This window comes from Pollachius pollachius (assembly GCF_949987615.1).
Source record: "Pollachius pollachius genome assembly, chromosome: 14".
NCBI lineage: Eukaryota > Metazoa > Chordata > Actinopteri > Gadiformes > Gadidae > Pollachius > Pollachius pollachius.
In genome coordinates this window covers 672,225-744,313 of record NC_136947.1, presented here as the reverse complement: position 1 = coordinate 744,313, position 72,089 = coordinate 672,225, and the positions used below count along the sequence as shown (strand labels likewise).

Sequence of the window (72,089 nt, the reverse complement as noted above, 5' to 3'; positions counted from 1 at the left end):
TGCACCATCAGAAGGTTCCGCCAAGCCTAGTCCTCATGTTTTTGTCATACATGTACATATATGAAGTACAAACAGCGTATCTTTTTTTTAAGGGTCTAAGATGAAATGATGCAAATAAAATAATTAAATTAATTGCTATCTATTGTTATCGTGGATATTTTCTCAACACATTTTTATACAAGTAGGCCTACTAGAACACTATGTATTCTATCATAACTGGGAAGCAGCATTTGGGTGAGTGGTCTACCATGCAGTAGGGTTGACCTGAGTTCGTCCTGTAGGCTACGTCATTGAATTCTTGGCGTTGTCTTATTTTTGTAATTCCCTTTATATCACAGATATTAGGCCTAACTATGGAGTTTTTATATTATAAATGTCTTACAATATCCCTAGAACCCAAATATAACTTGCAAAATCCCATGGTAAGGTTAATGTTAATATTAATGTTACTGATAGTGAAGCCTTTGTCACAAAGACAAAGACACTGCTGCATGGGAAATTGTCATCCACATGAATTCCATTCAGGTGAGTTCCTCGGCAGGCAGCCAAGACCACCACTGTTAAGATAAATGGTCAATTTAGAATATTCAAAGAAATGGAAAATAAATGGCATGAAAAGTTCTTTGATTTCTCCAGTAATCCTTCCTAAATAACTAATTGCATGGGGAGTGAACCCCAGATGACCGGGTGTCAGTCCAACATGTTATCTCAAGACTATCTCCCTGATTACATTTTCATGGTCAATATTCAATTAAGATATGTTACTCTTAATACTATTTATACATTCTACTACCAACCCGTGAAAACCAAAATAAATAGTAGGCCTATTCCAACCAATCACCTGCAAGGGCTGGGTGTTGTGGGGTTTTGCTCTGCATTCATGATTGTCTTTACTGGATGCGCGAAAGACGGAAGGGAGGGGCGAGCGGGCTCTGTTTGTTTGGGATCTCGCTTCAAATAGAGACCTCACCCAACGTCGCTGATACAACCTTTAATGACCTCCATTAACCTTCTGAATCATTTACTTTTCGTTGTCCTACCTTTGTTTATCCCTATTCATGTCCTTATTTGGTTTACTAAGTAAATAGCAGAATGATTTCATAGAAACCAACAAGTTTCCATCTTAATTCTAAAACCTGCATCTCTGCACCTAAATGCAGAATGAAACAGATTAAGTAGCTTTTGAGTAGCAAGTGTATTCCAAGAGACTATCAGTTTCCAGGAAATATTATTTTATTGTAACCTCAGCCCCTATAGCAAACAGCCTCCCACTCAAGGTTTGTTTCCTTTGATAAATGATTAGATTAGATTTGATTAGATTAGATTCACTTTATTGTCATTGCACAGTATCAGGTTACAATGCAACGAAATGTAGGTGGGTCTAACCAGAGAGCAAACATCAGTTTGAGCAACATGTATACATATACTTACAGTATAATATCTGTACAGCAAAAGTTAATTACAACAGTTACACAGTAAAGTGCAGGTAGGGCAGAAAAGTTTGATTTAGTAGTAGGGACTAGGCAGTATGAGATATGGATGGGTATTCTGTAAGCAGTCTGACAGCTGAGGGGAAGAAGCTGTTTATAGTCCTGTTAGTTTTGCCTGGGAGGCTGTGGCAGCACGCCCCAGAGCGGGTGCCACGTTGAAGGGTAAACAGTCCATGGTTGGGGTGAGAGGTGTCCTTTATGATGTTGCGTGCTCTTCGAAGGCACCTCTTCTCGTATATTGAGGTTATGGTAGCGAGAGTGGTCTTGGTGATGCGTTGGCCGATCTTCACCCCCTTCTGCACTGATTTTTGGTCCTTGATGGTGCAGTTTCCGTACCAGACTGTGATGCAGGTGGTGAGGATGCTCTCGGTAGAAGTTCAGCAGCACTTGGGGGGGGATAGATGGACTTTAGCCAATTTCCTAAGGAAGAACATGTGCTTGTGTGCCTTCTCGATCAGGGTTGTGATGTTGGGGGTCCAGGAGAGGTCCTCAGAGATGTGGACTCCAAGGAACTTAAAGCTGGTGACACGCTCTACCTCCTCCCCATTGATATGGACAGGGGGGTGTGTGCCTATTTGTTCCTTCTGAAGTCCACGATGATCTCTTTAGTCTGGCTTGTGTTGAGGGCCAGGTTGTTGTTGCTGCACCACTCTGCCAGGTGCCGGACCTCTTCCCTGTATGCCGACTCATCGTTTTCGCTGATGAGCCCGACCACGGTTGTATCGTCTGCAAACTTCACGATTGTGTTTGAAGCATGAACAGGACTGCAGTCATGTGTGAAGAGGGAATAGAGAGGGGACTCAGCACAAAGCCCTGAGGAAGACCAGTGCTCAGGAAGAGTGTTTAAAGACTTTAAGATACTATTGTTCATTATTTTATGCCTTTCTCTTTCCTTTTACTTAGAATGGTAATTATTGTTTGTTCTGCTTTCGTGGCGAACTGATTCATCCTTAAGTCTAACAGAATCTTTTTTATTTATAAAGATATAACTTCAAAACAGAGAAACTATATTTTAAGGCAAACCTAAATAAAAAAACATCTGGTTTTTGTTTTGATTCAATTCATTTTTGATTGAGTCTCATGGTTCTCATGTATTTGTGGACTGCTGGTTATTGCTATGGAAACGAATGCATGAGAAGAATGAGACTCAATCCAAAACATGCTACGGAGCCCGGCACTAGGTATGCACCCTCTGGGTTTGGTTTCTCCGCGCCTCTCCCCCTCCCCATGAACACACACCACTCCCTCATTCCCTGGTGCCCATTCAGAACATCCACACCACTTTAAAGGACAATGCCACAGTGAAGACAGTAAAAGGCTTACTGGCTCCTGAGAGGTGACTGCCTAACAACAATAACAATAAGAGAAGAAACTGTTTGGGAAGAATTCATTTGTTTTATACAAACATACAACAAAACAACTGTTAACTACTACTACTGTTCACGATGGAATACCTGAAGCTACCAGGTAAGATATTAACATATTTAGTTTTGCTTGATCTGATCAGAGGTTGATTTAGTACATGATTTGGTACAAATTGGATAACAATTTAATAAGTCCAGCTTCTAACCCACGCACAGTACGGTATTAGTTACTTTCTACTTTCTAGTCTTGTATCTCACTCACTATCCAGAATCCCTCCATGTCCCGCCAGTCAGGAAAAGTTCTCTTCTGTATTTGTGCTCACAACATGTGGAACGATCTGCACGCTTCATTAAATAAATTTAAACCTAACCAAATCCTTTCAATTTCTTTATCACCACTTAACAAATCCAAACACCTGATCTCAGAATACATTTGCTCTGAATGTAATTGCTGTTAAGTATTTGCAAATAAATCAAATTGATCTATTTTCAATTATTATATATATTCTTTGCATTTGATTTGCATTTCATTGTATAACTTTGTCAACCACGTCACCATTGTTTATCAAGATTATTCCTCTCTGGTCTCTGAAGGTGAGAAAAGGGTGGACGATCAAGAAGACAGGATCATGGGCGGCAGCAATAAGCCATCATCCGGCCAGAAGGGAGGTCTGGGGCCACCAGAAGCCGGGGAGAACCCTCACACAGATTTCAGTCAAATATACAGCAAGGGTGAGACATGGAAAGACACCGGTCTCGGCTCAGCTTAACTATTAGTGACAAAATGTAGTTACGACAAAAATAAATTACGTTTGACCCACGTTTTGCTAGGTTTAAGTTTGGTATAGTATCACTGTTTATAGGCCTAGATGTTAGACTATTATATTTGCTTTATGGATGTTTTTCTCAATGTCCACTTAAGAAACTATTATGTAGCTGTCCTGAAAATAGCCAACATGACTGAGGCTGTTAATACTCGTCCCAGTGACAACCCAAGCACACTCTCATGCCCCAATGATTCAAATCCCCTCAGTGTCTTTGTCTGTACCTCTCACAGATCTGTTGCCAACAGCGGGAGGAGAAAGCCTTACTTGCAAATTCTTCCAGGAACTGGTCAACATCCTCATGGATTACATTTTCAAGTCCAACGAGAGGAGCTCCAAGGTTTTGCAACTTTTCTAGTTTTCCAACATACTTCCTTTTAACTTTCACAAACTTACTTTGTGAGATCTTATAATTTATAGGACAGATTTTACATAAGCGTCATTCTTACAATGTAATGACACAGGTACTGAAAAATGTAACAACATGTAACAGCATGTACTTCATAAGTCTTTGCCTACGGATCCAGAAGTCCCACTATGTTACTGTAGAATTTCTGCGGGTGAGACGGCACAGAGTCGGGGATGGAAACCAGAGACTCCCCTAACCCTTGTACTGAAGAAAACGGATTAGCAAGTGGATGAAGCTTTCAGAGGGGATTTTAATGAGAGTATTTCTACAGGGGGCAATATATGTGTTGATTTGAAACTTTCAAATCTTTTATTTTACAGGTCATTACTGCTGGCCGAGTTTGTGCTCACCAATGACACGCTGACAGGCCCCGCCTCCAACCACATGATTATTTGAAAAAGTCTTCCAGGTGCGAGACTATAGGAACCCTTCCAACCACACACTAGTGTGAAACTCACTCTTCCGCCTTAGCCCCTGACCTGTGTAGTGGCATGCTTTTCCACTAAAAAACAAGTACATGCTGTTCCATGTTGTGACATGACTTTTTATCTCAAGACTGGAACAGGACACAGTAGTGCTTCGGTAGCTCTAGTCCGCGCGTCGCTGTGGCTGCGCAGTGTCGCCCGTCGTTGTCTTTATGTGTTCAGCTGTCTGCAAAGCTGCTGTTGACTCTTGGGATTTCAGATCCTGGACTTCCACCACCCCCACCAGCTGAAGGAAGGCTTGGAGGGGTTCAGCCTGGACCTGCCAGACCACCCAGACCCCCTGGAGCAGATCCTGGTGGACTGTAGGGACACGCTCAAGTACGGCATGAAGACCGGTGTGTGTGTTTGGGGGGGGGGGGACTACCAAGATGAATGTAATACCGTTTTTTTTGTGTGACAAAATGTTGTCATTTTTTGCTTTTACTTAAGTAGGTAGTTAAATAAAAAAGGATTTAAAATAGTACAATTGGTACAGACTAGGCTCCACACAGGCTACTTGAAGGCTCTGGGTGTAAAATGGAAAAAGGACCCTCTTTAGTGAAGGCCCTGAGCATAGTGTCCCCTTCTTTGACGCTTTCTCTCTAGAATTTCTAGCATTAAGAACAAACGTGACCTTTGACTTTTGTAGGTCACCCACGCTTCTTCAACCAGCTCTCCTCGGGTTTGGACCTGGTTGGCCTCGCAGGCGAGTGGTTGACTTCCACAGCCAACACCAACATGTAAGAGAAATACCTAGCTATGACATCACACAGACACACAAACACACACACACATTTGATTCATTTATTTGGAATGACCAATACTACAACACCATAGCATCCAAATATTAATAAAGAGCCTATTATTTCTCACACAACAACACAAACACTTTGCAGTTATCCACAACCAAGTGAATCAGTAGAGATGAATATATAGTTATAGTTATATTATGGGTAGAGATAACAGCGCCTTCTCCATATATGTTGTTCCACACACACACACACACACACACACACACACACACACACACACACACACACACACACAGTGAATGGCTGAAGAGCTACACGAGGGCAGAAGGGTTTCAGCATCTCAGCGTCGCCCCCTGTGGATCCCTCAGGTTTACCTACGAGGTGTCTCCAGTCTTCCTGCTCATGGAGGAGGTTCTACTGAAGAAGATGCAAAGCATTGTGGGATGGTGCGAGGAAGACGGAGATGGCATCTTCTGCCCAGGTAAGAAAAATCCCATCCACTTACTGGTCTTCAAGAAAAAAAAGCAAGTTATAGCTTTGTTGATACTGATGGTAAATGCATTCTTGTGCAAAATGTTGTCCTATTAATGCTCGTCCGTTCATCCATACACCTGGGTTTTATTTGTAACTGGTATTGTTTGCAGGCGGAGCAGTGTCTAACCTCTACAGCATACTGGTGGCCAGGTATGACTTCTACCCAGAAGTCAAGACCAAAGGGATGTGCGCTCTCCCACGTTTGGCACTATTCACCTCTGAACATGTAAGCACCCGCCTCCCCTCCTGTCCATTCATCACACTGCCCCGTTTCCGCTGGAATGTGTCATGTGTTTGCATTGGGCACTGCCACCCGGCCCTTTAATGTCTGTGAAGAATGAGAGCGCAGACTGCAGCCCTAGGCGCACGTTTTGTTCACGGTGAACACAACAGCTGCCTATTAAACTCAAAACCTTTTAATGTCAACGTTCATGCCATCTGTTACTGTCACGTACCGCCTCTGCTAAAGAAGACGATCAGACAGAGCCACGCCCCCTCCTATCGCTCTTAGAGACAGAGCCACGCCCCCTCCTATCTCTCTTAGAGACAGAGCCACGCCCTCTCCTACTGACAGAGCCGAGCCCCCTCCTACCCCTCCTACAGACAGAGCCACGCCCCCTCCTACCCCTCCTACTGACAGAGCCACGCCCCCTCCTATCTCTGCTACAGACAGAGCCACGCCCCCCCTACCCCTCCTACTGACAGAGCCACGCCCCCTCCTACCCCTCCCACTGACAGAGCCACGCCCCCTCCTATCTCTCACACTGACAGAGCCACGCCCCCTCCTACCCCTCCCACTGACAGAGCCACGCCCTCTCCTACCCCTCGCACTGACAGAGCCACGCCCCCTCCTACCCCCCCTACAGACAGAGCCACGCCCCCTCCTATCTCTGCTACAGACAGAGCCACGCCCCCTCCTATCTCTCCTACTGACAGAGCCACGCCCCCTCCTACCCCTCCCACTGACAGAGCCACGCCCCCTCCTACCCCTCCTACAGACAGAGCCACGCCCCCTCCTATCTCTGCTACAGACAGAGCCACGCCCCCTCCTATCTCTCCTACTGACAGAGCCACGCCCCCTCCTATCTCTCCTACTGACAGAGCCACGCCCCCTCCTATCTCTGCTACAGACAGAGCCACGCCCCCTCCTATCTTTCCCATTGACAGAGCCACGCCCCCTCCTACCCCTCCCACTGACAGAGCCACGCCCCATCCTACCCCTCCTACTGACAGAGCCACGCCCCCTCCTACCCCTCCCACTGACAGAGCCACGCCCCCTCCTACCCCTCCCACTGACAGAGCCACGCCCCCTCCTATCTCTGCTACTGACAGAGCCATACTCATTAAATACATTCGATAAACTGTAATATGAATGTACACATGTTGGATGCATGTCCCAGTAGAGGACATTGCCATGGGTCCATTATTGACCAATGAAGCAGTGGTAGTTTAGTCTCTGTTGAAAGCATCCTTTCTCTGTGACAGACACAGAGTGATGTTGACTGATGAGCGGTGATCCTGTTTGCCTTGTCAGAGCCACTACTCCGTCAGGAAGGCGGCGGGCGTGTTGGGGATGGGCAGCGACAGCGTGCAGGTGGTGCCGTGTGATGAAAGGTACTCCAGCCCAGAGGGGCTGTTTGTCCGGGGTCAACGTGGAAGCACAAAAGAACAAAAGGGGAATGTTTGCTCACCTGCTGCTCTTCGTGCCCACGTTTCCGTGTGTGGGCGTGTGTGTGTGTGCGTCCCATTGCTTTGTTTTTGTAGACACGTGTCCATGCGTTTCCTTGGTATAAGTGTCTCAGATGATTGTTAATAGGTGTGTCACAATATATATATATTTTACGTTACAAAATTGCCGTTTGCACATTTTGATAGCAGTAGGCTAAGTAAGGCTTGCAGGTCACACACTGCATGCGGGGAGGATCTGAAAACATGTGTCATGTGACGTCAACAACATTGCTGGTGTTGGTTCCAGAGGGAAGATGATCTCGCGGGAGCTGGAGTCTTCCATCGCGGAGGCCAAGGCCAAGGTAGGGGCGGAGCCTCAGTTATAGTCGGTGACGGCCGATTGGAATTCCCTCCGTTCCTCACCGGTCCCGATGTGTCCAGGGTCTGGTTCCGTTCTACGTGAACGCCACGGCGGGGACCACCGTGTACGGGGCCTTCGACCCGCTGACGGCCATCGCCGATGTCTGCGACCGACACCAGCTGTGGCTTCATGTGGACGTAAAGACTGCTCACACACACACACACACACACACACACACACACACACACACACACACACACACACACACAGAGGCGCGCGCATGCACACACACCCCTTCCGACACGCACATGCCCTTAAACACACATATACACAGGTATTCTATTGTGTTAAGCATCCTCCTTCTCCCGGTGGTCTAATCTTTCAGCTCCTAGGGTCTCCCTTGTTGCCTTGCCTCATAGGCGACAGATGGCTAAAGAATTTCTAACAAATACACTGAAGGGTTTTAAATCCTAACTACAGCACCTTTTATGTTATCGTCTCTTTCTTTATTCTACGCGCCATTCCTTTTCAGGCACAAGCACATTGTGTTGCAATTTTCTTTTATGTCTGACATTAGCTTCATACATACAAGTCTAGGCGATTGGTTTGAGTGCGATTCATTCACATATCTATGGTTTGCCCTATGTTGACGTGCGGTCTTGCCAGGCTGCGTGGGGCGGCGGCCTGCTGATGTCCAGACGGCACCAGGGCAAGCTGCAGGGTATTGAACGGTAAGCACCCATACTGTACTTCCATGGGCTGCTCCTCCATCGGTCGGGGCCCCAGAGGGGGCATCGGGGCCCCAGAGGGGGGAGAGGAGGTCGGTCTGGAGGTGGGGAGGACACGTCCCATGTGTTAAACATAGAGCAGCAGCACCCCGCCTCAGACAGGAGGTACAGGGTCCCAGGATTTTGAAGGTACAAGCAGTCCTCTATGAGGAGGGTCGTTCCCAAGCCGGGGTTCGCAGGTTACTAGGATACTGTCTGCAGGTTGGCTGTGGTTAATGTTTTCAAAATATAAATAACTTGATAATAATGGTTATGATGTTCAGTAGCATTGATTGATTGATGATCGATTCAGGACACAAAGTGATTGCCCAGCCTGAACAGCACAAAGGCCCAGGGGATAAAAGCAACAGTGCTCAGAGATTAACAATGGCGTCCTCCGACACTTTTACCATTGAAACGTCCGTGGAAGGACCCATTGACTGATTGCCGATGTTCACATATGTCACAAATCAGGAATGCTACGTGTTCTGAAAGTATTCATCATCAGAAGCATCAGAAGTATGAATAATAGTCCCATCGCAATTGATGCCATTGAGCAGAAGGGAGAGGAACGTTACAGTTGATATTAGTCAACCGTCTGGCTCATACTGGTAACTACAATCCATGATGCTCTTTTATGAGAACAGTGTGTACAAAGTGTACATGTTACTCGCTATTGACTAACTAATAGGGGCGGTGGCCCACTGTCCTCCAAAGAGCATCGTCTGTGACATGGAACCCCCACAAGCTGATGGGGGCCCCCCTGCAGTGCTCAGCCATTCTGATCAAAAAGAGGGTGAGCATCATCACATCATCATCATCATCATCATCATTATCGCCAACCTTTATTTGGCCAGAGAAGCTGAATATATGCTCCGACGTTTGCATCAGACATTTTCCATTGTCTCAAAGTTAAAATGCCAGTACTCTGTCCTCCTCTCATGTTCTAGGGTCTGTTACAAGAATGTAACCAGCTCTGTGCAGAGTATCTCTTCCAGAGTGACAAACACTACGACATTTCTTATGACACGGGAGACAAAACCATCCAGTGTGGCCGGCATGTGGATGTCTTCAAGCTTTGGCTCATGTGGAAGGCAAAGGTACCACTGTGTGTAACCTCAATCTGAACGTCTTAAAGCTAAAATGCTGTTTAGATTTGTGCAGATTTACTCAATCAGTTATTTTCTCAAGCCCCTATGCAACCAAATATGTAGCAATGAATTCTTTGTGAACTATTCTAAGTGTTCATTAATTCATTATATTTACAATTGAATATAGTTTCCAAATGCATTAACAACCTCATAGAGGTTGCCTGTGGACATGCTAACACTTTTCCAGGTCTAACTCTGTTTCCTCGTCCCTGCTCTGGCCTTTTGTTTGTGGAAGCAGTAGCCGCCACATACAAAGCAGAGGTATAGAGGTTTAGAAGGTCGACTGGCCAACCAACGGGGTGGTGCCTCGATCCCCGGCTGCTCCTAGCCAAGTGTCGAGGTGTCCTTGAGCAACCCACCTCACTCAAACTGCTCCCAGCGACCTGGCTGGGGCCTTGCATGGCTGACACCGCTGAGTGTGTGTTAGAAAACAATGTATAATCGTACTCCCCTCATGTCATACAGGGCTCCGAAGGGTTTGGATCCCAGGTGAATAAGTGCTTGGAGAATGCAGAGTATCTGCATAAGCAACTCCAAAGGAGGGTTGACTTCAAACTGGTCTTTGAAAGCAAAGTAAGGCTGCATGCCTCAGAGATAGAACTGCCTGTGTCTGAAATTGTTAGTTGCCTCACCTAGCTTAAAATGACATTTCTGCAGTCATTGATGATCGAATCACTTCAATCTAATACACCATATAACCTTTCGTGAAAACCGGTGTTAATGTTTATTCAACGTTCTCTCATTTCCTCACGACCGTCCCGTCTGTCTTCGTGCCCCTCTCCTGGATGTGTTCTGGTGCCGCCCCCTACAGCCGGAGCACAGCAACGTATGCTTCTGGTACCTCCCCCCGAGCCTCAGGGGGCGGCCCCCCGGGGCCGACAGGAACCAGAGGCTGCATGAGGTCAGTCCGGCCGCCAGGAGATTCAGCAGAAACATAACCAACTCTGTGACTAACATCAACAGGGTCACCTCTCTTCAGTCAACATCACTGTGTCTGCGTCACGGAGAAAGGACTACTATCACTCCTTCATTGGTCAATAAAGGACGCATGCCAGTGTCCTCTGCGGGGACATGCATCCAACATGCGTACATCCATTGAAATTGATAAAGGCAGTACACTCTCCTGATGGTGCTGAAGGGATTTTATGTATTGCAGGTGGCCCCCCAGATCAAAGCCAAGATGATGGAGGAAGGGACAACCTTAATTGGCTACCAGCCCTTGGGCTCAAACGTCAACTTCTTCCGATGCGTCTTCTCCAATCCCGCCACCCAGCATGAAGACGTAGACTTCCTGTTGGAGGAGATTGCTCGGCTTGGTTCCAACCTATGAACATTGTTTTTCCCCAAAATTGTTAATTCCTTAAGTAGGCTTGTAATCCCTCTAGTTGGTCTGAGATGAGCTGTCCAGATGCTCAGATCATCCATTATATGTCCTTGTGCCAACTGATGGAATTAATGGAAAGCCAAGTCTAGTTTAGTGTGGCAGTCACATGGATTACAATATTAGTATTTCCAGAAAAGGATTCACTATGCACAAGATTGTGCTTAACCCAATCAGCCAAGTGATAAAAATAAATAAAGAATGGAGCCCCAAATTTCGTAAACCAAAATGGATTAGCCATCCATCTAGTTTCTAGTCAGGTAACTATGCAAGCACATCAAGTCTTCTGCAGATATCAGTGACTGAAAAGACACTACCGAAACTGTGCAGGCTCAAAATTCAGAGAACAGCTAGTGGGTGGATGCAAGGCAGAAAATAAACAGCATTGCCACACAAGTGGCAAACACGGCCGGAAAGGCCTTAATTCCGAATAATTGCACCCTTGCATTTTACATGTCACATGTCTTTATTATTGTTTATTTATGAATTTCTTAATGATGAGTCTATATTTACAAAGAGTCATGCATTATCAAATAAAGGAATGCATTATCAAATAAAATCACAAAAATGACGCATGATAGTTAAAAGCATATTTATTAAATTGAATGTTAAAAAAAAAAGGAAAGAAATGTCATTAGCTCCGAATCTTCGGTTTCCTCCATTAGCACCTGTTAGAAGAAAACCTTTTACATATGGCATACAAAAAAATAAAATCTATTGCAAGTGAAATGCATCTTCAATTTATCATGCAAACTAAAGCCCATGTCAACATGTTAAAAGTGTAGCGTCCAAACCAGTCTATCTTCCAGGCATGCCATCTCCCATCCAAGGCTCCTTCGTGTACTTCTTCTGACGATTACGTCGACAGTTGGGTCTGTTCTTTTTCATTTTTGTCCATTTTCTTTCTGGGAACAAATAAAGAAAAGCTTTTAAATATGACAATAAATGAACTGTGATGAACTGTGCTGTTAACAGTTCATGTACCACCTTGTTCATAAAGGGGATTGATAAGTTACCTACAGTCTCAGATGAGGCCTGGATGGTGTCAGCCTCTTGATGACAGTTGCATGTACAAGTCAAATTTTGCAGTAGTGAGCACTGGCTACCACAGTCCGACTTTGCTGGTGAAACTGCGTTATGTTTTGGGATTTCGACGGCTAGTTGCTCGCTTTTAGCGGAATTTGTTTCCACTCTCCCATTTAGTTCCTGTTCTCCAATTTGGACGCTCTTTGGACGACTGGAAGGACTGTCGTTTTCTCTGCGGGTATTGGAGAGGGGGGCTTCTACTTGTTTGGAAGAACAAGGACTTTTCTCTGCCTTTTTAGTTGCCCTACAGGGTTTCTGGTTCGGGCTTCGAACAGCCTCAGAAGACTCATCCATTTCCCCGCCCTCTTCAACCACTAGGGAGGTCTTGTCAAGAAGAGAAGCATGTGCATTTGAAGGATCAATACATTGATCTCTTTGAAGCTGCTTCTCTTTAGAAGAGGGAGTTTGGACTCCCGTTTCACATGTCTGGGGGTTAAGTGTTTCAGCAGGAGCACTGGTGTCCTCATCCCGTTGGGTTGTCGGGGGATATTCATTGGAGTGAATCAAATTATGGTGTTCAGCTGACCAACTGGCTGGGGGAATATACATTGGGAAAGCATTAGCAGACAATGAAAACCTGCGACTTAGTCTTCTATCTCTTGGATGAACGATTGGATTACAACTCTGTGTAAATGGTGGACTCTTTTGAACATCCTCCAAAATCTCTTTAATAATCACTTCCGGGTCTAAAAGTCCATTCTGCATCATCCAGTCCTGAGAAGGAACGTAGGCAGCCAAAGATTCCACGGACCAAACTGATTCATTCATTTTTCTTTTGAACTGGAAATGACCCGAGAACGGATCCTGCATTGCATCTTCATGTAGAGCAGACTCTTCATAGTCATCCAGCACCAGTTCATTGTCAGGAACTCTCTGGGATTGGTCTGCTGATTCTATGGGTGTATTCTGTGACATGCCATTTCTGGAGTGGATGTCAGCCACAATAGAGTCAACCAGCAGTGCTGGATCATTCAATGTATTGGAAGTTGTAGCGTGATCCTCCCTGAAGTAGAAAGGTGGTCTGATCATCTTTGCGAGGTCCTCCCTTTCCTTACGGCCGAAACCAATATCATCCTCCAAGTTTTTGCTCTTCATTGTCAGGCTGTCGCATCGTATTTCCTTAGCAAGCGCAACCTCTTGACCAGCCAACTGACCCCCTCTCTTAGGCAATGGTGCATCTGAGAATTCAGGAGTGACCACTGGTGGTGTCCCACCCACCCAGGTCAATGATACATTAGGAAAAGAGACACGTCGTTCTTTGGTGGTGACTTCGTCCTCTTGGTCTGATGAGCTACATACAGGAATCATACCATTTGCAGCGCACATTGACCACGTTTCACCATCACTTAAAAGCCTACAAGACAACTTTTCCTGAACAACACAGCTTCTTTTCCCAATTTGTGTTGATAAAGGTGTCGCTTGGCCACGTTTGGCGGTGCCCCTACTGGAGTCCGTCTTCGCATCGTGGTGGTTACCTTCAGCATCGGCGACAGCCGTGGTATAGTGCTCCACCAAAACTTGACTTTGCTTCCCACTGATAGAGTCTGAAGGGGAAGTACTGCAGTGTGTCCCATTTCCAGACTCTGAGCAAGCTGGGGGACTTGTGTCAGCGGTCGGTTCCGTCTGGACCTCAGAGCTTACAGTCTCCCTCACACCAGAATTCGGTTGGGACACGAATCTGCGGTTCTGGCTCTGGTAGGGTGCACTGGCGGCAGGGAACTGCGAATGGATCAAGCGCCGGTAGTTGACCTGTTGGAAGTGAGGTTGAGGAAGCATGTAGAGTGGAGCCTCCAGGTAAGGGTTTGGGGGGAATGGGGACATGACCATACCATATCCTTGGAAAAAAAAAAGAGACAGAAATACCCTCTTACACGGGATTAAATTAAATTCTGACTTAACATAAACAGTTAATCATTGTACATCTAAAACATTTATGATACAATTCACTCACCCATTCCAGGGAAGCCTGAGAAGGGGGTGTATGAATAAGGCGTGGGCCACTGGTATTGGTGGAACGGAGTCATAGGTGGAGGTTGAGGATGAGGTGCAGGTGGCATGTACATGAATGGGTGGGGAGGGAAATGAGGATGAGGAGCGCATGGTTGTCCTGGCTGATAGTCCTGACTTGAGTACATTCCTGGATACACATGTTGGGCCCCCTGCTGTGTAGGGTTTGGTGCACCAGTTGCAGTGTTGGGTTGAGGGTTTGGGGTTCCTCGGTTTAGTCCAGGTTGTGATGACTTTGGTGGTCTGTTAGCACACCGGTTTGTTGCCATGGCTGAAGCAATGAAAGACCTGGGATTTATATTAGGCAGCAAAACAACAAAAGCAGCAAGGTTAGGAACAATCGTAACTAACATGATTCCACAATTTTCATCCCATTTAAAACCATGCCTCGATCAAGCAAATCAGAAGCATTACCAGAACGAGAACTTTGTCGGCCCTCAGGGAAACCAGATTTTTCCAACAGCTTAAGCACAAAGTGACATTAGGCATATTCAGATTAAACTGTTGCATGAGGGGCAGTGAAATCTGTAATCATACATGAATGAAGGACTTTATACATAAACACAATACACTACAACTCAGAAAGATTTACTAAACACAGTTGATCCATTTCCCTTGAAATCTTTCCTATGTCATTTGTACATCAAGTTAGCTGGGCATGCATTTCTAAAAATATATAACATGGTGCATTATTATGGTAGTATTGGACAAATTATTAACTTCTTACCTGTGACAAGAACAATAATCAAAGACCCAAACTAACTGAACATGAGACGCAGAAACACCTGGCCTTGATTAGCTAAATACATGACACATTGAAGAGGCGTGTCCTATATCAAAGTAAGGTGATTGGATACATCCAACCAATCATTTTATGAGTAGTATATTCAGAAAACACAGCTAGTATTCTTAAACAATAAGGAATTGATAAAGCACTTTTACCTAAGACAGCATCACCAATTGCAAAGCTGCCTATAATTATTCCACTAGAAGCAATCACAATATAAACTCACAAATAATCAAACATCAATGGGACGATGAGAAATGCAGAAAAAACATTTGACAGTGGAAAAGTTTAAGCATGACATTTTCTTATTCCTTCACAACTCAAATGTAATGCACTATTTTTCTCTTTGAAAACATTTTAAGTCAGCTTTGATAATGTATGACTTGTCCTTTTAATTATTTTGATCAACCATAGGTTTGTCAGATAACGACCAGCAAGGGATTGCCTCAAATTAATTTGCATCATAATGTTTTAAGTTATATCTAAATGATACTCCGCTCAACATAAAGGCACAATATCTGTATATATTGTCTGATGGACTTGCCTTTTGCTCATTTACAGTGAAGTAGTGACAAATGCAAATATAACAGCCAGCACAAGAATATTAATAATTTCAAAATAGAAATACAACCTCTTTCATCTACTGGTTCACATTGTGAATGAGTTTCTGGTTTAAAAAAAGTTTTGAATTGTGTTTATTTTAGTTGCTCATTTGCCACCAATTTACATGTATATGTATATTTCATGTTATATTTCAGACAAGTGCCTTGCCTTGTGCCTTGTTCATCCAATTGTAGGTGGTTGTTCCCCGGAGTCGTTGCGGGCTTCCCATTTTGCCAGCTTCAGGTTGTGCTTGGCTGCTTACAGGTGAAAGAGGCCACTGGAACGAGCTTTGGCAATATCCAATCAATATTTGTCTGGAGCTGTTGGGCAGAGCACAACTTTCAGAATGGCCTAAAGGAACGATTGTGCCTTCGGAGTACTATACTCCTGAACAAAGTATAATAACCATGATGAGGCAAAGAACGTGCTGCGTTTTTTATTATTTATAATGCAGTACAAATATATATATTTTTAATGGTATTCATGTGTAGTTCATAAGAAAGATAGGACACGATATACCATTTAACAAGCTTCATAACACAACAACAATGACATTATACATCAAATAAATTAAAGTTAACATGAATTTGTATGGAGGACATTCGCTCCACATTGTTATTCGGGCCTGAAAGAAAGAAATCCAGCCAAACTCTGTTTAACACCTTTTTCACTTATTAACAGTGTTGGGAAAGTTCACTTTCTACGTGAACTAGTTCAAAGTTCAGTTCACAAATTTTAAAATGAACTAGTTCAGTTAAACGTTCATAATTCAAAATTTTGAACGAGGTTCACAGTTCCAAAAAATGAACTAGTTCATAGTTCTTTTTTTCCTTATGTTGCTGTGAGCTATTTGTTTTTTCCGGTATTTTGAACATTGAGCCCCCTTTGTGGTTTGTCTAGGATGAAATAGAGTGGTTGAATCAAGTATCGTAGCGAAATACAGTCGTTGCTCGTTGGCCGGAAACAGAAAAAGGGGGGTGTTCACGTTTGGTTGTAGTCCTTTCGCTCGGTTCTAGCCCTACTGATGAGACGGAGAACCGAGCGAAAAGACTACAACCAAACGTGAACAGCCCCCCTTTCCGTTTCCGGCCAACAAGCAATGATTCTATGAGGTATTCTAGTCCGCTGAACTATGAGCCAGAGAGCTAACGTTATGGATAATACATATTTATAATTCGTAATTCGTATGGCAGGGGGGCCCACACTTTTTTGGCGTGCAAGCTACTTTAAAAATGAGCAGGTCAAGTTGATCTACCTACTGTACATGGCAAAACGCCAACACGGTGGCTGCTGGTAGTTAGTTTCAAGCAGGCTTCCAAATGACAATCAGTCATGGTGGAATGGTATTTGCACTTAATAGAGTAGAGCCAAATAATGCAGTCAAGGAGGTAGCACATTTCCTCATGTTTGGATACTTTCCTTTGTGAGTAAGTTCCAAAATTGTCCATGAGCCCTGGATTTAAGCACAATATCAGTTTGTACTATCAAAATCTCTTCCTCAACTGCAGACGTGTTTAGGTGAAGCAGTGCTGCAATTTTTTGTGATTGAGTAAATCAACCTCTACATCTTCCCTAAATGGATAGCAGTCTTGAGAGTCTTGGAAAATTTTGTCAAAGTCAAACAGACAATTTTCATCAATCCAGTGGTAAATGCCATAGGGATGCAATTCTTTTTTGTTTAAACGTTATACGGTTTTTTTTTTTGTTTTTTTACGTCACGCGATCTACCCACCCTACCTTTGCGATCGACCGGTCGATCGCAATCTACGTATTTGGGACCTCTGCTCTAGGGTCTAAAGCATATAACCGCGTTGTCTGATTACAGTTTAATTCATTTTCCACAATTTAACAGCTCTCGTTTTGAAGAATAATCACCGCGCCATTCGTTTCAATGGGAATCGCGCCGGTCTATACTTTCAAAATAATAAAATTATAAATACATATTTATAATTTGAAATTCGTCCCAGCCTTTATACGACAGATACTATAGGGTCTATAGCATATAACCGCCTTTTCTGATTACAGTTTAATGTAACAGTAAGCTGGCAACACCACAACTGCAAATTAACCACACAGAGATTACCATGGCAACCGGTCAAACAACACGGTGATCTGCGCGCGCATCCGCCGTGTTGATAAACAAATAACCCCCATATTGAACGAAGTTAAACCAAGTGAGGGTGCCGTTCATAGACACCAGAATGAACGAGTTCACAGTAACGTTCATCAGGCAGTAATACAGTAGTTCAGTTCACGTTCGCCCAAAATATGAACGAGTTCATGAACTATCGTTCAGTGAACGCGTTCAGGCACAACACTGAGTACGGCTGTCATCCCCATAAAGAAGCGTTGTTTTAATGAGAGATGGCGAACATCGGACAGTGGGCAACACCGTGACCGGCTGGTGTTTGACGGGACGAGCCAGACAATGTTCTGTGCTCTCTGTCGTAAACATGCTTCGGATGGCCACAGGTCCGATAGTTTTGTGAGTGGGACACAAAACCTAAAATTGAAAGCCGTGGAGGACCACGAGTCCTCAAAAAGTCACCTTCACGTTTTGAAAATTTCCAAGGGAAAATCAGCGGCCGACACCACGACAGCGATGAGGACGTTAGCCTCAAAACAGCCCAGCTTGATAGAAGTTAGTTCCAAATGCACACGCAATTGCCAAAAAGGGAAGGCCATTTCAAGACTTCGAATGGCACTGCACGTAAGTTAATTTTTAATTTTCTATTAGGCCTGATGCCTGCTGTACGTCCCTAAATCCCTACATCCCTAAACGAGCATGTTTGGTAACCTTAGAGCTCTGCTCACTTGTTTGGCAAACAGCTGCTTTCTGTCAGTCTGGTCAAAACAGATGTCAAGTGTGTGTGCTAAGACGTAGGGCTGTCCCGAATACCATTTTACAGGCTTAGAATACTCGTTGGATATTCCGAGCGAGTATTCCAATACTCGTTCAAAATCAACATTAATAATTGAACAGTGAAAAAGTCGGAGTTCTTCACTTTGCTGTTGTTCCGTTCCAAATCAGCTGTCATCTGTGCCATCGTAGCCCTTACAGGAGCTTATCAATTCATCCCGTAACGTGCATATAAATCCATACAAAGATCCAATGTTTAGTCGTTTGTGTCCATATTAAATCCATCATTGACCGGGTATTCCTTTGACAAAAGCCAGTCTGTGAATGCGCAAAAGCAGGGAACGAACACAAACAGATACGCTAACGAGTTCCTATATATATATAGTTTAATTTATTCTGACGTTTTTCAATGTGTCTTGCATTTATGAAGTCATTGTTTCTTGTTCTTGTTTCTTCATGGTCTGTTTTCAAATGTTTAATTTCGAATGCATAGGCAGAGTATGAGTCTTCCTATACCGAGAGGATACATCTGTTGCATTTTAGGGGCAGATTTCATTATACATCTGGTTGAATTAAAGAAATTAAAAGGCCAGTGCATGTTGTTTTATTATTAATATGTCAATTTGTTTTTTATTGAAAATACTTTGTATAGATGAATTATCCCCAAATTTGTCATCGTAACACCTTTGAAATAAACATGACTTAACATGGCAGATACCTGTGTATTGTTTATCATATGCGGTAAGAGTGTAACATTTTCAACTCTGTTCCTTGGAAGCGCCTACTTACAGTAAAAATCACTTCTGATGGAAAAAATGAAGTGTATGAAAAACACTTTTCTTATCTAGTCTTACTATTATATTGTTTAAAATGTACGCATATATTAAAAAAATATATAGCGTATAAAATGTGGCTGGTAAAAAAGATGAGTGGCTGGTAGATTTTAAAATCTACCTGCCGCAGTGGCTGGTGGGCTAAAAAGTTAATTTCCATCTCTGGTATACACACACAATTAGTTGGTGCAAAAACACAGAAGGGAAGAGGCAGGGCTACTGTAACAAGCTAAATGCGGTCAAGCTACATAAACCCCGGAAATGGATTGTTTACAAATACGGAAACCAGTTTTTAAGTAGAAGGAATCTGACCTTTGTTTATGGAATGGCTAAATGGGTTGTAAATACAATGTTCAACTCTCATGAGGCAAGACATTTTGGAGGATTCATTCATTGGCTATTCAGTAAAGTACAAGCCCAATAATTTTAAGAGAACATTAAAAAAAAAAAAACATTTTATATTTAAGACTATACTCAATGAGTAAATCAGTATAGAGAATATGTATCCAGCCATGTGGTTGTACCATGCATGACATGCATGTACCCTGTTATGCCCATTGAATTAGCAAGTATATTAGGAAGAAGTATATACGTAGGCCAGGGCCAATATTTAATGTAGAGTGCCTCTTCTTTTAGTGGACCCTGCAGAAAGAAGTTATGAGTCGCTAAGTGCTTTAAAGACAAAAAGAAGCAAATGCATGCGTGCTATTATAAACTGTTTGAGCATTATGGTCCTCGGTCAACTTGGACCACCCGGTGTAGCATTAGGGACAGGAAGGCAAGTGAAGGGATGTGCACAGGTAGTACAGTGCACCTTCTGGTTATATATATGCCAATATTTATATTTTTGCATTTTTGAAGCAGACCTCCTCAGAAACTGAAAATAAATAAATAAATAAAAATAACCGTGCTCCACAGAACGAAATGCAAACCAATGCATTCTGAAAGGGAGCGTTTCTCAGATGTTGACCCTATATATATATATATATATATATATATTATATAGGAGAGGCCCTCTTAAGCCCATCAGTTCCTTGGCTCCGCAGTGCTTCAGTGTCCCTCTCTATGGCTCCCTCTCTCTCTTTTCCACTGTGTTTCGAGAATTCATATCGATATAACGAGAAAGGATGTAATGATAACGGCAAGAAAATAAAGGCTCCATGGTCATAATAATTTAAACATAATTAAATTAAATCGTGTAACGAGGAAATGAGACGATCTAGTTGTGGGCTAGCAGAGGCTGAATTTTATGACCTTGAACTTATTTTTTACATTGTTTTTATATTATGAATATTTTAATGTTGTCTGGTATACCTGAACCACACATTGGTGGAAGTGGCTTTTCAACGGTCAATTAGGCTACAGATCTTGTTATAACGATAATTGAATAAAAGCTACATGGTTTAAATATTATAGGCTAGCTAAATAATTGTATATTTATATCTATATAATATATATTTTAATATTAAGTTAATTCAATATTAAACCAATGCATTTCAATCCGGGGATTTCTTTTGACTTCAGAAGGGGGGCGGGCTGCGCAGTGCACGCTCTGCATCATCTTTATCATCTTTCATCGTTATTACGATAATTGAATAAAAGCTACATGTCTACTTATAATATTATAACTAAATCATTTTATATTTATATATATATATATATAGGCCTATATAATATATATTGTAATATTTAATTAATTCAATATTAAACCAATGCATTTCATTCGGGAGTTTTTTTCGACTTCAGAAGGGCGACGCAGTGCACGCTCTATATCGCCCCCATATCGTTCTATTTCCCACAGTTTAGACTTGTAATTAATACGTTTCTTTTGTAATCAACGTGTCGCTTTTCTTTTTTTTTATCACTGTCTGGTGGCTAGTAGGCTATAACGTCACTCTGAGAGATGTGCACGGACACATTTAATGAGGCAGGGTTATTTGAAATAATTCATTAAGTTGTGTGAGAGGTCATTCCTCCACCTGAGTGTGTACTGGGTGTGTATTGACAACACAGTCTCACTCCGAGAACGTATACCTAAAGGGCACTTTAGCGTCGGTCGCTGACGGGAAAGGTACCCTTCGGCGTCGTCTGCAGACGGAGAGGGGGTTCAGTTCACTACAATGTCATGCCATCCCCGGCGATGTTTGACGTTCAGAACGGGTGCTCCAGCAGCCCATTCACTCCTGTATTAACCCGACTACGGCTCTCATAGACGCTGAGCATCTTCCCTATTGGATCGTTTTTAGGATATTTATTTATTTATTTATTTATTATATAGGCTACGGACACCACCAGACTTCCTCGAAGCAACGAGAATGGTCTATTAAATTCAAGATGGGTGTGCGAGAATAGGGATATAGTGCCATACCGTCAATCTGAATTTCATTCAGGCTGGTCAATGGTCATGATACAGATCTTGTGATAACGATAATTGAATAAAAGCTATGGTCTACTAATAATATTATAACTAAATAAGTGTGTGTATATATATATATATTATATAATATATTTTAATATTTAATCAATTAAATACAATAACGGCTTTAAATATGTGACATGCCTACGTTTTTTGGCCTTTTCTTTTCAATGGGCCTGCTTCAACGTCACGTGAACTAGGGTCCGCTGGTTAGGAAATAGACAGATGTTCCAAGGTCTTCTTCAAAAGTCACCTTGGAATATGTTATTTTCCGCAGTTTAGACTTGTAATTAATACATTACTTTTTTAATTAACTCTTTTTTTAAAACGCTGTCTGGTGGTTTATTAGGTCACTCTGAGAGACTCGCATGGACAGATTTTATAGTGACAAAGCCTATAACCTATTCTTGAAAGCAAAAAACCAAGCTCATTGATTTAACGAGGCAGGGTTATTTGAAACAATTAATTGAATATGTGGGAGAGGTCATTCCTCCTCCTGAGTATGCTTCCTATTTATGTCTAGTGTACCCCCCTACTGTCCACAGTCTCCCCCCCCCCCCCCCCCCCCCCATCCCCATATGGATTTGGAGTATTGTTGCCACGTCCCAGTGGTGGTGGTATCATATATATGAAAGAGGGCATTCAATTATACTACAATGATCAATTAAGAGGCCGAAGCCCTAAAGGAAGTGATGCAATAGGTGACAAGGACATTAACAAGTAAGCTATAGACCTGGGGTCTCTTTTATATCAAAGGGGGTCTCAAAGGACGCATACCACTATCAACTTGTGGCCTACAGCCCTACAGGAAAGGCTCAGACAGCATCATCAAATGCTCCATTGAAACGCATTGGCAACAAGCCGTTGCTAGAAATGAATCTTAATTAGTTGATTAGTTAGTTAAGTGAAAGAAACTTGTCCATTAGACCTTCAACCAGGGTGCATCTTGGGATTACTCTGTGAAAATTGTGTGTCTCTGGGAAAAAGCCGGCCCTAACCCTAACCCTAACACTAACCCGAAACCTCAGACCCCCCCTCCCTGCCCTCGGGGTCCGACTGGACCAAGTTTCGGTGTGGGGGTCCCAGTTAGGCCCTAGAATAAGCCATTCAAATTACAGGGCGGTAGGACCTTCCTATCTCAAAAACCTCCGTCTTTCCACCACATTCTGAACCACTGGGTCTTGCAGGCAACACATCTGAGAGGCTTTGTCCAAATAACTTTCTCTAAGGGCTAGAACTCCAAATCTGGGATATGTTGTTCTCGGGACCCCGGGAAATGTGCGTATACATTTCATCTCTAGCTATCTCGAAAAGGTGGGAAAAGGGGCGTGACCAACAGTAGAGTAAATGTACATTATACAGGTTAGTTTCTAGTCCATTTTTTGTGGGATGGAGGTATACATATGTGGCTTTTATTATTTATTATGCACCACTTTACTGCTGTAAAGCTATGCACAGGATTGTGCTTAACCCAATCAACCAAGTGATGAAAAAATAAAGAATGCAGCCCCAAATTTCGTAAACCAAAATGGATCAGCCATCCATGTAGTTACTAGTCAGGTAACTATGCAAGCACATCAAGTCTTCTGCAGATATCAGTTGCTGAAAAGATACTACCAACACTATGCAGGCTCACAATTCCGAGAACAGCTAGTGGGTGGATGCAAGGCAGAAAATAAGCAGCATGGCCACACAAGTGGCAAACATGGCCGAAAAAGCCTTAATTCCGAATAACTGAAAAAAAAGCATTGGCACCCTTTCATTTTAATACATGTCTGTATTATTGTTTATTTAGGAATTTCTTGATTGGTCTATATTTACAAAGAGTCACGCATTATCGAATAAAGGAATGCATTATCAAATAAAATCACAAATGCATGATACAGTTAAATAAATATTCTTTAAATTAAATGTTAAGACTTTAAAAAAAGGAAAAAAATTTCATTTGCTCAGAATCTTCGGTTTCTTCCATTTCCACCTGTTAGAAGAAAACCTTTTACATATGGCATACAAAAAAATTAAATCTATTGCAAGTGAAATGCATCTTCAATTTATCATGCAAACTAAAGCCCATGTCAACATGTTAAAAGTGTAGCGTCCAAACCAGTCTATTTTCCAGGCATGCCATCTCCCATCCAAGTCTCCTTCTGGCACTTCTTCTGGTGATTACGTTGACAGTTGGGTCTGTTCTTTTTCGTTTGTGTCCATTTTCTTTCTGGGAACAAATAAAGAAAATATGACAATAAATGAACTGTGATGAACTGTGCTGTTAACAGTTCATGTACCACCTTGTTCATAAAGGGGATTGATAAGTTACCTACAGTCTCATATGAGGCCTGAATGGTGTCAGCCTCTTGATGACACCTGCATGTACAAGTCAAATTTTGCAGTAGTGAGCACTGGCTACCACAGTTCGACTTTGCTGGTGAAACTGCGTTATGTTTTGGGATTTTGACGGCTAGTTGCTCACTTTTAGAGGAATTAGTTTCCACTCTCCCATTTAGTTCCTGTTCTCCAATGTGGACGCTCTTTGGATGACTGGAAGGACTGTCGTTTTCTCTGCGGGTATTGGAGAGGGGGGCTTCTACTTGTTTGGAAGAACAAGGACTTTTCTCTGCCTTTTTAGTTACCCTACAGGGTTTCTGGTTCGGGCTTTGAACAGCCTCAGAAGACTCATCCATGTCCCCGCCCTCTTCAACCACTAGGGAGGTCTTGTCAAGAAGAGAAGCATGTGCATTTGAAGGATCAATACCTTGATCTCTTTGAAGCTGCTTCTCTTTAGAAGAGGGAGTTTGGACTCCCGTTTCACATGTCTGGGGGTTAAGTGTTTCAGCAGGAGCACTGGTGTTCTCATCCCGTTGGGTTGTCGGGGGATATTCATTGGAGTGAATCAAATTATGGTGTTCAGCTGACCAATTGGCTGGGGGAATATACCTTGGGAAAGCATTAGCAGACAAAGAAAACCTGCGACTTAGTCTTCTATCTCTTGGATGAACGGTTGGATTACAACTCTGTGTAAATGGTGGACTCTTTTGAACATCCTCCAAAGTCTCTTCAATAACCACTTCAGGGTCAAAAAGTCCATTCTGCATCATCCAGTCCTGAGAAGGAACGTAGGCAGCCAAAGATTCCACGGACCAAACTGATTCATTCATTTTTCTTTTGAACTGGAAATGACCCGAGAACGGATCCTGCATTGCATCTTCATGTAGAGCAGACTCTTCATAGTCATCCAGCACCAGTTCATTGTCAGGAACTCTCTGGGATTGGTCTGCTGATTCTATGGGTGTATTCTGTGACATGCCATTTCTGGAGTGGATGTCAGCCACAATAGAGTCAACCAGCACTGCTGGATCATTCAATGTATTGGAAGTCGTAGCGTGATCCTCTCTGAAGTAAAAAGGTGGTCTGATTATCTTTGCGAGGTCCTCCCTTTCCTTACGGCTGAAACCAATATCATCCTCCAAGTTTTTGCTCTTCGTTGTCAGGCTGTCGCATCGTATTTCCTTAGCAAGCGCAAACTCTTGACCAGCCAACTGATCCCCTCTCTTGGGCAATGGTGCGTCTGAGAATTCAGGAGTGACCACTGGTGGTGTCCCACCCACCCAGGTCAATGATACATTAGGAAAAGAGACACGTCGTTCTTTGGTGGTGACTTCGTCCTCTTGGTCTGATGAGCTACATACAGGAATCATACCATTTGCAGCGCACATCGACCACATTTCACCATCACTTCCAAGCCTACAAGACAACTTTTCCTGAACAACACAGCTTCTTTTCCCAATTTGTGCTGATAAAGGTGTCGCTTGGCCACGTTTGGCGGTGCCCCTACTGGAGTCCGTCTTCGCATCGTGGTGGTTACCTTCAACATCGGTGACAGCCGTGGTATAGTGCTCCACCAAAACTTGACTTTGCTTCCCACTGATAGAGTCTGAAGGGGAAGTACTGCAGTGTGTCCCATTTCCAGACTCTGAGCAAGCTGGGGGACTTGTGTCAGCGGTCGGTTCCGTCTGAACCTCAGAGCTTACAGTCTCCCTCACACCAGAATTCGGTTGGGACACGAATCTGCGGTTCTGGCTCTGGTAGGGTGCACTGGCGGCAGGGAACTGCGAATGGATCAAATGCCGGTAGTTGAACTGTTGGAGGTGAGGAAGCATGTAGAGTGGAGCCTCCAGGTAAGGGTTTGGGGGCATGACCATACCATAGCCTGGGGGGAAAAAAAAAAGAGACAGAAATACCCTCTTACACCGGATCACATTAAAATTCTGACTTAACATTATTAACTGACTAAACAGTTAATCATTGTACATCTAAAACATTTATGATACAATTCACTCACCCATTCCAGGGAAGCCTGAGAAGGGGGTGTATGAATAAGGCGTGGGCCACTGGTATTGGTGGAACGGAGTCATAGGTGGAGGTTGAGGATGAGGTGCAGGTGGCATGTACATGAATGGGTGGGGAGGGAAATGAGGATGAGGAGCGCATGGTTGTCCTGGCTGATAGTCCTGACTTGAGTACATTCCTGGATACACATGTTGGGCCCCCTGCTGTGTAGGGTTTGGTGCACCAGTTGCAGTGTTGGGTTGAGGGTTTGGGGTTCCTCGGTTTAGTCCAGGTTGTAATGACTTTGGTGGTCTGTTAGCACACCGGTTTGTTGCCATGGCTAAAGCAATGAAAGACCAGGGATTTATATTAGGCAGCAAAACAACAAAAGCAGCAAGGTTAGGAACAATCGTAACTAATGTGATTCCACAATTTTCATCCCATTTAAAACCATGCCTCGATCAAGCAAATCAGAAGCATTAACAAAACGAGAACTTTGTCGGCCCTCAGGGAAACCAAATTTTTCCAACAGCTTAAGCACAAAGTGACATTAGGCATATTCAGATTAAACTGTTGCATGAGGGGCAGTCAAATCTGTAATCATACATGAAGGACTTTATACATAAACACAATACACTACAACTCAGAAAGATTTACTAAACACAGTTGATCCATTTCCCTTGAAATCTTTCCTATGTCATTTGTACATCAAGTTAGCTGGGCATGCATTCCTAAAAATATATAACATGGTGCATTATTATGGTAGTATTGGACAAATTATTAACTTCTTACCTGTGACAAGAACAATAATCAAAGACCCAAACTAACTGAACATGAGACGCAGGAACACCTGACCTTGATTAGCTAAATATATGACACATTGAAGAGGCGTGTCCTATATCAAAGTAAGGTGATTGGATACATCCAACCAATCATTTTATGAGTAGTATATTCAGAAAACACAGCTAGTATTCTTAAACTATAAGGAATTGATAAAGCACTTTTACCTAAGACAGCGTCACCAATTTCAAAGCTGCCTATAATTATTCTACTAGAAGCAATCACAATATAAACTCACAAATAATCAAACATCAATGGGACGATGAGAAATGCAGAAAAAACATTTGATAGTTGAAATGTTTAAGCATGACATTTTCTTATTCCTTCACAACTCAAGGTAGGAAGGTAATGCGCTATTTCTCTTTTTGAAGACATTTTAAGTCAGCTTTGATAATGTATGACTTGTCCTTTTAATTATTTTGATCAACCATAGGTTTGTCAGATAACGACCAGCAAAGGATTGCCTCAGATTAATTTGTATCAAAATGTTCTAATTTATATCTAAATGATACTCTGCTCAACATTAATACACAATATCTGTATATATTGTCTGATGGACTTGCCTTTTGCTCATATACAGTGAAGTAGTGACAAATGCAAATATAAAAGCCAGCACAAGAATATTAATAATTTCAAAATAGAAATACAACCTCTTTCATCTACTGATACACATTGTGAATGAGTTTCTGGTTTAAAAAACGTTTTAAATTGTGTTTATTTTAGTTGCTCATTTGCCACCAATTTACATGTATATGTATATTTCATGTTATATTTCAGACAAGTGCCTTGCCTTGTGACTTGTTCATCCAATGGTAGGTGGTTGTTCCCCGGAGTCGTTGCGGGCTTCCCATTTTGCCAGCTTCAGGTTGTGCTTGGCTGCTTACAGGTGAAAGAGGCCACTGGAACGAGCTTTGGCAATATCCAATCAATATTTGTCTGGAGCTGTTGTGCAGAGCACCATTTGCCTTTCAGAATGGCCTCAAGAAACGATTGTGCCTTCGGAGTACTATACTCCTGAACAAAGTATAATAACCATGATGAGGCAAAGAACGTGCTGCGTTTTTTATTATTTATAATGCAGTACAAATATATATATATATTTTAATGGTATTCATGTGTAGTTCATAAGAAAGATAGGACACGATATACCATTTAACAAGCTTCATAACACAACAACAATGACATTATACATCAAATAAATTAAAGTTAACATGAATTTGTATGGAGGACATTCGCTCCACATTGTTATTCGGGCCTGAGAGAAAGAAATCCAGCCAAACTCTGTTGGCCAGCCAAACTCTGTTTTTTCACTTATTAACATACATAAATTGGAAATCTTAAATACAAGTCATCACTGTGGGTCCATAACATCATGTATACATGCAATACAAATGTACATTAAATTTGAATGAATAAACAAAATCCAAAAAACCCATTTTCTACCCTGAATAAGGGCCAACCGTTCTGTTCTGTTGAGGGCCAACAGTAAACACTGGGGGAGAAGGCAATCGGGGGGGAGGGGGTACGGTCAGTAGAAACCAACTTCTCTTCAGCGCTATACCATAAAGCCTTTGTGAAGTAAAATTAGGCATTAGAATTGTTCTATTTGATGACCATCCACTTGTACAGCAGTAGAGCTATGTCCTCCAGTGCGTTTGAATGTGATGTTCACACGATGCGCACAGTAAAAAGCGAATAGGCAGTCCAGGGACAAGAATCCACACATTTCAGTATGAACTGCAAGCTTATACCAAGAGCATCGTGTGGGTATACACACACAATTAGTTGGTGCAAAAACACAGAAGGGAAGAGGCAGGCCTACTGCAACAAGCTAAATGAGGTCAAGCTACATAAACCACGGAAATGGATTGTTTACAAATACGGAAACCAGTTTTTAAGTAGAAGGAATCTGACCTTTGTGGATGGAATGGCTAAATGGGTTATTTATACAATGTTCAACTCTCATGTTTGTCATTTTGGAGGATTCATTCATTGGCTATTCAGTAAAGTACAAGCCCAATAATTTTAAGAGAACATTAAAAAAACACATTTTATATTTAAGACTATACTCATTTAAACACGATGAGTAAATCAGTATAGAGAATATGTATCCAGCCATGTGGTTCAACCTTCAAATCTGTTTCATGTTTTAGATTCTGAAAGCAAATGTAGCCTTGAGTATTCAAGTCAAAACAGTCCCGGTCATGCACAAGCAACAAACTTAGTTTTTAGCCTTTATCAAAATCAACCATTAACACCATTGTCTTACCCAGCACATGTTGCATATTAAACCTCGACATGCATGTACCCTGTTATGCCCATTGAATTAGGAAGTATATTAGGAAGAAGTATATACGTAGGCCAGGGCCAATATTTAATGTAGAGTGCCTCTTCTTTTAGTGGACCCTGCAGAAAGAAGTTATGAGTCACTAAGTGCTTTGAAGACAAAAAGAAGCAAATGCATGCATGCTATTATAAACTGTTTGAGCATTATGGTCCTCGGTCAACTTGGACCACCCGGTGTGGCATTAGGGACAGGAAGGCAAGTGAAGCCGTTAGGTAATTGTGTGTATAGTATTGTGTCTGTTAACTTCATTACCTAAACTTACACATTTGTCATACCTCTGTGCACACAGCATTGTATTACCTCTTCCCCTGCAATAATGAGAATCCTGGGCCTCTTTGTATTGGTTGTCTGCTCTCCAGGGCATATTCCTGGAGAAGCTTTCCCAAGAAGGCCTTTGGTTTTGGAGAGACCCTGGAAGAGAGCAGAATTGATAAGGAAAATTACTTCTAAAGACACAAGTTTGAAGAGGAACTGTGGGGTTTTCTGGGGTTCTGATACCAAGTGTTGGGTTCAAAAAAGGTTGTTTTATGTGAAACAAACTGAGACCTTGCTGGCTGATATGAGATATGATAGTACTGGATTGGACTGAAAAATCCACAGTCATCACCAGTGCATTAAACCACACTGGGGCCTTACCTTGATCATCTGGGCCTCGATACGGTCTGGAAGACCATGGCCTGTATTTGGAACAACCGTTTCCCCAGCTGTCTGGGGAAACGGACAAAATAATGAAATTCCCAATACCCAATAAATGCCATGACCAAATTGAGTACAAAAAAAATAAATTGAATATGGTCTACTAACAAAAAAAAATGATCACTTGTCTAGCTGACATCATATCACCTAAATCGGTTCCTAGTTCATCGTGTCACTTGTGAAAAACCCCAATAGGCTCCTACCTTCATAACTCCTGGGCCGAGCTCCGCCCCTCTGTTTCTTCTGTTTGTTGTCCTTAGCTTTGCTCCTCAGGCCAGGGGAGGGGCAGTAGGGGGGGGCTCGCTCACAGCCTTGGTTCCCCTTAGGGTCATTAATGGTGCGTGGAGCCCCCTCCTGCTCACCACATGGGCACTGAACTGCTGCTCTGTTCCACAACCCACAGACACAAGAACAGGCTTTTAAAGAAACACCATGTGTTTTTCACGCTAAGTAAACCAGAAGTCAGACCAGCGGGAGTACCTTCTGGTCGGATGACGAGGACCGAGAGGTGGAAGGGCCTGGGGGTTAGGTGGACACACACAGGGGTACCAGTAATGATGCTGCACCAGCTGGCCGGGCATCAGGCAGCTCCCCATCGTTTCTGCGCCGTCCCTCATATCATCGGTTGTAAACTCTTCCACAAAGCCGCACGCCGTTCCCGCGTGAGCAACGTCAAATGGGCTCCCACGGAGGTGTACCCCTGGGTCACCGGGGCTGTCGTCTTCCTCCTCCAGGCTGGCGCCGCAGCAAGCGCAGACGTCTGGGTCCGACTCAGGACTCTCAGACTGGGAGGCCGTCAGCGGGACACCGATTTCCTTTCCCCCGTCTTCCAAAGAGCGGCGGGCGGCGGCATTCCTCTCCGTGGCCGTCCTGCCACCGCCCGTGGTCACGGCCTGGTCGGTGTTGAGGTTCAGCGCGCTTTCAGAGACGTCCGCGGTGCCGACGTCCTCCCCGGAGGATTGTCCATCGACGGATGAACTCCAGACACTCGGGCACCCGGCGCCAACCTGTTAACCAAAGGTTCCTTAATATCTGGAAGAAGCAGTACCTAGAAGGATCTCTGCTCCACATTCGAGAGACACTTAACAATTCAACATTATAAATGCAGTTTGACAAAGACAATAAAGGGCATCTAGTAATGTATTGAAAATATAATTCATGCTTAATTGTTTGATGCAATTATAAAAATGTAAAGTGTTCAACTGCTCACCTTTTCATGTGGAAATCTGAAGATGTGACAGGGAGGCTCCTCTACAGCTGCCTTAGAATAAAATCATTAATTTAACAAAATAGACATACAATGTGGTATCCTCTTTGGCTTTACGTCCATGTTATTTAATTTGCACACTAGACCTTTGATCATTTCATATTTTAGGAGTTGTATGCACAGCTTCCTCCCTTTCCTGTAATAACTGCATTTATTTTGCCTGCGTCTGAATGAAGTCAAGCGGCCTTTGTTTGAACCTCTTGCACAGAGGGGGAGGGTAATAAAGTTATTGATTTTATAAAGCTTCTTCAGATTTTTTTGTTGACGCATGCAATTATGCAAATCTGTGATTTATTTAGCTTGCGTCATGAATCAGGAAGGGCTTAAACATGGGTCAAAGTGACAGACAACCGGAGCTAAAAACATAAAACCCATCACATGTCACAGAGGTATGTATCCACCACAAACCTACCAAGTATTGTCTCAGGTAAATGTCCAAAGTGTACACATTAAAGCCGGGGATTAAACTCGGTCTTGTTAAGGAACAGTACGGGTGTTGTCTGCACCTCTCCCTTTCTCCCCCCGCTCCATACAGACTTACCAGGCAGAGCGTCTCCTCCTCTTCCTCATTTGCCGAAGAGCTGTCGAGGGGAAAGGACCCCTGGGTCCCAGAGACAGCCCCCCGGCTGTGGGGCGGGCGGGGGCCGGCAACAGGTGGGGCCCCTCTGTGTGGGGCTGTGTTGGATATTCTCTGGGCTGCAGGAGAGAACAAACGTGGGCCTCCTGATATCCACTGGACGCACAGTAGTGCGTCCAGTGGATATCAGGAGGCCCACGTTTGAGGAGTCAGGGGGGGCTTCAAGGCCTATAAAGGCTCAGAACCCCTGGCCCCAACTGATGTGCCAACGCAAGATTGGTGTTTCTCTATGACATTACAAGTGCATTTCACAATGGCTCACCGGTCTCCTTAAGCTCTCCCATACCAGGGAACCAAGGCGGCCCCCGGCCAGATGGGGGAGCCTTGGGAAGGTATTCCTCCTCCCCGTCCCCATTCTCCTTCTCTTTCGTGCTCAGCCTGTCCAGACGCTCAACCAGCTTGCTGAGCGGATCCCTCGGGTCCCTCTGAACCTCTGACATTCCCATTTTCCTTGCATAGCCCCTCTGTTGGAAAAGGTAACATTAGGATGATCGTCGTTAAAGTGTTGCTCCGGCAGATTCAAACGGATGTGTATGGAAATCCACTCGACCATACAGCGTCGATAATTAAAATACTGCTACTAGGGACGAAATGCAAGTCTCAACAAATTAACATTTCATCCTGTGGGCTGCACATTTCTATCCGATCAGTGTTTAGGACTTTCCAATAGATTTGAGGCACTCTCTTCACTTTGATCAGATATGCACATTTGTGTTCCTTAAAAGCTGGTCCTATAAAAGATGGAGCTGAAGTCGTCTCACCCGATAGACCATTTATATTTCCTTGGAGAAATGTGTAAAAACATGTTAGCCAGCTGTGTGTTACCTTGCTGCACACTTTAAATGAAAATAAGAGTTTAAACATGCATTTTCATTTCATGGCTTCAACCTTCATGGAAATATTAGCATTAATGATCCTTACATGAAAATCTGGGGCAACCGGCGAGGAGCTGTGAGCGTTAAACCCCCGTTTATAGTCTGCAGGGCAGCGCAGGGCCCGGGGCCTCTCATTGCCAGGATACATGTTGGGGTGCCGGGCGATGTGTGGACGCACGCAGGGCAGAGCTGGACAGAACCAAACACATAAACCAAATCATACCTCTGAACAGCTCATGCCTGTGGCCTATCCAACTGAAGATCGCTACGGTTCTAACGTTTTTTCCACGCCATCCTGTTTGTTTCGTTACATTCACTTCAATTAGGACAACATTAAATAACTGTTTTGTAGAAAAACAGCTTTAGAAGAGCCTGTTTAAAGCAGTTGCTCATGCAACAACGGCTGCAAAAAGTTGAAGCACACCATTTAAAAAGACCCATGTTATTCTTCAGTGCGCTCAATCGATTTATAAATCCCTATATCGCCTTTATCCTTTCGAATATAGACCTTAAAGCTGCAATCAGCAATTTCTGGTCAAACCACTTCGTTTTGATTGAATTGTGTTTGGATTGAGTCTCACGTTTTCATGCATTCGGATCTATAGCATTGGCCAGTAGTCAAACAAATACCAAATATATATAAATATCAGAACCAATCAAAACCCAATTGAATCAGAACAAAGGGGTGAGAAAAAAAACTGCCGACTGCGGTTTTAAAATGGTACCTTCGATGCAGTTTGGGGGAACTGCTGTTTGCTTACCCGATAAAGCCTGGCCATACCGGTTATATGGATTCAAATTCCATTGGAACAAGTAATAAGGTTGGCTTGGTGGTTGACCACGGAAACGTGATCTTGAGTGGTCAACATTGGGGTGATGGTGGGGGAGAAGTGCACCCAGAGAGTGAGGAGGAAAATCCATGTCTGTATGGAGAAGAACATGTATACACATCTGCTTTATAGATTATTATTATATCAATTTTACTTGATAAAAATGGAAAATATTCACTTAAAATGGTCGTTTTTAAGACATGATTGTTGGACTTGTGTTTTGTATAGAAAGGTGCAGTGGATAACAGAAATGTGACTGTGGATTTTAAAATAGAGAGGGGTTCATAAAAGGTGGCCGTGGCCCCTTGATATGAATGGCTGAAGCATAATAGAAACCGCATGATTACAGCATTTGCCCAATTTTCAACTACAACTTCTGATGTTCTGTAGCCCCTCTGCTGTGATTGCTGAGCGACATGACAATAATGAAAATGAAAAATCGTTCCAAAACTTACTAGTGATAAGGTTTTGTAGTGGATTCGTGGTTGATAAGTGCACAAACTTAGAGCAACACGTCAGAGTCTGGCGTCGCCCCTTTATCACCTTGGGCGCCAATAGCCATCCTTTATTACTTTCAGGTGCGAAACCGTGCGAGTAGTTTTGGGACATCCCTTGGCTTTGCTGCACATTACATTAACACACATATGTTTGATAACATTTATTGTTATTTTACATATTCGTCAAGAAACAACAACTCCTTGCTGGATCCCCGTCATATTTGCATAAGCGTTTGCTTTTCACTTCACCTTTATTCATGTTTCTTCAAACAAACATGCATCTTCAAACCACAGACTATAACCACTGCTAGATGGCACTACAGTATTCCGACGTGCCGCGACCACCGCTTTACGACACCCGACCGCTTTACTGCTGTTCAGCATTGAAATACGGCAAGTTTCGATGAAAACATTGGCTTGCTACGGTTTGATTTCATTTTCACGCCTCTTCTTAAACAATCCTTATTTGACCGTATACTTTCACGGTAAATGTGTTGGCATTGCCACTATGACTGTATAGGCTGTGGTACACTGCCAAGTAAAATGACATGCTGTGAACTGCAATGAAACCGAACAGCCATCGACATTTGCCACCAGTGAAAAGGAATTTACGACTCGTGATTTCTCTGCGTTTTCGTCACCTCCGATCATAAAAGGTAACGCAAACATAATATAAGCAGTTACAATCATTAAGTTATCTCAATACCTAGTTTAATCCCAAAACCCTACAAATGTGACGTTTCCAAAATCAAGCATTGATCAGCTTTGTGATGATGACACCATTTGCTGTGTGAAAGTCAAGTTAAAGTGGCTTCAAATATCTTCCTTAAATACCATGTCGTGTATCCTGGTAATGCTTGATACTGTTTCGAATGACCATGCTTTGAAGCAGGTCCAGAAATCCTGTTAAGCATTGTGCAGCATTACAATGCTTTCATGAACTACATGAGAACTATGTCTATTGACCTGTATTTGCTTACAGTATAAAAAATATTCTTATTGTCATGATAGGGATAATTATGATAAACTAGCTATTTGCACTACTCTCCCAGCTGTCTTAACAAATCGCCTCATTAATCCTGCCCTAGTTCATATTTATTTTTCACTTATACAAGTGGTGTAAGAACCATATGCTATTAAAATGTGTCATTGGGTGGTGATGACCTTTAACCCTTTGCCTGACTCCATATTAACTGTTTATAGTTTCAACTAATCCTTCAACCAAAGATTGATGCCAGCCGCCACTAATCTGCAGTGACCGATGGACCACAGCCCAGTGGTGAAACAAAAGGTCTTATTCCCTTCCCCTAGCCATACCACTGTCAATAATAGGGCTTGTGCACCAGAATGCATCATGGGATTTGTTGTGGAAAAGACTCCGCCTTTTAGGGAGAACTCATGTGAGTTGTCATACTGTGAAATCCTAAATAAATGTAAATATACTGTAACCTACGCTAACGTCTTGCATGAGAATTACTGTGGCGGTTTCAAACACAACATTGTCACCCCGCAGTGACAAATCAATTCAGGTATAATTACAACAACGACAAAAACATAATTACCACCACAATGCTTCAAAAGGAGGTGGTCAGTTCTATTTGACGTCATGATGCACAAGCCCTATACATCTTAAAGTAGGTCACCTTTATGAGGGAAGAGGGGGGCGATTAACTGAATACATGAATGAGCTGTCCCTCCGTCTCAGGTGTGATGTTAAAGGTGCCAAATTATACCCCCAGGTGTGAGTGGGATTAGCCGTTACAAGAAAATCGACCACTTGTGATGTCAAACCCTATCCCTGACATCACAAGTGGGCGTGCCCACCTAGATGTGTGCTGGATAGATCAGTCTCCCAGCCTCCCCAGTGGACCGTAACAAAGGTTGCTCATCTATCCATCGCACGTCTAGGTGGACACGCCCACTTGTGATGTCAGAAGAGGCTGATTTTCAAAACCGCTTGTAGCGGCTAATCACACTCACACCTGGTGGTATAAGGTGGCACCTTTAAGTAACATTTGGTTAATCTCCGGCCGCCGTAGGGGCACCCGATGGCGTCGCTGTCGGAGCAGCTCCACGGGGTGCGCATGCAGGCCGAGCTGTGTCTGTACTCCGGGGGTTCGGTGGTGGAGGTCCGTGCAGGCGTCAACGCCATGGCCCACCTGCCCCTGCCCCCCTGTTCCAAGTACTGCCTCGTCTCCGCCGAGACCATGGTCATGGAGAACAGCTTCGGCAGCAACAGGAAGGAGGTGGGAGAGGTTGAGACGTGTGTCACTTTAATGTGTGAGCTCTATGTGTCTGAAACACTGCGCTATAATACAATAAGTTATCTCACATTGACACCCAATTTTCTATTTTCTATCTACAGTCTGTTATATTAATTGAACATCTAATACCGCTCCATTTGTTTCCACACTACCATTTGTTTTTCCTGCTTTGTTTTTTCCCACTCATCTGTTTATTTCCTTTATCTCCCCCCCCCCCTTGTACCCCTGCCAGACCCTGGCATCCCTCCAGAGGCTCTCCACAGCGCTGAATATCCTGGAGAAGTACGGCTGTAATCTTACCAATCCCAACCGGCCAAAGTACTGGAGGACCGTCAAGCACAACAACCCGGTGTTCCGGGCGACCGTCGACGCTATCCAGGTAACAGCTTGGCACAGCGGGAGTCACACGGCACACCGCCTGGTGTTCATTTCCACACTCCTGAATGTGTTGTGATACCCTGCAGGGAGGTATTTTTACATCTGAACAAATTTCACACAGAGGAATGTTGCACAATCAGTGGTTGTTCCTCCTTCTCTACACTTTTCTGCAGAGGAACAATGTTTCAGTGTTCCTCTGCAGACTCTTCCAGCCATCAGAGAAACACTTTGTTGGTTAAACTCATGAGCCATTGCAGCCATCACTATTGGTCCATATGAGATTTTTCATTCTTTAGCCGATGACCAAGTTATTAAAAAAAAGGATTTTCAGCAAATGTGATGGCTAAACTGAAAAAGTTGTTGTGCAGAAGGGATGACTACAGTAAACAGATTACTTTTCAATCTACAATTAGCACCTGGCTAATGTCCCTGTGGGATTGTGTCCTCAAGCCAACATGGTACTAGAACCAAGTTTTAGATACCCCTCTAAATCTCAACCCTACCCCAAAGCTTTTCACTTCCATCAGGAATTTATTTCTGGTCACGTGACTTTATATGCACGCAGATTGCAATAAGTGTCATTACAGAGCACTCATAGTTTGAGATTTAATATCCATGCAATGGCTAAATTTAAAATTTGCAGCATATGATTTAACCCGGGCCTTTGGGAAATACAGGAAACTCGGGTCCTTATTTCCTTTACTTTGCTTTAATTACAACCCCGCGTCTCTGGCTTCCTCCTATTGGTTCCTGCTCGCAGGGTGGCCGAGCGGTGCTCTGTCTCTATGGTTACTCCCACCAGCAGATGGACGGCCTCAGCTTCCCCGAGGATGTGGTGGAGCCAGATGTGGGGCAGGTTGCCAGGGTAACCCTGGAGGTGATGAGCCTGAGAATGGAGCTGGACATGCTCATCAAGGTCGGTGCACTTCAGTGATGTGTGTCATTCCGTCCGTCCTCCATGGATTTTGGAGTGTTCACGTGTAGTATATTCTACATGTGAACACTCCAAAATCAACAAGATAACACTTTTTGCCTGTATTTATTAGTTTTTATAAGCGGTTTATTTGTTTTTCTGAGCGTGACGAGACGACCGTCACGCGATGAAAACATTATCCTGAGTTTGAGATCTCAATCATGGGGTATTGCCCAATATCCTGAGGTAGCGAACCAATCAAATGACGCCATCTTAGGAGGTTCACGTGTAGCATATACTTACTGGAAAAAAAGAAATCTGCACTCTGAATACCTGCACCAATACCAATAATGAGTTACTTGTAATTCATTTGTAATTTAAACGATTCATTGTTTATTAGAACACAGATGTGTTAATAATCAAGTAAACAGTACTACAGCCACATTTGCTTTGATCACTGGTTGATCATGTTGTATTGTTCCTTTAGTCTGGGATCTTAGTCTGGTGTAGATGATGTATATTAGTCAAATGTACAATCATTTATTCATATGATTATTTAATAAGGCCACTGTGTTTTAATATTCCATAACAAACATGATTGTTTTGCCTCTATTTAATGGGTGATCTCACGTGCATTCTACCTCTGCTTCTTGGTTTTATGTTGTTTTAGGAGGTTCATCCGCACCCTGAATTCTATGAGAGGATTATTCCTACACTGAGACACAAGGTAGGAATCTACCCACCTGATCCTACTGAGTTCTCCTGCAGGCATTGTTTTAGGTAGATTGTGTGAAGGAATGAAAGCGTTATGTTTATTAATTACTTTTTAGAATTTACATTACATGGATCATTAACTACTTTAAAATATAATTTAAATTTGACAGGGTATAATAAATGGTATTTATTAGGATATATTTCTTAATCTCTTGTTTTCTGCATTTTCTTCATAAGTCATGTGATGTTATTATTAATGATGCAAACAATCTAATATTGTGACAGATTTTTTATTTTCTAATTCTTATCAATTAGATGTTTCAAAGGTTTATCCTTTGTCAATACATATGGTTGAGTTGGGGTCAATTATTTAGTTAGCGGGTATATTGTTGAGTTTGGCGGTGCATTATCAACAGGTTGTTGATCTAGAAGGTAAAGCATTGAGTTAAGGCAGCCATTTTAACTTAGGGGATGTTGATGGAGCTAGGGCTTATGTTGTGGAGTTAGAGGGTACATTATGTAGTCAGTGGGTACATTATGTAGTTAGGGGGTACATTATGTAGGTAGGGGGTACATTATGTAGTTGGGGGTACATCATTGAGTTAGGGGGTACATTATGTAGTTAGGGGGTAGAGGTGGGCGATATAGCCTAAAATCCATATTGCGATATACATTGCAGCCTCTTGCGATAACGATATATATCACGATATAAAATCATAAAATAACCGTTTCAGAACAGGTTATATAGACCCTAAGGAAAGCCAAACTGCTAAATGTATTTAAAAAAAAGAGAAATATAGTATGTCATTTCGAGAACATTTATTGTGAAACACTGTAATCATACAACATAATGTTGCAGATAAATAAAATTAGTATTGGGTTTCTTTCCTTTAGTGCAAACCATTCTAAAAGGCACTACACTTAGTTTAAGTCCTTGGTTCTTAAATGCCACCCAAGATGCAGAGAACAGGAAAAACGGGTGTCTTTCTAGATAAGGAACAGACACTGTACTGACAATTAGGGATGGGCATGATTAATTGATGATCGACCATTGATTGTTAAGATTTTTGTCGATTACGTGATATTTTTTATCGATCAAAAGGAGGTTGACCCAGCCGGAGAGGTGGTCTCGGAGACGTTGCTCAACATGGAGCAAAGAGGAGACGGAACATCTATTGGATATTTGGGTCCGATATCCAGGAGACATTCCGTCTCCTCTTTGCTCCATGTTGAGCCACCACCCGACGGTCCGACAAAAGCAAGTAAAAAGTATGCTGGAAAACATAACTTAAAAATGCCGATGCATTTAACACATTCCGAATCAGGATGAGGGAGAAGGAGTTGGACCAGTCCGCAGATCAATGTATATCACGCTGGATATCCATGATTGTTTACTTTCACCGGTGCTTCCCCCCCCCCCCCCTGTTTTCTTTAACGCTTTACAACGCCCCAGACCTTTTTGTCCAATGTTTTAACATTCTTTGCTCACATGCAGGTTTGTTGACGAATTCTGGCACTGTTGCGAAAATTGCAATGTGAAAAGTAACCGCACCAAACCAAAAATTAAACATTGTATTTTGCGTCATCAACATGCATTATCGCGATAGAGTGATAGAATTAAAATCTCTATCGTAGGCCATTTTCTATCGTTTATATCGTATATCGTTTATATCGCGCATTACTATTAGGGGGTACATTATGTAGGTAGGGGGTACATTATGTAGGTAGGGGGTACATTATGTAGTTAGGGGGTACATTATGTAGTTAGGGGGTACATTATGTAGTTAGGGCGTACATCGTTGAGTCAGTGGGTACATTATGTAGTTAGGGGGTACATTATGTAGTTAGGGGGTACATTATGTAGTTAGGGGGTACATTATGTAGTTAGGGGGTACATCGTTGGGTTAGGGGGTACATCGTTGGGTTAGGGGGTACATCGTTGGGTTAGGGGGTACATCGTTGAGTTAGAGGGTACATCGTTAAGTTAGGGGGTACATCGTGGAGTTAGGGGGTACATCATTGAGTTAGGGGGTACATCATTGAGTTAGAGGGTACATCGTTAAGTTAGGGGGTACATCGTGGAGTTAGGGGGTACATCATTGAGTTAGGGGGTACATCGTTGAGTTAGAGGGTACATCTTTGAGTTAGGGGGTACATCGTTGAGTTAGGGGGTACATCGTTGAGTTAGGGGGTACATCGTTGAGTTAGGGGGTACATCGTTGAGTTAGGGGGTACATCGTTGAGTTAGGGGGTACATCGTTGAGTTAGGGGGTACATCTTTGAGTTAGGGGGTACATCGTTGAGTTAGGGGGTACATCGTGGAGTTAGGGGGTACATCGTGGAGTTAGGGGGTACATCATTGAGTTAGGGGTACAGTACTGGGGGTACATCGTTGAGTTAGGGGGTACATCGTTGAGTTAGGGGGTACATCGTTGAGTTAGGGGGTACATCGTTGAGTTAGGGGGTACATCATGGAGTTAGGGGGTACATCGTTGAGTTAGGGGGTACATCGTTGAGTTAGGGGGTACATCATTGAGTTAGGGGGTACAGTACTGGGGGTACATCATTGAGTTAGGGGGTACATCGTTGAGTTAGGGGGTACATCATGGAGTTAGGGTGTACATCGTTGAGTTAGGGGGTACATCGTGGAGTTAGGGGGTACATCGTGGAGTTAGGGGGTACATCGTGGAGTTAGGGGGTACATCGTTGAGTCACGGGGGGAGGTTGTTGCTTCGGTATATTGCGTAATCTTCCTCAAATGGTCCTCCTCTCTGCCCCCCGTTCAGGACGTCGGCCTCAACACGGACGCGGTGGTCTTCTCCTCCCCCTCCTCCTCCTCCTCGTCCTCCTCCTCTTCCTCCCTGGGGCCCCGGGACGGGGCGGCTAAGTCCCTGGGGTTCCCCCTCTACCAGCAGGACCCCCAGGCCCAGCAAAGCCCCCGCGCCTTCCAGCCCCTCACGCCCGGACGCAGCGCCACCGCCAACGCCTCCACCTCCACCCACCAGGGGCCCTCCTCCCTGTCCTCCACCCACCAGGGGCCCGCCTCCCTGTCCTCCACTCGCCCCCCAGGTGGGGACCCCCAACGGGGACAGCACACGGACGGGCGCAAGGCTGGGCTGCTTCTTAATAGAATGATGTTGATATTGAACTGCAGCACAAGTAGTATCTCTGTCTGTCTGTCTGTCTGTCTGTCTCGCTCTACGTCTGTCTGTCTGTCTGTCTCTCTCTCTCTCTGTCTCTCTCTCTCTCTCTCTCTCTCTCTCTCTCTCTCTCTCTCTCTCTCTCTCTCTCTCTCTCTCTCTCTCTCTCTCTCTCTCTCTCTCTCTCTCTCTCTCTCTCTCTCTCTCTCTCTCTCTCTCTCTCTCTCTCTGTGTGTGTGTCTCTCTCTGTCTCTGTGTCTCGCTCTCTCTGTGTCTCGCTCTCTCTCCCTCTCTCTCTCTCTCTGTGTCTCGCTCTCTCTCCCTCTCTCTCTCTCTCTGTCTCTGTGTCTCTCTCTCTCTCTGTGTCTCTCTCTCTCTCTGTCTCTCTCTCTCTCTGTCTCTGTCTCTGTGTCTCTCTCTCTCTCTGTGTCTCTCTCTCTCTCTGTCTCTCTCTCTCTCTGTGTCTCTCTGTGTCTCTCTCTCTCTCTCTCTCTCTCTCTCTGTGTGTCTCTCTCTCTCTCTGTGTCTCCCTCTCTCTCTCTCTCTGTGTCTCCCTCTCTCTCTCTCTCTGTCTCTGTCTCTGTGTCTCTCTCTCTCTCTGTGTCTCTCTCTCTCTGTCTCTCTGTCTCTCTCTCTGTCTCTGTCTCTGTCTGTGTCTCTCTCTCTCTCTGTGTCTCTCTGTCTCTCTCTCTCTCTGTCTCTCTGTGTCTCTCTCTCTCTGTGTGAATGTCAGTTATTATCAGTTTTTAGTGCCCTCCAAACTTAACACAATGCCTTCCAACAAACATTCCAGAGAACTGCACCATCTGTGGGATATTCTCCGTGGCGTTCCACTGCCCTGCGTGCGCCCAGTGGCTGTGCACGGAGTGCGACCGGCTGTACCACTCCTACCCAGACAGAGCCAACCACCAGCGCAGCCCCGTCACGTCGTCGTCATCGTCTAAAAGCAGAAAGAACAACAGGTAGGCCCTGGAGACAGGTAGGCCCTGGAGACAGGTAGGCCCTGGAGACAGGTAGGCCCTGGAGACAGGTAGGCCGTGAATCCTTCTGTCGTTGTTACTGATCACACTTTCATATTTTAATTGTCAACTCAGATTTAGCCTTTTTTTTATATCCTGGGATTTTTGGGACTTTAATTGGAAATGTTGAGTCATGACTTATTGTGAAAAAAAAGAGAAGATGATGTTGAATTGTATCCTAATCTTAAAATCCTATGTATTGAAATGGCACACAATCACAGTTTTTCAGGGGCCAAATAAAATAGGATTTGTCATTTTAAGATGGCACAATGGCAAGCGTTGTCTGAGTACAGCTCATACAAATGAATGTATTCCCTTAAAATTGTTTGTGCACAATTGACACTGCATACACCTCGTCCATCTTCCTGGTCCAATCAGCTCCTCCACCTGGCACTGCCACCACTGCACCAAAGTCAACTCCATCCGCGATGTGTTGTGTGAGACATGTGAGCGCCCCCGGCTGGCCTCGTCGAGTAATGCAGCCGAGGAGTCTCAGCCCAGCACTACCGCAGGTCTGAACCCCGGTCTTCACTTAATGCATTAATGCTAATGTACCAACGTCCAACTCATTAAGACAGAGGGATGAAAGCTCCTTAGTTCGGGGTCATTGTTTTTTGTGTATTTGTGCGCTGAATTGTTTTAGACATGCCAGTTCATCCTGGTTTCTATGTGTTTTGTGTAAGGGTTGTGCAATTAATACAATTTTGAACGGGATTTCGATATTTTGGTCAAACGATCTCCAAACTTGGAGATAGAGTTGGAACGATTTTTAGTTTTATTTCTTTGAGCAACTGGATACATATTTGTACATTATTTGATTTGAACAATTTCTATTCGGGCATTTTGTGTTATTTTTTTAAGGGGAAAGTTCTAAGTTACAAAGTGTTTTTTTGGAGAGAAATGCTGAATCAATGCATCATGTTTTTAAACTTAAAAAATAATCGTTTGAATAATCGTGATTTCTATGTTGACCAAAATAAACGTGACTATGATGTAGTCCATAATCAAGCAGCCCTAATGTGTGTGTATGTCGTTATGTGTGCCCCCCCCCTCCATAGAGTGGCAGTGTAAGAGCTGCACCATGGTGAACGCGGCCAGCAGCATCCTGTGTGAGGTTTGCGAGCGGCCCCGTCTCGCCACCAGACCACCCGTCACCCCAACGCACCCCTCGGTCACCCCACCTAGACCCCCTGCCCCCGTCCTGGGCATGCCAGGGGACCCCGACAACCAGGTCAGTACCCCGACAACCGGGTCAGTACCCCGACAACCGGGTCAGTACCCCCCCGTTCCGGTCAGGACCTCTGTTGGGGTCTTATACGTATAATAATAATAATTCAAATATTTTTATTGGCTTTTAAATGCAGAAAAATAGAACACATAAAATCGACATAATCACAAATTGTATTAGAACAATGCTGATAAAAAATAAATGAAATAATAATAAAAAAAAATAAAATACAAGTTATGACACAAATTACAGAAACTGACGTTCAATTAGACTGTCCCACTATATTTCGTCTTATACGTATATCAAAGGAAGGTAGCGGGGTGGGAAGCTTTCGGTGTTTTGTATTCTTAGGGTCCCAGTTTGATTTCAAAATCAATTCATGACTCAAAACGATTCACGATTAAAAAATTTGTGATTCGGTAAAAGATCATCGTTTGCAAATGATGGCATGCAAGCAGACTAGAGTGTGTATACGAATATGTTTTTATTTACGTAGAAGTTGTAATAATTTGACTGCAAAAAAAGTAAACACACAAAAGCAACATAAGGCCGATGGGAAACTGTTTTATGTATAATCCTTTTAGATACACCTTGTTGTGAATCGATTCAGACTCACAGACGATAAGGATAGCCAGTCTCTCATGCGCGTCTATATCTTCCCCCACCCCTACATGTCCTTGAGTATGACTGGAGACAGCTGTTTATAAAAGTGTTGCCGGTTTTTCACCCTCGGCTTGTTTTGTTGTTGCTCCAATTTGGTTTTATGTCAGTCTTCATATTTCTCATGGACTTCCTGTCTGGCTGTATTTCCTGCTACATTTTCCTCAATGCCTTCGTTTAAGGTAGATACGTGTTTGAGAACAATTCAATTTGTGCGCTAACTGCTCCAACGGGGCTCATTGTTACGGCAACCTTTTGTCTTACAGAAAGTGTGAAAAGTGAACTCCATGTTTCGGCTTAAATTTGAACACGACACACGTTTTTTGGCTGAGAGCCCCAGCAAGGCGGGGGGGAGGTGCTATTCCCATGGTTACGGCTCATTGCAACTCTGTGACACTTATTTTTTCTAAGCTAGTCCTTGACAGTTGGCATTTCTGTAAATCATTGCATCACTGTAAAAACCACCACAATAGCTCCGTCTCCGAACCCCTCAACCCGGGATTATAAACCAAAACACTCGGGGTATCTTAGGGCGCACTCACACTAAGCCATCTGTTCCGTGCCCGAGTGCGTTTGCCCCCTAAAGTCTAGATCGTTTGGCTAGTGATGGCACGCCATCCGTACTCAAGTACAGTTCAGTACCGTGGCCTCAGTACGCTTCGGAGAGGTGTGCTCAGGCCACGGCACAGATACTAATGAGCCGACACGTGCACACGCACGGATACGCAACCTGAGCTGGATGACGTTTAGCCCATGCAACCGTGCTCAGGCCCAGTTGAGATTGCCTAGTGGGTGCACAGGCCAGCGGCACTGTGGGGGGCTTGTCTCTTCTCTCCCCTCCCGTCTCCGCCCGTCTCTCCCAGTGGGTGTGCCAGTTCTCAGTGTTGTCCCTCCTCTCCCAGTGGGTGTGCCAGTTCTCAGTGTTGTCCCTCCTCTCCCAGTGGGTGTGCCAGTTCTCAGTGTTGCCCCTCCTCTCCCAGTGGGTGTGCCAGTTCTCAGTGTTGCCCCTCCTCTCCCAGTGGGTGTGCCAGTTCTCAGTGTTGCCCCTCCTCTCCCAGTGGGTGTGCCAGTTCTCAGTGTTGCCCCTCCTCTCCCAGTGGGTGTGCCAGTTCTCAGTGTTGCCCCTCCTCTCCCAGTGGGTGTGCCAGTTCTCAGTGTTGCCCCTCCTCTCCCAGTGGGTGTGCCAGTTCTCAGTGTTGTCCCTCCTCTCCCAGTGGGTGTGCCAGTTCTCAGTGTTGTCCCTCCTCTCCCAGTGGGTGTGCCAGTTCTCAGTGTTGCCCCTCCTCTCCCAGTGGGTGTGCCAGTTCTCAGTGTTGTCCCTCCTCTCCCAGTGGGTGTGCCAGTTCTCAGTGTTGCCCCTCCTCTCCCAGTGGGTGTGCCAGTTCTCAGTGTTGTCCCTCCTCTCCCAGTGGGTGTGCCAGTTCTCAGTGTTGTCCCGTCTCTCCCAGTGGGTGTGCCAGTTCTCAGTGTTGCCCCTCCTCTCCCAGTGGGTGTGCCAGTTCTCAGTGTTGCTCCTCCTCTCCCAGTGGGTTTGCCAGTTCTCAGTGTTGTCCCTCCTCTCCCAGTGGGTGTGCCAGTTCTCAGTGTTGCCCCTCCTCTCCCAGTGGGTGTGCCAGTTCTCAGTGTTGCCCCTCCTCTCCCAGTGGGTGTGCCAGTTCTCAGTGTTGTCCCTCCTCTCCCAGTGGGTGTGCCAGTTCTCAGTGTTGCCCCTCCTCTCCCAGTGGGTGTGCCAGTTCTCAGTGTTGCTCCTCCTCTCCCAGTGGGTGTGCCAGTTCTCAGTGTTGCCCCTCCTCTCCCAGTGGGTGTGCCAGTTCTCAGTGTTGCTCCTCCTCTCCCAGTGGGTGTGCCAGTTCTCAGTGTTGCCCCTCCTCTCCCAGTGGGTGTGCCAGTTCTCAGTGTTGCCTCTCCTCTCCCAGTGGGTGTGCCAGTTCTGCACCTACCTCAACTACTCGCCCTCCACCGTGTGCGAGATGTGCGACCTGGCCCGCCCAGAGCCGGCGCCCATGCCCGTGAAGCTCCGCCCCCCGTCGCCCGTGCGGCGCGTCCCGGCCCTGCCCGTCAAACCCAAGAACCCGCCCCCCGAGGACCCGGAGCAGCGCCGGCAGCGTCTGCTGCAGGAGGAGGGGCTCCGGCTGATCGGGCTGATCAGGGTGAGTTCCCACAATGCATCGGTACAAAGTTCAGAGTTCAAGGTTTTTTTATTGGTCACATGTTTGTAAAAAATATCATTTTACATACAGTGAAATTAACAAAGGGGTTATCACTCTGTCATTTGTGCAAATTACTGAAACCTGGGGTAAATAATCAATAATAGTCATTTATAAACAGACCTCCCTTAATGAGGTGGTGCTATTAAAAACGGTCATAAATAAATGGTGTATAAATATGAATATAAAAGTGCCTAGAAAATTGTGCAGGATTGCAAAAGTGCCAGTTATAGTCCACCGCGGTTGAGCAGTCAACTGCCTGCGGAGAGAAGCTCCTCCTCCTGTCAGTGCGAGCTTTAAGGCAGCGGGCGTCTGCCACACCGCAGCAGGGTGAAGAGGCCAGCATTTGGGTGAGAGGCGTCTTGGTATCTGGTCGCAGGAGCTTTCGGTTGTTTCCGAAATGAACCGGCCGGACTCCTTCGCAAAGAAAAATTGTGCGTGTCATTTGTTTGACTCTGCTTGTTTGTCAGAGGAGAGGTGCGGGGGTTCATGTTGAACCACAGTGTGCTCTTTAACTGCTCTTTCCCAATTTATGTTGAAGATGGTTTAATTGTGTTAAGTGTTCCTGTATAAACAGGATATTGCGCTAGACTTGAATACTGGAAACAGGACCACGCTTTGGTTGTGATGCCATCATGAGCTGCTCTGTAAACCTATAAAAGTAATTTTTCTTGGACTGTTCAGTAGTATATTTATGTATCGACGGGGATTAAAACACACCTCTGTTGGTCCTAACCCACCTGTACCTGTTGGTCCTAACCCACCTGTACCTGTGGGTCCTAACCCACCTGTACCTGTGGGTCCTAACCCACCTGTACCTGTGGGTCCTAACCCACCTGTACCTGTGGGTCTTAACCCACCTGTACCTGTGGTGTGTTCAGGACGGGGAGAAGCGGGACCTGAGCCCCGAGGAGGTGTACACCGGCATGCGGGTGGCCGGCGACACCAGCGTCCTGCCCTGTGAGTGGCTGAGGGACGAGCTCCCCCTGCTGCTGGACCACATCTGTGAGCTGGTGGCCTCCTCCGCCCCCCCGGGTAGCTCCGCCCCCCCAGGAAGCTCCGCCTCCAGCACCCAGCCCACCACGGAGCTCGCTGTAAGTCACTCAACAGAGATGTTGGAATATATATATATATATATATATATATATATATATATTAGGGCTGGGTAAAAATATCGATTCATCAATGCACTGCAATTTATTTGTTCTCGATTCAGAATTTTTTGGAAAAAATTAAAAGAAGCATACTCAGTCATTGTAATCTAGAAGCGAGTATGCCTAAATGTACATGCCCTTTTACATTTGTCCATGTTATGATTATTACTTTTATGCTCCAAGTTTAGCTCAGGAACAATACTATACAATGGTGTATTCCCTTGTTGCTAGTTAAAGCACAATGAAATGGTTAATTCATTTTGAAATGGTTAATTCTAAATAATATTTAGGTATTTTTGTCATCTGCACATATTATTGAATCGATATCGAAGCAATCGGATCAATATCGAATCAAATCGATATCGAATCAAGACCTAAAGAATCGAATTGAATTGAATTGTGAGGTACCTGGCAATACCCAGCCCTATTATATATATTATATTATATATGTTAGGGTCGGGCACTGTGGATCAAATCAATTCTATAAAAAAGACCAAATACCTCAATATTGATCGATATTATCAATATTGCGACAATGTTGGAGGGATGGGTGTTTTCTAAAAAATGTTTATCCAAGGAGGTTTTTGATAAATAGTCATCAGTATTGTGGATACAATGACTAAGTGGGTACAACAGCTGGAACCGTCTGCTATATTCACTAATGCCTCTGAAACCAGGAAACACAACAACACTTATGCCATATCAAGATGTTAGTGTCTCCAAAGACGAAGACGAATAATAGTCTCATATTACGATAGAAATGTAGTCTTCCATCACCATATAGACAAAATATCGACTTTTAACCCAGTCCTAATATATGTGCATATTTCGAGTTGTCAGTCGGGTTACTGGGCGTCATATCACAGCTTTATTTGCATTAAAGTGTATTCAGTTGGATTGTCATGTTGTTCTTTTGGATTTGGAAGGGGTACGTGTATATCCATGAACCGTCTCTCCTCTAGCAGAACGGGCTGTGTGATCCGCCGGTGGACGACGACGGCGGCGGCGGGCCGGACTCCGGCCCCGCCGATGGGGGGGTGACCCTGCAGCTTTCCCGGGCGGAGGCCAAGCAGGCCTGGCTGACAGCAGGGGGCGACACTGAGCGGGCCGCCCGGCAGGCCCTCCGAGACCGCAGCCTCAAGGTAGGGCGGCGGGCGGGCTTGGCACCGTGACCGTCGGGACTCGTCAAAGGCTCAGTTATGGCTGGACGTCAACGCAACACAAAGGGGGTTACGGACCCCTCACATCCTTGCGGACCCTCCTTGCGTTCACCGCAAGGGCCTGGCGTGCGCCTTCCAGAATTGGTAACCTTCCGTCGAGGCGACGCAGCAGTGAGGGCTGTGATTGGTCCGCTCACTAAAACCCGACGCAGAACCAGAACAGGTTCACGACTGCGTCGAAGCGACTGCGTGGTCATTGCGTTGCGTCCAACCATAACTAAGCCTTAAAGGGTAATTCCGGTGTAAAATGGATTTGGGATATGTTTTGTATGATAACGAGTTGAAACGTTCGTTTTGGAGCACAAAAACCGCACATAGACGCTTTCTTCAGTTGGCTGTTTATAGCCGATTCTATCAAAACGCTATAAACTTGGAACGATGGAGGCACTGATTATGGTAAAAACTAAATCGCTATTTTAAACCAGTTAAAAGGCTAAAAGTAGCCCGACACTTCTTTGGTTATATAATAAGGGTCTTAACATATAAAACAAGGCATTGAGAACTTTGTAAGTGTACAGATTGTTTATTAAAAAGGAAATTTTATACACACAATACCATCAGTAGATCACCCGTCGACGCCATTTTGTTTTTAAGACTCGATAGGTAGATTGACGAACACAGATTGTGACATCCGTCAGCATCACGCACACTCTGTGTTCGCCAATCTACTTCGGTTCAATCTACTGGTTTAAAATAGCGATTTCGTTTTTACCATAACCAGTGCCCCCATCGTTCCAAGGTTATAGGGTTTTGATAGAATCGGCTAAAAACAGCCAACTGAAGAAAGCGTCTATATGCGGTTTTTGTGCTCCAAAACTAACGTTCAACTCGTTATCATACAAAACATATCCCAAATCCATTTTACACCGGAATTACCCTTTAAGAGTCCCTCTGCACGGACGCTGTTAGAGAGCAGAATGTAGAGCAGTAGAGCGCCCCCTGGCCAGCTGGGGGCGCTGTGAGCTGGCGCTGTCCCTGCTGCCGGAGCAGAGCCTTGTAGAGCAGCATGTCGGCCGGTGCTCGGCTTATCCAACGGTCGAAGTATTTAGCGTTGAAGTGGTGAGATACCGGCGAGGGGAGTTTGGAAACGGATGACGGATGAATGAGGCTGTACTTGACTTACTTTTGATCATGGCCAAACAAGGCCAAGGGAACACAGAAGGGTGCTCAACTTGTTTTATGGTCCTCTTTATGGTGTGCAGCGATTAAGGGCTTGAAGATCTCGGTCTGAGACCGGGCTTCTGTCATGAATGACCCCCTCTAGACATTGTATGGCTCACGTTTTATTTTTCACTAGGTGGAGCTAGAAAACAAAGGCAAATGTTCGGGGTTTACGGGTAACGAGTAGCAAATATTCAGACATGGGCTTTTTTATTAGTATACAAAACAGTGGATATATACTAAATATTCACACTTAAAAGATTTCACATAACTCACACAAATGATCGATGATTTGAACACTGCCAAATTATTCGTTTTTAATCACCGAAGACAACTAACAAACCAGGCCCGCGAGTAAGAAACTACATGTATGACCTTAACCAGTGGCGAAGCTAGACCTGTTTTGGGTGGGCTCAAGCCCACCCAAAACTTGCCTTAGCCTACCCTATCGTTTCGTCCTCAAATCTAATATTCTTCCATTTTTACACAAGCAGTGGGAGGATGGGTGCTGTACACTAATGAATAGGCTCAAATGGGCTTGTGAAATCGAGCGCAACCTTCCTGCAGGAATCTCTTACCTCTGATTGGTGGGTGGGCGTCTCCTGTTTGACAAAATCAAAAATGCAGCATGAGCGCACCTAACATAGTGATGCAAAAAGGTCCTTTTTGCATCACAAGTTCTATAACAATGTATGGGTCCCTGAAAGTGAGGCGACGCAGTTTAGTGCTCCCGAAATAGTGGTCTGTTTCTCATAGTATTAATCTAGTACATGTTGTACTTTCTTGCGTCACAAGTCTTGTAAAAATGTTTGTTGATAATTTAATAATAACAATATTCTGATATCAATGAAACAATATTTGTTTTGAAGTTCGCATTTTACTTGGTCTTCACAATTTTAGTATCCAATTTCCATATTTATCATGTATAGTTTACTTTGAAAACCAATGTGTTTCAGTAACTGTAAATACAAAAAAATGGGGAAATATGGTCATCTGAGTAAAAATTACCCAAAGGAAATTTATTATACCTCAAATTTCTTATTACAGTTCACATCCATTTGATTACTCCTTCATCCAAACAGTCTTCTTTCCTTTCATCACTTTAGTGGTTCAGAACTGCATTTTTTAGCTGATCCTATTGTCTATAACTCAGATAAAAAGGTTAAGTTATAAACAATTTAGTTCTTCTTAAAGAGCTAGAGACTAGCCAAAATGTGTTTAATCCTTTCCTCCTTACTCATTGGTATTATGAGTTTAACTGGGGTTAAACTGTTACAAAAGGTCTGTGCTTTTCTGACAATAAACCAGCAGACTGTTCAAAAATACAATATGTTGGATTGATAGATAAATACATAGATTTACCCCCCACCAAAATAAATGTAGGACCTCCACCAGGTCACCCTAAAATGCAGCAGAATGCAGGAAGTCACAACTATGATGTTTAATCTTTTCCTCCTTACTCATTGGTATTGTGAGTTTAACTGGGGTTAAACTGTTACAAAAGGTCTGTGCTTTTCTGACAATAAACCAGCAGTCTGTTCAAAAATACAATATGTTGGATTGATAGATAAATACATAGATTTACCCCCCACCAAAATAAATGTAGGACCTCCACCAGGTCACCCTAAAATGCAGCAGAATGCAGGAAATCACAACTATGATGTTTAATCCTTTCCTCCTTACTCATTGGTATTGTGAGTTTAACTGGGGTTAAACTGTTACAAAAGGTCTGTGCTTTTCTGACAATAAACCAGCAGTCTGTTCAAAAATACAATATGTTGGATTGATAGATAAATACATAGATTTACCCCCCACCAAAATAAATGTAGGACCTCCACCAGGTCACCCTAAAATGCAGCAGAATGCAGGAAAGCACAACTATGATGTTTAATCCTTTCCTCCTTACTCATTGGTATTGTGAGTTTAACTGGGGTTAAACTGTTACAAAAGGTCTGTGCTTTTCTGACAATAAACCAGCAGTCTGTTCAAAAATACAATATTTTGGATTGATAGATAAATACATAGATTTACCCCCCACCAAAATAAATGTAGGACCTCCACCAGGTCACCCTAAAATGCAGCAGAATGCAGGAAATCACAACTATGATGTTTAATCCTTTCCTCCTTACTCATTGGTATTGTGAGTTTAACTGGGGTTAAACTGTTACAAAAGGTCTGTGCTTTTCTGACAATAAACCAGCAGTCTGTTCAAAAATACAATATGTTGGATTGATAGATAAATACATAGATTTACCCCCCACCAAAATAAATGTAGGACCTCCACCAGGTCACCCTAAAATGCAGCAGAATGCAGGAAATCACAACTATGATGTTTAATCCTTTCCTCCTTACTCATTGGTATTGTGAGTTTAACTGGGGTTAAACTGTTACAAAAGGTCTGTGCTTTTCTGACAATAAACCAGCAGTCTGTTCAAAAATACAATATGTTGGATTGATAGATAAATACATAGATTTACCCCCCACCAAAATAAATGTAGGACCTCCACCAGGTCACCCTAAAATGCAGCAGAATGCAGGAAATCACAACTATGATGTTTAATCCTTTCCTCCTTACTCATTGGTATTGTGAGTTTAACTGGGGTTAAACTGTTACAAAAGGTCTGTGCCTTTCTGACAATAACCCCCCCCCCCCCGCTTCCTGGGGCTGAGCCCACCGAAAAGTCAGAACCTAGACTCGCCCCTGACCTTAACGGTAGTAGCTGTGTTGGAACACAGGCGTGTACCATACGTTGTCACAGTCCCCCCCGTCTCCTCCAGGTGAAGGAGCTGAGCTCGCTGGGCTTCGAGGACGAGCAGCTGTGCCACGAGGTGCTCCGGCAGAGCCGCGGGGAGCTGCACGGCGCCCTGGCCCTGCTGCAGCGCCCCCTGCTGGAGTCGTTCCACCAGCGCATGTGGAGCGACAAGCCCGAGCAGCCTATAGACGTGCGGCACCCGGACAAGCAGGTGCCTGGTTGGAAACTGTTGATTTGAATGTGTTGCGTCATCGTCGCGCTCTGAAACAGAGGGTGGATGAGGAGGCTTAAAGCTGCAGTGTGTAGGGTTTGGTGCCATCTAGTGGTGTGTTTGAACATTGCGACCAACTGAGTTTCCCACAACGACTCCTCGTCCTGACTTTCCAGTTATGAAGGAGAAGCTAGGGTGGCCTGTACTGGTCTGTGGCCTGTACAGGTACCAGTATTGATGAAATTGATGTTGTAGTCCAAAACAACAGCAAGTATCTGAAAAGTGTCAAGTGAGGAGACTTATAAATTGTGCTAAATTATTTAGTCTGTAAAGCTATAGTTCAAAACTTACTAGAAAGAAAAAAGCGATCATGATTATTAATTTAAATTGCGTCCTGTCTAGAGCCATTTGTCTGTTCTGGACCACTGTAGGAACAGGGCGCTGCTACATTTTAAGGTCATGACAAACACAACAGTCCTTATTTTCAAGGGATGATACACTTAGTTAAACATGCTTATGAATATTAGATTCCATTACCGCCAAGTCCAGTCTGCTACACTAAATACTACACACTGCACCCTAAAAGCCGACAATCTCAGGTATATTCTAACACAAGAGAGTACTGCTTCCTACGCGTGCTGTGAAACAACAACCAGGATTATATTACCCAACTCTATGAACTCTCTGATGGTAGAACCTAGGGACCGTGAAGGCAGCTGCACACCGATACCCACCAGCCACAGCACCAGCCTCAAGCACACCTCACCGTCCGCTTCAAGTGCTTCAGTGAGCCCCTAGTGAAGCGTATTGCGGAGGTGATCTGTATTTCTCCTACCTACGCCTCTTTGGACACATCTCTTTGCAGATGATCAACTTAAAGGGGCCAGATTGTGTGTCCGCGTGGGATTATATACGCCCCTTGTGTTTTCATTACTTTAAGTACTAGACTTATTTTCAAGACTTGCTAAACAGATGTAAATTAACCCTTAATCGTTTCGGCACAAAATAAAAACAAGGCTACTTGTTTCTACAAGACCACAAAAGTTCTATGTAATATTACATGTGTGATCTTAATACACATGTGTTCTCTATCTATCACACATGTAACATACATTATGCTTTACAAACCATACTCTTTGTTTTATCATCCCCATTGTTCACCCGTCACATATACACACGTATCAAAAAGATATGTTACACAACAAAAAATGCATTGCGTACAGGAATAGTGCGGACACATTTCCGTTGATGGGTCCAGTGCCTAAACGCAGCGTTTAGTCCGTGACCGAGCGTCTCCCCCTGCAGCGCACCTGCAGACGTCTGCTGGCGGTGTACGACCTGCCCAGCTGGGGGCGCTGTGAGCTGGCCCTCTCCCTGCTGCTGGAGAGCAACGCCACCTACTGCCTGGAGGACGTGGTGCAGGCGGTGCGAGAGTCCCACGACAGGGAGTTCATCAAGAGGGTCCTGGCCAAAGAGTGTCCCATCTGTCTGTCCATCTTTCCTCACAGCAAGGTACGGGACGCACGAAGGCTACTAATGTGTTGAGCCGTTGACCCCGCCCCGCCCGGACTGAGCGGCGCCCGCGGCCGACAGGGCCCTCAACAGGCTGCGGTTCAGAGAGGCAGCATCCTGGTGTCTCTTCTGCTTGAACTCGGAGTCCTCTATAAAATAATTATATCATCGATTATAGTCAATTAAAAATAATTGAACAAAAACAGAATTCATTATATATATATATATTATGATATTTTTTTTGTTTAATTTTATTTGAATAATTGACTATAATCTCTTGTATTGCTGAGATGTCACCTTTATACTAGAAAGAAAAATATAGATATAATATACAAGAGAAAAATGTATATAATAAAAGAAATGGACCTGTTTTTACTTTCACTTAGAAATCAACCTCTAATTGGAAATGATTGCTGAATTTCCTTTAAAATAAGAAATGGAGAAAAATAATAAAAAAATGAATGGTATGAAAACAATCAGGAATGAGCTGAAATCCGCTCGTTTGCCTCTCTAATTCCCCCCCCCCCCCCGTCTCCAGATGCAGTCCCTGACGTCGTGCCAGTGCTCTGTGTGCTGCGGCTGCTTCCGCCAGCACTTCACCATCGTGGTGCGCGACAAGCACATCCGCGACATGGTGTGCCCCGTGTGCTGGGAGCCCGACATCAACGACCCCGAGCACCTCAACAGCTACTTCTCCACCCTGGACATCCAGGTACCCCCCCGCCCGGCCCGCAGGCCGGTTGTTATTGTGGCGTCCTTTGCTTTGAAGTCGTGTTGTGTGAGACGGAGCCCCCCTCCTCTCTATAACGGTGTTCTGCCCAATCCAAGGCGCCGTCCACACGGAACAGATGTTTGGGTGAAAACGTCTTGCGCAGGGGTCTCAAACTCAACTAACCTGGGGGCCCCTGGAGGTAGAGTCTGGGTCAGGCGGGGCCACATCAAGTAGTTCACAGAACAAAGGAGCACAACTGACCCAATCTAAGTTAATGATCGGGCTGTAATTAGATCACGTTGGCTATGTAATCGCTGACAACAGGGGACATTTCATAGCGGTTGGTGGAAACCGGGACATTCTAGCGGCCTTTGGCTTTTGTCGGGACTCAGGACACGCAACTCAAAATTCGGACTGTCCCGGCAAAACCGGGACATCTGGTCATCTTATCACAAGTGATAAAAAAGCGTGGCAAGCCACTCAGCAAAAAGGTGCGTTTGACAACAACGCGCAGGCCGCACTAACACTAAGCTTTGATTCAAGTGGGGGGACACAAAATATCATCCCGCGGGCCTCAATTGGCCCCCGGGCTGCGAGTTTGAGACCCCTGGTCTTGTGCGTTTGGCCGACCGTCCAGACGGATCCGGTGTTTTCGGTGCCTGAATGCGCTCTTTTCTGAAACCAGGTCCCAGGGTGGATAAGTTAAAAATATGACGTTTGCGGTTCCGTGTTAGGATTCGTGTGGACGCCTGACACACAAACAATGACGTCCACGCCCCCCCCCACCACCAGCTGGGCGACGTAAGAGTTGCGTTGATGTTTATAAGGCGCGCAGGCTTGCACTAGTTCTCTACCTTATTTTGTGGAGAACCAGTGCCTTGAACATGCACTGCAGCGTTTCTACAGCTCGATGCGTTTTCCCAGTGAGTCCATCTTTACGGAGCTATTCCTGAAACGCATCAAAGGAAAACGGCTTTCGCCCGTGTGGACGGGGCCTGTCTGGCTCCGGCGGAGGCGCTCTAGTTGACGACGCACAGCTGCATAGCCAGTTAGGCCCCGTGTGGACGGGACCTAACTGGCTATGCAGCTGTGTGTCGTCAACCAGAGCGCCTCAGCGGGCTGGCCGGCCCTAGGGGTTCAGAGAGGGTCCGCAGTACCCTCCATACTATCGACAAAGTACAAGCTGGCTAACGTTTTTTAATTTGTAAAATATACCGGTTAAAGGATGTGGTTTTATGGATCAAACCGCTATCGGTCAGCATCCACGAGAGATGTGTCCAGGTTGTTTGAAGCTACGAGCGAGTGGATGTGGGACACATGGCGACTTTTGCAGCGACGGACGACAACGTGAAAGATGTGAAATAAGCATAGCGTGCGACAGAGGGAAGTCCTCCCCCGGGAGTGGGATCCCTTCATGGTGGTGGTGTTCCTCTGGCCCGTAGCTGCGGGAGTGTCTGGAGCCCGAGGTGTACGAGCTGTTCCACAAGAAGCTGACGGAGCAGGCGCTCATTAAGGACCCCAAGTTCCTCTGGTGCAGCCACGTGAGTAGGCAGCCAGCGCCCGCACACACACACACACACACACACGCACACGCACACACACACGCATGTACACACACAGACACACACACACACACACACGCATGTACACACACAGACACGCACGCACATACACACATGCACACACACACACACACACACGCACACGCACATGCACACGCATGTACACACACAGACACGCACACACGCGCACACGCATGTACACACACAGACACGCACACACAGACACACACAGACACGCACGCACATACAGACACGCACGCACATACACACACACACGCACGCACATACACACATGCACACGCATACACAAACACACGCACACGCATGAACAGACACGCACACACATGCACACGCATACACAAACACATGCACACGCATGTACAGACACGCACACACATGCATACACATACACACATGCATACGCATACACAAACACATGCACATGCACAAGCATATACACATGCACACGCATACACAAACACATGCACATGCACACGCATATACACATGCACACACACGCATGCACGCACGAGCACACAAATACACGCACGCACAAACACACACGCACACACACACACACACACACATATAAACACGCATACACCCACACATGCACACACATGTGCTCACATGCACGCACACACATGCCTACACGCATACAAGAACAAATACACCAACACACACACAAACGTACGCACACACGTCTACACACACATGTACACCGAGGCGCGCATGGTCATACACACACGGGCACACTCAAACACCAACCACATGCACTGACGCACGCATTCACCCTCCCACGTGCACAACCTTACAGGCCTTCGCAGAGGTGTAGCAGTAGTGTTGGGAGGTACAGGTGCCGCACATTAAGTTAATGATGGCTGTGCATTAGCACCTCGCCGGTAAAAGCCTGTCCACCACTCTGCTCTACGTCCCCAGTGTTCCTACGGCTTCATCTACGACGGCCACCAGCTCAAGGTCACCTGCTTTCAGTGCCGCAAGAGCTTCTGTGCCCAGTGCAAAAAACCTGTAAGTGCTCGTTTTAACGAGGTTTAACCAAGTGTTACGCTGTGATCTGAAAATGTAGCAGTGACGGTTGCTAGACTTTCCTCTCTCTGTCAACCCATGTTGGGACCCATTGCACATCATGTGTAAGATCACATGTTCATCACAAGTACATGATGCATAGTCAATTACAGTCATAATACAGTTATGCATATGCTATAATCAATGCTAGCATTCATAAATACTAGTCCAGATCTTTACTGCTTATCCAAAGGTCTGAAACTCTGATGATGAGGATGGTGATGATGAGGATGATGATGATGATGATGAGGATGATGATGTCCACAGTGGGAGTCCCAGCATGCCGGCCTGTCCTGTGAGCAGTACCAGTCCTGGAAGAGGGAGAACGACCCGGAGTACCAGAGACAGGGCCTGGCGGGATACCTCCGGGACAACGGGATCAGTCAGTTCTCTCTCCTTTCTCTCTCTCCTTCCTCTCTCTCCTTCCTCTCTCTCTCCTTCCTCTCTCTCTCCTTCCTCTCTCTCTCCTTCCTCTCTCTCCTTCCTCTCTCTCTGTAACTCCAGTGGCCATACACATCACAGACACCCACTGCATATGTGCACCAAAGGAAGGTTCAAGACAAAGTTGTCTCTTTGTACATCGATAGTAACCCATCCTCTTTAAATTTATTTTCTTCTTCTCTGAGTGAAAGTGGTGAGTTGGCGTTCGCCTTCAAGAATTAAAACCTGTCAATCTTTGTCTGTCTGACGCACTGTGCCTTCTGGAGAGAGAGAGAGAGAGAGAGAGAGAGAGAGAGAGAGAGAGAGAGAGAGAGAGAGAGAGAGAGAGAGAGAGAGAGAGAGAGAGAGAGAGAGAGAGAGAGAGAGAGAGAGAGAGAGAGAGAGAGAGAGAGAGAGAGAGAGAGAGAGAGAGAGAGAGAGAGAGAGAGAGAGAGAGAGAGAGCCTATCTTCTCAGGTGATGCTTTGGCCCTCAGCCTTCCCTCATTACCCCTCTGCCTCTCCCCAGCTTGCCCAAACTGTCGCTTCCAGTATGCTCTGTCCAAGGGAGGCTGCATGCACTTCTGCTGCTCCCAGTGCCGCTACCAGTTCTGCAGCGGATGCAACAACCCCTTCCACACTGTAAGTAGTGGGGGTTGTGGAGGTGGGGCTGGTTCCATACTGCAGTGATTCTCATCTGGTGTATCGCGACCCTGGGTGGCAGAGTACATGCCAAACCATTTTGTTTGCTCGATTTGAACAGTATATGAAGACATTTTGAAGCCGTGGTGTAGATTTGTTGATGCAGAACATTTATTACTTTTTATTATTACGTTTTAATGTTTGGAGGTTGATCGTAGTCTCACAATATTTATATGATATATCTAATAGGATGTATTCATCTCTTATTATCTTCATTAGAACATGTTTCCCATTTAACGGTGCAGGTTGTCGTGATGTGTGAAATGCTGAGCGTTTTCCTTCCCTCCTGTCCTCTCTCCTCGGGCCCCTGTCTGTCTGCGGCCCCAGACCTGTGCAGTGGACCAGTGCAGTGTGTCAGGGCTGCACGCCCATCACCCCAGAGACTGCCTCTTCTATCTCCGAGACTGGGAGCCTAGCAGACTGCAGGCCCTGCTGCAGGTACACGCACACACACACACACACACACACACACACACACACACACACACACACACACACACACACCTTTTACCCTTCGTCCTGTGTCTGTATTCCGACAGATACCGTTCCGACGGGCCACCTAGGCCACGGCTCATGATGTAACCTGACCATCACTAACTAACCATCACTAACTAACCATCTCTAACTAACCATCTCTTACTAACCATCACTAACTAACCATCACTAACTAACCATCTCTAACTAACCATCTCTTACTAACCATCTCTAACTAACCATCTCTAACTAACCATCTCTAACTAACCATCTCTTACTAACCATCTCTAACTAACCATCTCTAACTAACCATCTCTAACTAACCATCACTAACTAACCATCTCTGACTAACCATCTCTAACCTCACCATCTCTAACTAACCATCTCTAACCAACCATCTCTAACTAACCATCTCTAACTAACCATCACTAACTAACCATCTCTGACTAACCATCTCTGACTAACCATCTCTGACTAACCATCTCTGACTAACCATCTCTAACTAACCATCTCTAACCTCACCATCACTAACTAACCATCTCTAACCTCACCATCTCTAACTAACCATCTCTAACTAACCATCACTAACTAACCATCTCTAACTAACCATCTCTGACTAACTATCTCTAACTAACCATCACTGACTAACCATCTCTAACCTCACCATCACTAACTAACCATCTCTAACTAACCATCTCTCCCATGATGTGTGCATCAGGGCCAGCCAACTCCATCCATGTCCGTTGTGTTTGCGGTGCCCTCAGGGCACAGCTCAGGCCCTGATAGGAATCCAAACAGAATCCAACAAGCTGTGTTGGCCCAGATAAGAGGCCTGGTTTGTGACGCACATGGAGGGCCCTCATTGGCCTTTAATGGCTGCAGTGAGTTCCCTGTACTCAGCCCACCGATAGACCCCCTCCTGCAGTCCGTCAACGTCTCCTCCCAGAGTGTCTCGTGGGAGGAGCCCCCCATACCAGCAGACCCCCCATCACGGTGACCGTATTGTTATGAAAACCCTCTTAAACAGCCTTTGAGAACACGCCGATAACGGATTAACTGTGTGCAAGGCGTTACAGCCTCAAGAGCCAATCCTAGCGCAGTAAAACCGAAACCAAAGACTTTAGAGGTCGTGACCTTTCAGACTGCAGCATCCTCCCAGACCCACACGCCGGCGCCCGTCGCCACGGCGCCCGTCGCCACGGCGCCCGTCTCCGGCGCTCCGACGGGAGGCCTTTCAGCCGCGCTCCCCCGGAGGGGCCCCTGTCAACAGCTGACTGACTCTAATAAGACCCCCCTGGGGGGGGGGGGGTACAGCTGTTGTACTGCGATGGAATAATAACGGGAAGATTAGAACGGGAAAACACAGTTGAGGCAACTTTGAAGACGTGTGGAGGCGTGGTGGGGGGGATACTTGTATGAACTCAAAACTGCGGCTGGCTGGTTTAGTTGAAATATGAGATGCTGTGTGTGTGTGTGTGTGTTCCTAGCGATACATTTGTGGGAGTGGGTAAACACGACAAAATGTTTGGGATAAAAAAGTAAAAAAAATATTGATAAAGTCATGAAATAGGAGCGATTCGTGTCTTGAGAGGAGTGATGGTTGATCAAACTTGGGGCAGAGTCGATTGCTGCCTTAATGCAGGAATGTTGCGGGGATTGGAAGAAGATGCAAGCTCGCGCAACTCTTCAGGGATTAGTTCAGCTCGTGACGGGAAACTTGAGGGATATTGGGATGATTATACGCAGACATAAGGCAGTGATTGAGTAGATAGTCAGTTCTGTTTCTTGGGGGACACAGAATCCAATAGATAGCAGTTGGATATGTTTGTGCTCGGGGGTGGATTAATAATTCTGTAAACACTGCACATTCTCACAACCTCCATGTTTTGTTTCTCTGCAGAACGGAGTGCCCTTTAATACAGACCCTCCGCCCGGGACTCAGACAGGTACACACACACACACACACACACACACACACACACACACACACACACACACACACACACACACACACACACACACACACACACACACACACACACACACACACACACACACACACACACACACACACACGTACACAGACAGACAGACACACACGGACACACATGGACAGACACACACACACACACACCCATAGTTATTTTGGAGGGTGTTGGCCTGGTGTGAGCCCCCCTCTGGGTGTATAGCAGTGTGTGTGTCGGGTCCAGGCGACGCTCTCTCCTTGTGGTCCGAGGCCCCCTGACCCAGGGGGGCTAGGTAATCTCAGACCCAGTGGTCGGACCGTGACACAGCAGATCTTCTGGGGGGGGTGGGCGGCCAGGAAACCAGAAATAACCTTCGTTCCTGCTTCGTTAGACAGATATATTCTGCTGAAGGAAACTCATTTGCGTGAGTGTATGAAGCTTTCGATTAGTGTATTTCCACAGCGGCCGAATACACTTTGTGGATTTGGAACCTTTATAGACATTTTTTTTACAGTCAACGTCTGCCGGCCAAGTTTGTGTTCACTGTTAATAGCCAATTACACGCTTGCACATCCCTGCCTCCAGCAACCTGGTTGGTGGAAGCTAATTGAAGGGAATGAAAGTGAAGTCCTCCGTTCACCCATATTGGAGCTTGTCTGCCATCAGACTTTAGATGAAGTGAATATCTGAAGTCAGGTATTTGGAGAACAGGATCAGGGTCACCTGATGCAGTCTCCCCTCAAATGTACAGTATGTATGTATTGTGTTTCTAACTCTGAAGTCGGGAAGATGCAATGAAATACTCTCTTTTAAAGCAGCCTTGTTGTGTCTCCTGTTGTGTCCTGGTGTCTCCTGGTGTCCCCTGATATCTCCTGGTGTCCCCTTATGTCCCCTGGTGTCTCTTTATGTCCCCTCATGTCCCCTCATGTCCCCTGATGTCCCCTCATGTCCCCTCATGTCCCCTGCTGTCCCCTGATGTCCCCTGGTGTCCCCTGGTGTCCCCTGATGTCCCCTCATGTCCCCTGTGTCCCCTCATGTCCCCTGGTGTCCCCTCATGTCCCCTGTGTCCCCTCATGTCCCCTCATGTCCCCTGTGTCCCCTCATGTCCCCTCATGTCCCCACGTGTCCCCTCGTGTCCCCTCATGTCCCCTGTGTCCCCTGTGTCCCCTCATGTCCCCTCATGTCCCCTGTGTCCCCTCATGTCCCCTATGTCCCCTGTGTCCCCTCATGTCCCCTGTGTCCCCTCATGTCCCCTGTGTCCCCTCATGTCCCCTGTGTCCCCTGTGTCCCCTCATGTCCCCCCCGTCTCCGTCCCAGGTCTGTGCGGGGTGATCGAGCAGAAGGACGAGGCGGCCCAGCAGGCGGACGCGGCCTGCGGGGCCCAGACCCAGCCGGGCCACGCCGGGCTCTGCGAGTACGTTACCGTGGCAACCACACAACGCCGCGCCCACACTGCACACGTCCGTCCACGGATGACGTATGGGGGACGCCCTCTGATTGGCCGACGGATCTGTTACTGCTTTTACCGCAAGCCTTGTCTGTGTGTGTGTGTGTGTGTGTGTGTCTGTGTGTGTGTGTGTGTGTGTGTGTCGGGGGGGGTTTGAGTGTGTGTGTGTCTGTGTGCCCGCGGTTGTGTTCTCTCTGTCTGGGCTGTAACACCACGGTGTGCGTTTGTGTTGAGGTCCGTCTGGCCTCTGAGTGAGTGTGTGTGTGTGTGTGTGTGTGTGGGGGGGGGGGTTTGTTGACAAGATGGCAAAGGGTAATCTTTTAGACAATGTAATGGAACGGGCTGATGATCCTAGTGCTGCCGGCTCCTCTACAGAGCCTGTGGTCGCGTCAGGAAGGAAACACCCATCATTCTGTGAGCTCCACTACCGTGTTGATGGTTTCAACCCAAACCAGTTTGAGGCATTCTATTATCTCACAGTAATAGCAAAAGGGGGAACCGATGACCGTTACCGTAATTCCTCCCACAAGACTCGCCACGCCACGACAGACCAATCACGGCTCCATCCCCGGCGGTCCCCTTCGTCGAACCGTCTGCCGCGGCGGCCGCCATGTTTCACCACGTCCGTCCGTCTGTCCCCCACCCAGGAAGCACTACCGGGAGTACCTGGTGAGCCTGATCAACGGCTACTCCATCGACCCGGCGCCGCTGTTCAACGCCAACGAGCTGGGGCTGGCCTGCCGGCGCTACCAGGTGGAGGACGCGCGCGGCGAGGGCGAGGACGACTTCGGCTACTACAACCGCCTGCTGGAGGTAAGCCCCGTCGGCGTCTGAGGCCGGGTCGTCATGACAACGCCCCTTCAACACGGGACCGGCGATCCGTCATCCAGGTTAGCGGCTGTGTGTGTTCTCCCGACGGGGAATAGTGCGTGTGCTGCTGTTCTTTTCTTCGAAGTGTACAAAGCGCCTTTGTTGTGCTGGGATTACGGTACGTACCGTAGGCCTGGTCCCGTACTTTACCAGCGTTCGGTCCTGCAAGGTCTCAGCATTTGGGACCCGACCCAAGCTCCAGTGTGGGACGGCAGTGGCTCAGGAGGCAGAGCGGGTTGCCTGGTTACCGCAAGCTGCTGGTTCGATCCCTGTCTCCTCCTAGCTGAGTGTCGAGATGTCCCTGAGCGAGACGCCCCACCCTGACTGCTCCCTGCGAGCTGGCTGTCGCCTTGAATGGCTGACACCGCCGTCAGTGTGAGAATGTGTGCATGAATGGGTGAATGCTGTAAGGCGCTTTGGATAAGAGCGCTTTATAAATGCAGTCCACTTACCATTCAGCAGTGTGCACGCTGTAGCTCTACACAAGAGACATCATGGCTCTGTCGATCTGCTCCAGCTGCAGTCTCATATGTTAACCCCCCCCCCTGCAGAAACTGATGCATGAGGTCCCGCTGGGGGACAAGGTTCCACGGAACAAGTGAGGACCGCGGCACCCCCCTACACCGCCACCTCGTCTCCCGCTCCGTCTTCCCTATTGGTCCCACCCACCCGCCACCCCCCCCCCCCCACACACACACACACACACACACACACCCCCCCCCCCCCCCGACATCAGACCTGACAGCGGCGGGCAGTTTGACGCACGGCGTACAAGACAGTGATGCATCGGAGCCGGCGCCATGTTTTCCCTGGACGGCGTTCCCGACCTCGCCACGTTTCCTCCAAGGTCGGCACAATTAACAGGGCCGGACGCTTCCTCTGGGAACGCCGAGGAGGTGACGGTTCCTCTGGGAACGCCGAGGAGGTGGACGGTTCCTCTGGGAACGCCGAGCTGGTGGACGGTTCCTCTGGGAACGCCGAGAAGGTGGACGGTTCCTCTGGGAACGCCGAGGAGGTGGACGGTTCCTCTGGGAACGCCGAGCTGCTGGGGAAGGAAGTCAGAGAACAACTACAACAAAGTACGATCCCGGTGCGTAACGGAAGGGCGGTTACACAGCGTCAAGCTGGTTTGTTTTTTAACATTGAATGGAGACTTGGATTCCCTCGTACATTGGATAGACTTTCCTTTGCTTCATCGGATGTTTTGGGGGGGGGGGGGGGGGTTATGAGAGTGAACAGGAAATGGGAGAGTGGACAAGGTTTGTGGTTTTCCTCGATAAATGAATGGCCAGCCCAGAAGGTAGTCAGGTAAAAGTACAAACGTATACTCTGCATCCAGGAGTAATAACAGCGATTTCTGCACATTAAAGCGATAGAGAGGCTTACCATTTGGGCAAAGCCCTACCTAATGTGGGTACTTTGAAAAGCTAAATGGATACATTTCAAGGAAAAGCAATTGGAGGCGTTTGTTAAAATGCCACAGCTTGTATCTTAACTGTGAGTATAAGATGAGTGTATGTTTAGGTATGATTAAGGTGCAGTACAGGCAAACCTGGCCTTTGAAAGACATGGGAATCCGCACACACACAGCAATTACTTTCTCAAAAGCAATATAACAAGGTGGCTTTGGGCATTTCATTACAGGTGTGGATATTGAGAAAAACAAACTGACCAATAAAAATGAAGCAGTCAACAATCAAATGAAAGTCCTTTTCAGTTTTTCACCAAGGGAATAGGAATGAGTTAATAATAGTTTTAACTGGCTCACTGCACACGCTGAATTGACATTGGTTTGTCATGTAAAAGATGCAAGTGCATCATGCAAAAAATAGATTGTAAAATGGATATGTCACTTTGGATAAGTCACACAACAAACATGCACCATGAATTAATGGTTAAATTATTTTTATGCAATTTTGTCTAATGTATACGACCAGTTCAATGTGCTCGTGAAACGTTGTTATATTAAGCTGAGAACGTCTGCCAACATTTCTCCCCCCAAAGTAACGGGAAGAAAACTTGAAAATGAAAAAGGCTTCTTTCGGCTACTTCAGTGTGGTGGTCCAACATCAAACTTGAACCGTCGTCACCTGATTTAAATTCATATTTTGTGGACTGCTGCTCTGTCGTCAAAGGTTGTTCTGCTTTGTAAATAAATCAGATCTAACGGACTGTTTGCTTATGTGCATGTGCCGTATTACATAAACCGCCACGAATCACAAATGTATGCCATATCTATAGGTCATATTTATTTGCTAGTAGGACAATGGAAAATTAGTTTTCCTGTGGATTTTATTCAACTACTTTTGGTGACATTCAGAGGGAACCTGAACGGAACCGAAGAGTGCTTGACTCTGCCTGAAGTATCACTTCTGCAAAAGAGATTGTGAGTTTCAAGGACCATTGCTGTTACGAATGACAATGAATTGGATTCTGCCTTTTTGGGAGCATTAATAAAATGCTTTTGAAAATCGACTTGTAAACACCACAGAGAGAATGTAGCTATTTTTTGACAGCTCTTCAATCCAATAAATCACCTGTCCTGTCACAGTGTTTGTGTTTGTCTCTTCATAGCGGTGCTTTTATCGAGCGCTTGGACATGATCGAAATGGCCTCTCAGCAATTATTCTAATGATGCCGGTAGTTTTGGAAGGCGTGCACCCATTTATGGACCAAATGCACTCAACAAAGGAAACTTTTTCTTTAACAACCGCTGAAGACAGACAACGCAATGTTCCCCTAACGGTTTCTTGCTGTTAATAGTTAAATGTTGTCGTCGTCTCTTCAGTAAAACTTGCGTCACCATTTTTGGCATTCACGTTAATTCCTTCAGAAATTGAGTCCATGGGGATAATGTTTTCACAAATGCAATGTTTTGTGTGCTTATTAGGGCAGATGATTGCTTGGTTCAGTGGTGGTGATGACTTATTGCAATCGAACACCAACACATTGCATTGTTTTTATTTTGTATTGCAGCACCACGGCCCTCCGTACTTCTTCCGTTGTATTTGCTAACCTCGTCTGTCTGTCAGCCAGTGACATCTATTTGACTGCACCTGCAATCCCCATCTGAAAAGTTGGACCATTGCCTCATTGTTCCGGGGTTCGCGTTCTCTTTTGGTCCTTCAACAACAGGGTCAATGGTAATTCAACTGTTATGTAGGTTTAAATATTGTAAAGAAAACAACTAAAACACAAAACGGCCCCGGAAAATGAAACCATAGCGTCCTGTAGTACAGCCTGCAATGGGCCTGCGTGCCAGGTCCACTAGTTCATCTCTCTCTCCCGGTAAATGTCAGTTCACCCGATTGACGTCGAGCACCAAGCTGTCTCTCCCGCTAACTCGAGGGTAATGACTCACTCACCGGGCACGCTATCTCATCAAGTGTCTCTTGACGCTAATGACGGACAGCTTGCCTGGTTAGAGAGGGTTAGGTACGGCCCTCAGCAGAACGACAGCGGCGTAGCCTGCCAAGAACAGACGCAGACGGCGACAGACAGCTCAATATGCAGAGAGCCCAGTGTAGGCAGGATGAAGATGGCCGGAACGCCAGAAGAACGTCAGGCACCAGGAAGACTGTTGCTATATTTACCGCCTTAGAGGAGGTCTTGTGACGGTGAAACGGTTCATCAGTTATTCAGTTAAGAGTCATAGCAATTGATTTCAAATGCCACATTTTATTTATGACTTAACGCTGTCGTTAAACATGGTTAGACATGCAGTCTAAATGTAATTGTTATGATGCTTTGGACAAAAGTGTCCACCATAAGCATGCCGTATATGTCTTACACACACAGAGAGAAAAAGTATATTGACTTTAGATATTTGAATTGACGCGTTTAATGAATTGATCGGATTCTGCTTAAAGATGACATTAAGTGTGTGTGTGTGTGTGTGTGTGTGTGTGTGCGTTTGTTTGCATGCTGGCAGTCTTTAGAAAATGCACAGTTGCTAAGCAACCATGTGTTATTGATAACAGCTTCAGCTGGGATTGTTGTTCCCTTTGCACTGTATCCGTTTGATTCTTCCTTTCAACCTTTCTCACACCAGAAGCCCCACACTCACTCACTCACTCACTCACTCACTCACTCACTCACTCACTCACTCGCCATTCATCTCACCTTTTAATGTGCTGAGGTATTTCATCCTTTTTGCAACTCCATCCATCCATCACTCATACCTCTATACACCAATGTACATGCATGTATTCATTCATACAAGCATACATACGCACCTTCATACAAATACATTCATACTAACAAACATACACACCTACACTCAAATACATACGTACGTACAGATACACATTCATGTATACATACATGCATATAAACATATACATATGCATACATATTTATTTATGTTTCATTTGGATGTTATATTTATTCATATGGGTTGCATTCATTCATTAGCGTTCGTCATTTTTATTCTAATGTGTTTAACAACTGTTAGCCGATAGGACAGACACGTAGCAGAGCAGGTCCGAGAATCCAATGAACCTGTACTAGTTAAACATGGCAAAAAGAAACTCTGGCTAGCTATCTATCTATCGACATACACACACGCACGCACGCACGCACGCACATGAACAGATACACACCCAGCAACAATAAAGTGTATCTGACAATCTCATTGCCATCCATGCTGGGGGAGCTGCTGTCTCTGATCCAGACGGGCAGTGGAAGATGTCCTGGGAGGGCTTTACAACACAGCTGATGAAGGCTGCATGTGTATGCTTCTGACTGAAGGCCCATTAATATTTCATGCACAGCAAACAAAAGGGCTTCGACTGAAGAAGGGGACGCCGCCATCAATAATTCATTCATTCTTGAGTTCATTCATTCATTCATTCATGCTTTGGTGCTATTTCAAATCCCCTGTTAAAATGTGATCTGTGATCTATTGTGTATTACATCCTGCTTAAAGCTGCACTCGGCAAATTTAGCTTGACACACTTTGCTTTGATTCAATTGTGTTTTCGATTTGTTTCCGAGCCTCATGGATCTCGTGTATTTCTTAGACTACAGGTCTTTGCTGTAGATCCAAATGCATGTAAACTGTGAGACTAAATCAAATCACAATTTCGTCATGTAAGAGTAGGATGGGTTAAAATTGCTGATTGCAGCTTAAGCTAAGATACGTTTTGGTATCCGTCAATCGCTGAAGCCAGAATGACTGCACTAATCGTTGACTGCTTTAGTCGCTGCTTTGCTTACAGTTTGATTTCCGCAACAAATTTCTCTTTGATTTCTTCAACAAATTAGGAAAACTGGATTGATGATTGACTTGGACAAACAAATTGTTCTACATGGTGAAAGGTTGTCACTCACATTAAAGAGGCAGTAGGTGAGATTCAGGAGCTGTTGTTCCAGTGTCATTTGTTAGAAATTCCGCAGCCTAACCTGTCCGTTTTTAGTGAGTGAAATGCTCTGTGAGAATATCTGTTGTGGTCGAATGCGCCTGCCTCCGTCTGAGACGATTTGGATTTTAAATGACTCCCCGCTCATTCCTGGCCAACCTGGACACGTCATCCCTGATTGGTTCGAGGGAATCCATCTCGCCTTTCAAGCACACGGGCGTGAATCCAAAACCTTTCAAGAGCTTTCAAAAAGCCCAGCCTGATAGCGGCATTCCATTCCCTGTGGGACGAGCGTCAAGGCTCAACCTAGCCCTGCGCTAACCCCAGGGCACGGAGGCTCTTTCTGTTCATTATGTTCAAAGTTTGTGTGACCTTTCTGTGACACTCGGTGCCGGCCAATCGCATCCTGACATGAAATTGTGTCTGACCAATCGTGCGTCTGCTGAGCAGCCTCACCGTGGCAGACGGCGTAGGATCTGAGCGTTACTTCAGGACTCTCAAGGCCTGTGTGAGTATAGTAAATGACACGCTGTGAAGTGTGGCCCACTGACACACACTCTTGAGTCCAAAGGAACTTAAAAAGGCGAGATGGACCCCACTCAACCCACGGCGGCACTGCTAATAGATGTCAAAGACCTCTAGACTGTAGGAGTACGGGTTTCTCTCTGTGTTACTTCCACTTGTGCTCTCTTGCTCTCTCTCTCTCTCTCTCTCTCTCTCTCTCTCTCTCTCTCTCTCTCTCTCTCTCTCTCTCTCTCTCTCTCCACTATCTCCCACTCTCTCTCTTTTCTGCTCCATCTCCCTTGGTACATTTCTTTAAATGTCCAAAATTGTATTTCTTTGTAGGTTTTTGTGTGCACACACACATACACACACACAGACACACTTCAAAGACTACCTGGACTCCCAGTCGTCTGAGTTCTGAACCATGGCGGGTCATGGGGTCAAAGCCCAGATGTAAACAACTGGAGCCCCTCTCTCTCTCTCCTCTCTGTCCGTCCTCAGCCTGTTGGAGCTGGTCTCTCTCTCCTCTCTGTCCGTCCTCAGCCTGTTGGAGCTGGTCTCTCTCTCTCTCTCCTCTCTGTCCATCCTCAGCCTGTTGGAGCTGGTCTCTCTCCTCAATGGCTGCGTTGGTGTTTACCATGTGTGATTTTTAATTGTAATCTAGTGATGCCCGTCGTAGCCTATTGAGGAGAGAAGAGCATCGTCCACGGTTCACAAAACGGTGAGTCTGTCAACGCGCTGAACCGTTTGTGTGTTTTTAAAATGCTATTTGTGACTTTTGAATCATCGGTGCAAAGGAACCCTTTTGGGAGCTGTTCATCCAGCGTGTGGACGGCTGGTTGGTGACGACACGGGAGGGGGGGGGGCTTAAGGTCAAAATCACAAATCACTTGGAAGGGGAGGACGACGTCAGGCATCAACACGGGTAACAGGTCTCGTCAATCAAATGTTGACGCTATACTTATATATTATATATATATACATATACACAATGCCATCTCAACATGTCTGTGTCACACCAAGGCCCTTGTCCCCTTGTTGATGTGTGTGTTTGTGGTCCGTCTGTCTGTCTGTCTGTCTGTCTGTCTGTCTGTCTGTCTGTCTGTCTGTCTGTCTGTCTGTAGTGAAGTTCTCCATACAGAAGAACGCACTACGGTGAGCGGGCTGATGAGGAGGGAAAAGAAGCTTTGTGGCTTTGTTTATGGTTTTGCATTTGATTTGGACACACACACTCTCACACGCTCACACACATATGCACAAATGCACATACAAACAAATGCACGCACACACACAAACACACAACATACGTGCACACACAAACACGCACCTTATAACATGCACGCACACTCGCGCACACACACACACACACACACACACACACACACACACACACACACACACACACACACACACACACACACACACACACACTTAATGACTGCAGTAATGAGAAACGACTGTCGTATTCACTCCATCCCGCCGGGGCCCTGCGTCCCGCCGCGGCACAGCGCTTGTAGAGGAGCTGTCCGCGGTGCTGGAACCAGCTTCGACCAGCTGGTCCAGCGCTTCTACTCCATTTCGCCGATTGGGAGGCTCGACCTTCAGCTGCTTTTTTCATGCCACGTTATCTTTTTGTGCCGTACCGGCATTCTTAGTGATTTTTGCGACGTCTGAGGCCATTTAGCTTCGTTATTACACCGATGAGTCAATCAATTGAAGCGATGCTTTCTCTTTGGCAGTGATAACTGTAGCGTTGTATAGGTAAGCTAGAGGACGAGAGAGAGGAGAGGTGAAAGGAGGGAGAAAGAGAGATAAAATGAGAGAGGGAAGGAGAGAGAAAGAGAAAAGGAGGGGGGGGGCGGGGGGAAGGAGGGGAGCGAGAGAGAGACAGATGAGCCGAGCAAGGCAATGATGTCATCGTTTCAGCTTGTGCAACGGGAGAAGGGACTGTATGGGTTGCAGCCTCTGCCAGTAGGTTATAGTCCGCTACAGTTCCTCTGCTACCAGGCGTTTGAATTGTCATATTTGACATGCAATAGGAAACCTCCAAACCGGGAAACAGCTGGAAGTACTTTCAGAGTGGGTTATCGGGTCGCACGCTGGTGTTTGAAATAGTGATGATGCAGAAAACAATGTGCAAGCCCCAAAGTGGGGGGGGGGGGGGGGGAAACACACAGTTGTATTCTGAGTAAACCGTGTTCAAAGCGAAGCAGTCTGCACCGTGCCACTACACGTGAAATAATACATGTTCCCAACCACATTTTTATTCGTTTCATTCGTTTCGCATCCTATAGAAACGGGCGGTGCCATAGCGGAGAGATCCTCGCTGGCGACGCGGTGGATCAAGCCATGCCCAACTCCCCCCCACCCCACCGGAACCC

At 45.3% G+C, this 72,089-nt stretch overlaps 3 protein-coding genes across 9 annotated transcripts in view; all 3 read left to right on the top strand.

Moving 5' to 3' along the window:
- LOC307085474 (growth-regulated alpha protein-like) overlaps positions 1-138 on the top strand; it is a 1,259-nt gene extending 1,121 nt beyond the window's left edge. Inside the window, exon 4 of the mRNA XM_079750286.1 lies at positions 1-138. This exon is cut by the window's left edge and continues 312 nt beyond it. The gene's annotated coding sequence lies outside the window, so the exon portion shown is untranslated.
- A 2,708-nt stretch (positions 139-2,846) lies between these two features.
- Positions 2,847-11,949, top strand: gad3 (glutamate decarboxylase 3). Its single transcript, XM_079751396.1, has 16 exons — positions 2,847-2,957; positions 3,449-3,586; positions 3,912-4,018; positions 4,772-4,907; positions 5,201-5,291; positions 5,672-5,784; positions 5,948-6,063; positions 7,372-7,451; positions 7,813-7,867; positions 7,947-8,063; positions 8,533-8,597; positions 9,351-9,429; positions 9,584-9,733; positions 10,250-10,357; positions 10,596-10,685; positions 10,941-11,949. The coding sequence occupies exons 1-16, from the start codon at positions 2,936-2,938 to the stop codon at positions 11,112-11,114; spliced, it is 1,641 nt and encodes a 546-aa protein (XP_079607522.1). The 5' UTR covers positions 2,847-2,935; the 3' UTR covers positions 11,115-11,949.
- Positions 11,950-34,470: 22,521 nt separating this feature from the next.
- On the top strand, positions 34,471-66,373 carry rnf31 (ring finger protein 31). 7 transcript variants are annotated; one of them, XR_013812384.1, is made up of 26 exons: positions 34,471-34,728; positions 35,276-35,363; positions 36,112-36,318; positions 36,569-36,715; positions 37,475-37,630; positions 38,298-38,354; positions 41,128-41,410; positions 42,275-42,443; positions 42,879-43,012; positions 43,559-43,731; positions 46,305-46,538; positions 47,477-47,689; positions 48,712-48,891; positions 52,909-53,094; positions 54,400-54,606; positions 55,145-55,318; positions 56,761-56,859; positions 57,820-57,909; positions 58,234-58,348; positions 58,914-59,026; positions 59,414-59,524; positions 61,461-61,506; positions 62,845-62,941; positions 63,622-63,787; positions 64,396-64,769; positions 64,830-66,373. XR_013812384.1 is itself a non-coding variant. In XM_079750758.1 (25 exons), the coding sequence occupies exons 2-25, from the start codon at positions 35,334-35,336 to the stop codon at positions 64,444-64,446; spliced, it is 3,438 nt and encodes a 1,145-aa protein (XP_079606884.1). In that variant the 5' UTR covers positions 34,471-34,728; positions 35,300-35,333; the 3' UTR covers positions 64,447-66,373. The 7 variants fall into 7 exon arrangements, 5 of the variants coding, with proteins under 5 accessions (XP_079606884.1, XP_079606886.1, XP_079606885.1 ...); XR_013812385.1 differs by having other exon boundaries at positions 64,396-64,799; XM_079750758.1 differs by having other exon boundaries at positions 35,300-35,363; positions 64,396-66,373.
- The last annotated feature ends 5,716 nt before the right edge of the window (positions 66,374-72,089 follow it).

Excerpts from the sequence above, each read along its gene's own strand:
- gad3 (XM_079751396.1), top strand. The coding sequence starts at position 2,936 with ATGGAATACCTGAAGCTACCAG. Across the intron at positions 8,064-8,532 it reads AGCTGTGGCTTCATGTGGAC|GCTGCGTGGGGCGGCGGCCT; the intron begins GTAAAGACTGCT and ends CGGTCTTGCCAG. Across the intron at positions 9,734-10,249 it reads GGCTCATGTGGAAGGCAAAG|GGCTCCGAAGGGTTTGGATC; the intron begins GTACCACTGTGT and ends CATGTCATACAG.
- rnf31 (XM_079750758.1), top strand. The coding sequence starts at position 35,334 with ATGGACCACAGCCCAGTGGTGAAACAAAAG. Across the intron at positions 36,716-37,474 it reads CGACCGTCGACGCTATCCAG|GGTGGCCGAGCGGTGCTCTG; the intron begins GTAACAGCTTGG and ends TCCTGCTCGCAG. Across the intron at positions 58,349-58,913 it reads CCTCCGGGACAACGGGATCA|CTTGCCCAAACTGTCGCTTC; the intron begins GTCAGTTCTCTC and ends GCCTCTCCCCAG.